Raw genomic sequence first — 71,653 nt, 5'->3', positions numbered from 1 at the left:
TCCCCTAAATCTTCCAGAGCATCCTCCATCTTCCTCACTAGCCCAATGCTGATCCTCTTCGTCAGCTCAGGAGCTTCAGTATCCATATTTTCAGGGCATCAGCCAGACCTTCACTGGAACAGCATTCTCTCCTTTTTCTCCCAGCAGCTTTGGAAGTTTTTCATAGGTTTGCACTGCCTCTTCAAACGTTGTAGGGTTGCTTTCAAGAATGAAGTCTCCGTAGAACTTGCAGGAGAATTCCTTGGTCAGGGCTTTTTCATCATCATTTAGCTTGATTTCAGTTTTCCCCTCACTGTTAACAAACGTGGGGATCTTCTGTATCATAGCTTCCATGCCATACTGGAGGTCCTGAACCTTGCTGGCTCCCAACTTCCTACTGTCAAACACAAAGAAAGCATTTGCCCGAAAAGGATGGCGGTGACCACATGTGTTGCCGAGCTGTTCTTAATGATGTTGGCCTGTTCTTGGCTCATTTTGAGAAGGTGAAGCATCGACAACTCTCTGAAGTAGGTGGTGGCTTTGTACTGACAAGTCACTCTGCTCTGATTCTTGAATCTCTTCTTATCATTTAAATACTTGGCAGACCCTCCAACTTCAATCATTCCACTCAGGAAACTGGCCTTCAGAGAAGATTCAACCTCCAGCTGAGAGGCCTTGGAATCGATGGAGTCAGATGCAGAAATGTCCAATTTACTGCTGTGCTGAGAGTTTTCAACTGTGTTCTCTTCTAGGGTTTTCTTATCCCACAATGTCAAACCTGTAGAGAACAGAAAACAGTTATCTTGTAAAACAGATGATAAAACAGATTAATCAGTTTGTCAATGTAAAGCCACAGGATGGTAATCCTAGTTATAGGTGCTACGCAGCAATGGGTTTGTGACGGGTAATTTTTAGCAGCAAGCGGCACATGAATTGGAAGACAATTAACAACTCTGCATTAGAATGAGCATTCTTCATCACGTGAGGCTTGAGCTCACAACCTCAGACACAAGGACAAGTCACTATCTCAATGAGCTCCATGCCAAGAAAGAAACCAGAGATGGCTTCACACTATGACTGAGCTGACCAGCAGGGGGCATGATATCAGCTGTCTGTGCATGGAAAGACAGATTTCAACTGCTGCCAAAAATTCACTTCAAGACGAAATTCTAAGAAGTTGCAGACTTTATTTAGGAAGCAGAGAGATGTTTATCAGTTCTGTTCACAGATTGAATTGCTCCATAAGTGAAAAACTGGTGTTTAAGGATGCCATTTTCCCACATACTGCAGAAGTTTACATGAGGGCAGAATTCATAATGCTGTCAAAATATTAGTTTTGAGATAATAAACAGCACATTTTTATCATTTCGTTATGAACCTTGAATATTTATTCAGCAAGAATTTACGGTATATGTTTACAGCAGCGTTTACAGTCAAACATTTCAATGCACTGTAGGCTCAGTTTTTGATGAATCAAAAATCTGTGTAGATTGTTTGTGTCAGACAGTCTGAAGATGTCCTGCAGCAAATTTGGTTTCAACTGAGCAAAAAACGTGGGGGGACATAGGTTTAACTAGTTTTAAAATTTTTGATAAAAATATTGTGATCGACCTCATAATTTGTACCACAGTGTAGTGTACAAAAGTTTCTTTACAGTCAGGCCTACATTTTTTTGGTGTAATTAGGGCTTGAGCACCGAATGGTGCGAGGACCCTCTCGGAATGCAAGGATTTTTTTTTTCTCCCAAGAATCGCATTTTTGGAGGTCTGAACATGCTCAGAAACTCATGAAAGTTGGTATGCTAGTCCGGCCTGGCGAAAAATTTCGTATTTTGGTGGTTTCAGAAACAGGCATGGCAAAATGGCTCCACAGCACCTGTGTATCCGCAATGGCTGGTTTTAGCTACAATCACATAATACGGCACACGTATGTATCATGTCCAGACACACAAAAAACTCGTTTGGACCCACGCCCCCAAACCCAAGAGGAAGTCACCATTTTGAATTTTGTGCTGATTTTTGGTGATTTCCAGCCTCGTACTTTTGCTATCTTGTCCTACAGGATTCATCCGATCAACTTCAGAATTGGTGTTTCCATTCTCAACCCCTTGGTGATAAAAAATTATAAATTGTCTGTGGAAAACTTTTACGGTTTTCCTGTTATGTGGCATACAATTTTGATGTCTCGCCATAAAACAGGAAATTATTGTAACTTTGGTGTACATTTCCGATCTGCCTAAAACTTCATAGGTTTGATAAGGGTCCCTCTCTGAACACATGTATATAACAGTATTCACTAGTCGTAATTGCGCATTGGATTTACATGATATTTAGATGGTTTGTATAACAAACGATGTACACAAAGATTACATGGAATTTGCCTCTATTTGACTGCCACCTGGAGGCCACTGGAAGCACTACACCAAATAGTTCACTCCAGGGTCCAAACACTTCATATATTATCCAACTTTCACAGAAACGAACGACCTCTTTAGGTGGAGTCCAACCAGTACCCCGACATACATGGGGGTGCGAGGGCCCGTTCATTGCTGCTTCCAGCTTTAATTATTAATGATTTGTTATGGATTTTTGGTGATGGCTTTAGCACCACCATCAGGATTTCTGGCTTAACTAAACTTTTCCTGATATTGATGAGTGCTTCTCTATTGCAGGAAAGTCTTGCTTCAGCAGAAGAGGCCATGGAGTTGAAAACATATAGCAATGTAATCTTATCTTACTTATAAACAATCAAAAGTGGAAACAATTCATTGCTAGTTCCATGGGAAAGTCTTTAAAAACTTATTTTTATTTTAAAGACTTATTTACATTACACAATGAACTCTCATGAACTCATGCTTTTACTGAATGTATGTGTTTGTATGTCCAGATTGTTCTTGTGACCAAATGTATGCAGCAGGTCAAATTATGGAGGGGTTTTCAGTTTGATAAAATGAGCATTCATTTGTGTCTATGAAAATTTGAATAATTTTGTAAACGACTTTTCAAGTCTGTAAATTAAAATTCAATAAACGTATTTTTTTTTAAATGCCTCCAGCAAAACTCCCGTCACTGTGAGATCATAGTGGAAAGACCTGTTGTTTCAGCAGTTATTCATAAGCAATTAACAGTGGAAACAATTCAAGTTCAGTTCCACAGAAACGCTCTGATCATGGGAACCTGTTTATAACCTTACCCAGCATGTTTTTTTTTCTATGCTCTTACTTGTAATTAAATCCACCCTCTATTTATTTTTATTGCATATTTTGGTTGTTATTTCTCATAAACCTTATGGCTTTTCACGGCTTTTATTGTTTTGACTACTGTTTTATTAATATCTCTTTCATATTTCTTTTATTTGTTTAAAATCTCTGGCTTATCTGCAATTTTTTCCAGTTACGGTATCCATGTACTGTATAATGAATTTTTTTAAGAAATGTATTGTGTTTTTTGTATTTATGAATAAATAAAGAAATAAAGAAACATAGTATAGACTTTAAAATGTATCATATTTTTATATTTATAAATATGTATATTTCAGCACTGTCCTGTCAGATGTCATCTATTACAGAGCATTTGATTCTCAACGTATTCATGTTAAATAGATGAGGTTAAAAAAGTGACTGACCCGGGATCGGTTCATCTTTCCGAGCATTGTAGAGCATTCCCAGGGCGAAGGGCCGACCCAGGGCAGCAACAACCATTCTATCTGAGGCCATTTCTCCAACCTGTTGAGAAATGTCAAGAACATGGCGTTCAACGCTTCATTTACTGTAAATGAAGTACAAATGTTGATAGTTTAAAACTTTGCAAGTCAACTCTCAGACACAGCAACACTGACAGTCTCAGAAATGCAGTATTTCTCAGTAGAAACTATTCTGAGTTGAGTAAAAGTCTAACTGTGGTTTTGTCTCTGTCTCCGTCCCTCCAGTTTGTCCTCACTTGTTAAAGTTGCGCAGATCAGCTGAGTTGTGTGCCAGTCTTCTTGACTTCCAGCCGGAGCTTCCAGTCTGATGATCTGTGATTGTGTGAGACAACTTAAATCCTGCCAAAAAATCTCCTCAACTGACTCCTCCCATCGCCTGCCTCAACATGACTGACAACAACCGTCTCCAAATGTACCGGGGCCGAGGTCCAAGGGCCCAGGCCTGGCATCAGAATATTATTTTGCTCCATGAAGAAAAAAATTAATGAGACAAGCAGCAAGTCAAACTTGCTGACGTGCTGACTCCACTCCTTATGCCAACATCCTGCTTTTTAAAGCCAGGCGTGTTATAACAAAACAACATTAAATCAAATAATTCAAGTTACTACCATTGGATGCCTCCGTGCACCAGTAAAGTATCTGTTACAGGTTATCACAATGACTGCGAAAACACGGACGCTTCAAACACAGAAGACGTCCATATTCAGCACAGTTTGCAGATAAGGCCACATTAAGACGAAAACAGCCCGACTAAAAACAATAGCCCTGCCTTTGCTTTTTTTTTTTTTTTTTAAAAAAACCAGCATTAATATGATAACATTGTTTTATGAGGTGACATGACCTTGACCTATGAGCACCAGTTCATTCTTGAGTCCAAGTGGACGTTTGTGCCAAAGTTGTGGAAATTCCCTCAACACGAGTGAGCATCACCTTTGAACACAAAAAAAATGCCAAATTTGTAAAACTTTCCTCAAGGTTTTCTTGAGGTATTGAGTTCACGAGAATGAGACAGACAAGGTCACGGGTACTTGACTTTAGAACCATGACCACCAAAATCAGTTCACTATTTTGAGTCTAAGTGGACGTTTGTGCCACATTTGAGATTCCGTTACGGCCATTATCAGATATTGTGTTCACGATAATTAGATGGATTTATAATAATAAACACTTATAATTATAGTTATAAAAAGGTTCCCATGATCAGAGCGTTTCTGTGGAACTGAACTTGAATTGTTCCCACGGTTAATTGCTTATGAATAACTGCTGAAAAAACAGGTCTTTCCACTATGATCTCACAGTGACGGGACAGATTTGCTGGAGGCATTTCACAGAAAGAACTTTACTCGGGCCAGCTACTTAAATTATAGGTGTTGAAGAAGTTCAAATTTCTAAGCTACAGTCGTCACAACACAATATTGTGAGCACACAGCGAAGCAAGCAATGGCGACCGCCTTTTTAAAACAACATTCAGTCAGCAGCTAGTTCGATAGATAAAGATTAAGAAATATGTAAATAAATACACAATACACAGACAAATTAATTTTTGTACCTTAAAGCTGGACACAATTGTGAGCAAAGGCAGTAATCGTTCACATGTAGACGTACTCAGTTTGTGTCTAAACGTCTGGTCCAGGTGGCTTCACGAGGCTAACTGCGCTAGCAGCTAGGCTAGCTCGGACCGCCAGGTTTCGCTTGTACATGAATTGCGTTGATGTTATATTTCAGAGCTTGAAATACTGCGATGGTACAGTATATCCTCACGGCAGAAATGACAGAGAACGATGATCCTATCAACAGTTCCATCTTAGCGTTTTAAATGTACACAGTTCAATATCGATTACGCCTGACGTTTTTACTGCTTATTTCCTTTGTCACATAGAAACACTGTCCTTCTAGCGACCCCTTGCGCTTTTGTATTACTTGACTTTAGCCGTCCTGGTTCAAATGCACCTGTGGTGAAATACAAAAACTGAAAACTAAGTACACCTAATAACAACAGACAAACAGAAATACACACATACCTGCTGTAACATTAATCTATCTAAAGGGCACATGTGAAACCTCTTAGTGCCAAAAATCTTTCTCTTCTTTTTCAACATCATATGAACATTTGTCGGATGAGATAGACCTCACCAGACCTTTTGGTATATATGAACATTTCTCAGGGACATGTATGTCACCAACCATAATGTTTCAGTTCCTGTTTTTGTGTTATGACCTATGTTCTTTCTATGTATTTAGCAGCCACAGCAAGCAGTGACATATATTGACAAATGAGGAGTTTGCCACAAAAATCTATAATAACTGATGAACTTTCACCAGTTGGCCTATCCCAACATTGATGTAGAAGTAAACAAGAATAAATTGAATTTTACAGATATGGGCAATAAGCCATTATCTGATGCCATACTTTGATAGAACACTACAGACCCTCTATTGAGAAAAAAAAAAATCAAAAAACAGTGCGTTCCATATTTCCCCATGTTTTAGCTGCATTATCTTAGCACCAGCAAACACGTTGAGCAAAACATTCCACTGTATTCTGTATAGTCCTTAAGCCACCATTAGCCACCATCCGTAGCTAATGGGATTATGTGTACTGCGGGATAGAGTATCCTGTATGGGATGCCAAGTGCTCTGAGTGACTTCTTGGCCTCCAAAAACTCATGTCGCCTTTTTTCCACTGAAGGTGAAAAATCTTCAAAGAAGTGTATGCGGCTCCCAGAGATGGGGATTTCCCCCATTTGCCGTGCCCTTTGTGTGATCAGCTGCTTATCCGCATAATTGTGTAGACAAATGTAAACAATCCTGGGTCTGGCTGACTCCGTTCACAGGTGTGCAGGGCTACGATGACATCGGTCCGTCTTGATCAGGTCGTTTTTTACCGAGAGATCCAGGACTCTTGGCAGCCATGTCTCAAAGAAGTCTTTGGCATTGTCGCCTTCTGTGTGACCTGTTCTCCTGGTCGTCCAGCCCAACCGCGCCTCGGTGTACTCAAGTTTAGCTAGCAGCTGCGTCCGTGGTCCTCTGTAATGGAGTTTCTTTGTTCGGCGTCCTCCATCCTTCTCTCAACGGCTTTCAAATTTTCGCACACTGAGCTCACTGATTTAGCAATCTGGTCAAGTTTTGCATCCAGACTGGAGCTGAGTTTGGTAAAAACTCCTTCACTTATCTTCGTGACCAAGCTGTCGATTTCTTCGCGTTCCGTCATTTTGTCGAGTCCACAGGCCTTTTGCTCCGACTGAGGTTTGCGAGTTTTAGGTGGCAAAGTCCGTCTATTTCCAGGTGTTTTTGCCCATAGGTCAGGCAAAGACATGTCTTTTCTGGTCGTACTGTTCCGACTGTATAAAGCTATCTCTGAAATGTTCAAAAACTTGTTGGTCCGGGAGCTCCACTCTGACGCTCCTACTCTCTCCTTATCACGTGACCCCTCATCTCCCTCATCTTAGCAGTTTTTAATTGTAAATGATTCATTCATGGAGCCAAGCAGAATAGTGGCGTCTGCCTCCATCATGTTACAAAGACACTGTGACGCTCAATGACGCAGCGGGTCAAAGGGCACCATGAAACATATTTAGATAGATAAAAAAATATTCTGACATACATACATATAAACATGCACACATACGGTATAGTGTTTTTGTACGCAGTAAGCTCCACAGACGTATTCATCACGATGGTCTGTGATATTCCCTCGTAATAACACACTCAAAAGCCTAAATTTTTATCTTTTGTCCTCCTTTTTATCACCTGGAATTAACCTGTGAAAACGTGAATAAAAAGTTATATACATGTTAACTATCTTGATGGATTAATATTGCGCTATGAAAAGTTCCTACAATGAAGACTAATTGATGTTTCTCTCTCTCTGTCTCCCTCTCACACCTCCTGTCAGTATTGGACATTGAAACTCCTGATCAACTGTAAGGTAACACACATCAAACTGACATTTCATTGGTTTACCATTAGAGTGATCTCAGAGTAACATTAATTTTATAATAATTAGCAGATATAAACTAAAATGGCTATTTCATAATGTCTTTAAAATACAGTTTAGTTGTTGAAAAACATGTTTTGAAATTAGTGGCTGGGTATTAGGTAGTACAGTTATTACTACAAATCAATAGTATTACGACGAATCTGTAATATCTCTCTCTATATATATATTTATATATGTATATATATATCATTTTGTTTGTTTCTTTCTCTTTTTCAGATGGCACTGAGAAAATTAATGTTAACTCGCCCTGATACTCCTTATGCTAAGCCTGCAGTGAGACTCCTAAACTCCTTCGACGCCAATAGATGAAGCAGGATTTAGGGGCTAACTTTATTTTCATTTATTCTTAAACTATGTTTTTAAAAAAGACAAATAAATCCAATTACTGTTAATGTTAGTTACTGTTGTGCTTTTCTTCATGGTTCACAGGGGACGTCCTTAATGTATTGATGAAACACATCACGGGTCTAACAAACCACAGGAGGAGAATGCCAGACAGCATCTTGCCCGTGTCTGGAACTGGTTAATATTCGTGGCCGATGGCAGAGTTCCTGCTGTGGCCCTGCCTTTATCACCGTACATTCAGAGTTCCGGAACTTTCATCTGAAATGAAGCAGTTGAAAGTTCCGGAACTCGGAATGTATGGTGATGTCATCTGTCTTTGATGTGAGTGTGATGTCACAGAGGAAACATTCGGTCACAGTCTCAGAGGTTCTAGTTTACCGAAATATCACAAGATATCGCACACTTCTCACGAAGCCACGCAACAAATGTTCGATTGTTATTCAAAGTGGATTTTTTTTAGTTATATTTTATGAGATGTGAAGAAATGTTCAGTTCAGTTCAGTTGTTTAGTTTAAGAAAAAATAACCTGCTTATCTTGTGAATACCTATTGTTATCTTAATTGGTCAAAGTCATTGTTTGATATAGGTGGCCAGAGGACTGTCTGTAAATGTACTGAAGTAAAAGTTTTGTCATTCAGTATAACAGAATTTTCTCTGTTACACCACAGTGTCATCCATTACACTAAATGACAGATTTCACTATTATTACATGAAATAATATTACTTTACCACAAACACATGATCCATAAAGTCAAGAAAAGAAAATCACCTTAATCAGGAAAATAAAGACTTATATTGACAATATAATGTGCACTGTATCCATCCAACACTGGAAAAGAAACAAATACAGACAAATATGATTATTTTTGTTCTTTTGAACTTTCACTAGTAGTTCTGAGCAAGTAACTTCCAAAATATAATGCAGTACAATATTACTAGAAACTGTCATTTTAAAGGAAAGTTTTGTCACAATATCACTTCCTGTGCAGAGTAATGCGTAACACTACTTTTGCATTACTTTCACTGTAAAAACTGCATAAGTCAAAAAATGTCAAAGGGTCAAAAAATGCTGCGAACATATCAACGCTTTATATCAGGTGGTAACATGTTAGTTTCTCCAACATCAGGTCACCGACATACTCTGATAATTCTGTTTACATTGTTACTTTTATTCTTTGTTTTACTGTTAATTTTAGAACGAGACTACAATGTTGAATGACAGAAGTGAAATTCTATTTTTTATAATATTACACTTGTTTTTTCATGTCTTTATACTTTAATATTTATAATAAAAGCTTTGTTAATTGCTTACTGAATGTTGGCTTCGTTTCCACAGGATTTGCAGTGCATTGTCCCTTCTTGTTTTTTGGGAAGCTTTGCAGTTGAAGTCATATGTTGTGATGTACTGAAATTAGAAAAACACAATTATAACAATAATTTTGGTTACAAACATAATACTGTATATGCTTTAAAAAACACTTCGCTCCACATGAAAATGTTTTACTGGTAAAGAAAGCTGAACCACATATATGTTAATTTTCTGCTTCATTACCTGCAGTGTATTTTAGCAAGACTTTTCAAATAAAGTAAACGCTGATCTTGTTTTAAATAATTTAATTCCTACCTGAAATATCATTAAGAACACTGGAATATTACAAGTATTACTCTTTATCTTTCCCTGCTCGCTATACTCTATTGTTTTCTGTTTGAAAGTTAGCACAGAAGTAGCACAGATTTATCACTGAATAACATGTAATATGTGTGCAGTCAGGTAATTTTGAGGAATGATCACATAAGCTCAGCAGCTGAGGAAACAATGCTGCACTTTTCAGGAGACATTGTTTAAAAAAAAAACAGCTCAATGCACGTTATGTGTCTGTATAATAATGTGGAAATTAATCCACATCTGTGTTATCTGATAACTACGTTTTATTAGATGGGAATAAGCCATGTCTCAGTCAGTCTAAATCGGATACAACATTTTTTGATGTACATAGATCATAGAGAGATTACCAATCTTTTTCACGCACAAATAAATACTGAACATTTAGGTATGCATTTCACTTGATAAATGTGCTGGTAATTTTACATGTTAGTATCATTTTTTCTAAATTGTTAATATTTTATTTTATGTGTAATTAATACATTGTTAACGGACTGTTTATTGCACTTTTGTAAATACTCCTTGATTACTAATGAAGAAATGGTAATTAATGCTTTAGATTGTTAATTTATCAGTTTAATACCACAAGACTTATACAATTAATAATATAATATAATAATTTATATATTATAAATAATAAATAAACTAATTATTAATTGTTTCCAAATTATTTGTAACCCTTAAAAAATCATTTGTAAATTTTATGATTTTAAATATTTCTTGGATAGATGGACCAGATATATTTCTAACACTAAGATTAATGGTTGGCTTGAAAACTGTCTGTAAATGTTGTTTGGATGGTTTGTATAAATTTGCAATGTATAAAAAAAAAAAAACATTTCTAGTGCCATTTTCCTAAAAATAAAAAAATAACAGAACAAAACGGATTATTTTTTTATTAGATTTTTTTTTTCTAAAAAAAAAAAAGCATCTTAATTCTTTTTCTTATTTTAATAATTTAATAATTTAATAATTCTCATTTATCCTCTTTGGAGTGTGAATGTTGCTCAATGCCATCTAAAAGGGAACTTGTGTCATTGTGTACCACCCAACAGTGGATTCATGTTGTTATATCCTATACAAGTGTGGACCTTTTTTCTGTAATGTGCACCCACAAACAAATGGCATTTCTATACGTGCAGACTGAGAACACAATAAATAAATATATATAGAGAGAGAAAAACTGATGAGTGCTTGTGAGGTAAGTATGGTCAGGGACTGAACAACTTTAAAGGTCTTTAAAGGTTTAAAAGTCTGATGTTACATCATTTATCATTTTATATAATTAAACCTAAAAAGAAAAAGTCTTACTGCTGACCTTTGTATTTAGGATTTTATTCTGCTTGGTTCATAGTCTTCTTTTTTTTGTTTTAGACTCTAAAATACTAATTTCTCTCCTGCCTTCTGGATAACCCCTTATTTTAAAACTGTATGGAGCTTAAAAGTTAAGATATCACCTAAAGCTAACCTTTGTATTTTAAAACAAAAAATGATTTAAAAAAATCATGTTTCAGGAGAGGTTTTATTATCATTCATCATTAACCCTATAAAGCCATTTGTATCATATTTGATACATTCTATGACCTCCATGTCATCCACATTAACATTACTGAAGCCTGTTTAACGGCCCATCTACAGTCTGAAAGGCTGCTGGGGACTGCAAGCCGTTCACCCTGAAGAGGAGTGTTAAAAATGATGTGTGTGAAGAGGTCGTTCAAATACCTGCTCCAACCAGCAGGGACAGAGCTGAATATGGATATTCACACACACATTTAGGTCCCCTCTTGGCAAATATTGAAAAATTTAACCAGATGTCTTAACATCATTTTAGGATGATTTACTGCATGATCAAGTGGGGACCTTAAAAAACGTCCCCTGTTGGTGAATGTGTAACAACATGGAAGTTCCCTGTTATATACAGTGCCTATCATAAGTATTCACCCCCTTTGATGTTTAACCCTTTTATTGCTTTCATAAATCAATCATGGTCAATAAAATTTAGCTTTTTTAACACAAAAACTTATTGGAAAAAACCCTTTAATGTCAAAGTGAAAACAGATTTCTATAAAGTAATGTTAATGAAAGAAAATTATATAAATGAAAATAATTGTTTGCGTAAGTATTCACCCCCTTCAAGTCAGTATTTAGTAGATGCACCTTTGGCTGCAATCACAGCAGTGAGTCTGTGTGGATAGGTCTCAATCAGTCTTGCACATCTGCCCACTGCAATTTTGCTCCATTCTTCTTTGCAAAACTGCTCAAGCTCTGTCAGGTTGCGCGGGTATCGGGCATGAACAGCCCTTTTCAAGTCCAGCCACAAATTCTCTATAGGATTAAGGTCTGGGCTTTGACTCGGCCACTCCAGAACATTTACCTGGTTCTTTTTTAACCATTCCTGTGTAGCTTTTGCAGTATGTTTTGGATCATTGTCTTGCTGGAAAATAAATCTTCTCCCAAGATTGTCCCCCAGGATTTCAGTGTTATTTTGCAGCATTCATTCTGCCCTCTATCTTTACAAGCCTTCCAGGTCCAGTTGCTAAGAAACATCCCCACAGCATGATGCTGCCACCACCATGCTTCACAGCGGGGATGGTGTGTTTTTGGTGATGTGCAGTGTTTGGTTTCCGCCAAACATGACGTCTTGTCTGATGGCCAAAAAGCTCAATTTTGGTCTCATCAGACCAAAGAATCTTCTTCCACTTGACCATGGAGTCTTCCACGTGCTTTTTGGCAAACTCTAGTCGAGATCTAATATGACTTTTCTTCAATAGTGGCTTTCTCATTGCCACTCTCCCATAAAGCTTTGACCGGTGAAGAACCCGGGCAACAGTTGCTACATGCACAGTCTCTCCCATCTCAGCAGCTGAAGCTTGTAACTCCTTCAGGGTAGTTGTAGGGGTCTTGGTGGCTTCTCTCACTAGTCTCCTACTTGCACGGTCACTCAGTTTACGAGGGCGGCCTGATCTAGGCAGATTCACACAAGTGCCATATTCCTTCCATTTCTTGATAATTGATTTCACTGAACTCCGGGGGATGTTCAGTGCCTTGGAAATTTTTTTGTAACCATCCCCTGAATTATACTTCTCAATAACCCTTTCCCTGAGTTGCTTAGAGTGTTCTTCTGTCTTCATGGTGTAATGGTAGCCAGGAATACTGATCAACCACTCTCTGGACCCTTCAGACACAGGTGTTTTACAACTCAATCACTTGAAACACACCCACAACACTCAGGTGATCTTCATTTCACTAATTGTGAGACTATTGGCAACAATTTGATGGACCTCTATTGAATTAGACCATTGAATTAAAAAGGGGGTGAATAATTATGCAAACAATTATTTTTATTTATATAATTTTCTTTCATTAACATTACTTTATAGAAATCTGTTTTCACTTTGACATTAAAGAGTTTTTTCCAATAAATTTTTGTGTTTAGAGAGCCAAATTTGATTGACCATGATTGATTTATAAAAGCAATAAAAGGGTAAAACACCAAAGGGGGTGTTATGATAGGCACTGTATGTCATGGATGTATTAAATATAAACAGACTATTTAGCCGACCAGCTGGCTGTATTTTCTTGTCATAGGTCTTTGACATGATTGATTACAAGATAACACGATCGTCGTGATTCCTCGTGGCCGTTATAGATACCAGACAGTTAGTGCCTAGGATGTAATTAAAATATCCGGTTGTGTGCTGTACATTTGAAATGTTTTGGAGTGGAATTATTTAGTTCAAGACTGTGTAGTGATGATAAATTAACATAAATGGCAGTGAAATAATTCTTTTGTATGCTTGGAAAATGACTTACATTAGAAAGTTCTACCTGTTAAAAAAGTATATTTTTTTATTTGGGTTGCATGAAATGGAAATATTGAAGTATCTAAAAATGGTTCATATGTATAGTACCTGCTAAAAATGATTGTGTGAATCATATATTTCATTAAATGTTAAAATAAAATTGATATCTAGCTACAACGAGACGCCAGGTCCAAGATGCTGGATCAAAGATGGCCGCAGAGCGAGGAAGGCCTTAGCTGACCATGTGGTTGGTCAAAGGAACAAAGAAAAGCAGGAACTTTATGTTCCCTCTCTGTGCTTCTGCTGAGAGCCAATTTATAAGTGTTGGATCTAATATGTAAATAAGGTGCCTTGGATTGTAAAAAGGGAATTTAGATGCAGACCCTGTCTGTGTGAGGCATAAACAAACTCAATTTAAACCAGCCCGGTTCTGTAAAATCATTTCAGTTCATCAGTAATGTGTGTTTGAAGATACGACAGCCTCACTGGCAGAGATGACTTGATAAAGAGCCGAATGTGTCAAAGTTTCCGCTGATGAAGAGATAAAGAAGTCACGTTGTTGGGACCGCAGAGAGAAGCTGGTGATGAGGGTTGAGTTTGTGAGGTGTCAGTGTTTGACGGACTCTCAGACGGAGACCTCGGAGCAGAATGGCTGCAGTCACAGAGCTCTGGTTCCTGCTGTTTGCTCTCATCAACAACATTCATGCACAAGAACTCATCAGCATCAAGGAGGAACGCGACTCTTACACCTTCGAGCTCCCCGAGGAGGCCGACTCCTGCCTGATCTCCAGGTCTGTTGGTGAGGAGAAGCTCGTCCTGTGGAACACCTCTGACCTCTGGTCCCACAACTCCACAACACCTGAAGACCTGAAACAACGACTCTCAGTCATCAGCACAAACAATATCTCTTCTTACAAGATCCACAATCTGACCCACTCAGACTCCGGCCCGTACCGAGAGGAGTGTTGGACCGACGGCAGAGTCACACATGACAAGAACAGCTCTGTCATCGTCTGCAGGAGAGTGGTTCATGGAAGAGGTTTTGGAGTGACAGCTGGAGGAACAGAGGTTCTGCCATGTGAGGGAGCGGCTGACAATCTGAACGTCCTGTGGCTCAGACGTGACTTTGGATTTAAACAGGAAATATGGAGCAGAGTCTTTGGGGACAATGAGACATCAGTGATGGACGATGTTGGAGGAAGATACCAACTGAATAAAAACACATCAGCTCTTCACGTGTTTAATTTCACAACAACAGCCAAGACAGAGTTCAGCTGTCTGCTGATGGAGCAGCAGCAGTGTGTCAGCAGTGACTCTGTAGTGTTAAAGGTGTACACAGAGGCGATCTATCGCTCAGTGGGAGAGACGGCCGTGTTACCGTGCGCTCTCACTGATTTCAGTGATGACCAGCCCCCACGCTGGGCTGTAAATACCATAGAACAACCAAACAAGACTGTGGACCAAAACTACTCTCTGGTGGTTTCATCACTGACGTTAAACCACTCAGGTGAGTACGTCTGTAAAACTCCTGTCAGTGAGAAAAAGTACTATCTCCTGGTGTGTCCTAACTTTGGTCCTCCTGATGTAGAGCTCTTCTCAGAGGGAGAAAACGTCACTCTCAGGTGCAAAGATCAGGAAAGGGATCGGTTGCCTTTTTGGTTCATCAAGGCGAGCCGAACAGAAGGCAGAGCTGTTGATGTATGGTCTTTAAGGGGGATGAGTAGAATAAGGTACAGTGATGACAGTTCTTTGGTTATCTCTAATGTCTCACTGAGAGACACAGGAGAGTATTGGTGTGCAGTTTGGGGTGAATCTTTTCAATGTCGGTCATCAAGCAAAACAGTGTTAAAGTACAGAGATCCGTTTGGGGTTCACTCCACCTTCTACAAAGTGAGATGGTCAGTGCTCAGCCTTCTGCTGCTGACGCTCTGTGTCATCGTGGTCGCTGTGAACCGGAGGACCAGGACCAGCTCTCACTGAAATGACCTAAAACACAGTTTTTCATATTTAAAAACTGGCAAATCAGTGACGACATAAGAATGATGTTTCAAGATGCTGAAATAGAACGAGTTCATGAAAATCAAATGTCAGGATAAAGCTGGAAAAAAACATACAAAGCACATGTGTGTCTGTCACAGGGCTCACAGGTGAACGATTTTTACAATGAATTAGGTCTTCGATGAAAATTTATTTTTAAAAAAATGTTTAAAAATGTGGTTATTAGATATAGGGCTGGGATATGATTTAATTTGAATGAAATGTTTCAGAAAACTTTTATGAATTCTGTGTTTGTTTTTACACTTTTTTTGTTAATTTACGTTATAATTTGTAATTTATCTAAGTTACGTTACGTAGAATATGAGTTTCTCATGAGAATATATTAAGTAATACAATCTACAAACTTTTTGTTTTATTTTAAATGTTATGCCTTGATGTTGGAACGGTTGTGACAGTGAATTAAAATGTGTAAAGTCTGGTTCACAATGAAAATTTATTTTTTAAAAAAATGTTTAAAAATGTGGTTAATAAATATAGAGCTGGAATATGATTTAATTTGAATGAAATTTCAGAAAACTTATGAATTCTGTGTTTGTTTTTACACTTTCTTTTACTAATAGTTATGTTTAGTTGAAAATGAGTTCCTCGTGAGAATATATTAAGTAGTACAATCAGCTGAAGCTTCAGTCTGAAATTTTTCTGGATGATACTTTTTGTTTTATTTTAAATGTTATACCTTGATGTTTAGAGACAGAGAGAAAAATAAGAATAGTGAGAGACAAAGTTTCTCAGGTCAGAAGTCGACCTTTGACCTGACAGCGTGCAGATATATCTGTATATATTGTACATATTGTGTGTGTATTTTCTTTGTGCTGTTGTGGGTCCGTGTGGCTTCAGGGATCAGAGGTTTGGGCTGCAGCCTGACACACAGCAGGGGGCGCTCTGCTCTCTCACACTGTTGTTCATCATCTTTAACATTTCAGTTCTTCACCTGTGAACGCTGCTCTCACCTCAGCTTTTCTTTTGGATCATGTCACTGACTTTATCTTGTTTTATTGAACTGATCTATTTGATTTGAAAACATATGACGATGTGATTTTTTTTAATTTGAAGGAGTTTGAGTTATCTTTCATGATATAATTTTTATGTGATTGTTATTATACTCTATATCTATATCAACCAGTAATCAATTGTCTCTATAATAAAGCTGAAACAGAAGCAATCAAAGTTGGTCTCCAGTTTTTACTATTGGGATCGTGGTTTCTGGTTTTAATGATAATAAGCAACAAATCTGTTGTAAATTGAATGAATGAATCTTTATTTCAAACATATAAAACAAACAAACAAAAAAAAACACAGACAAAAGCAAATGAGCCTTACGGCTGACTGCAATGAAGTTAAAAAAAAAAAAAAAAAAAGGCCCATACAAAACCTATATTCCAGTCTCAATAAACAAATACTCAAACTACTAAAACTTCAATATCACATGTTCCAAAAACAGTAGGAATAAGTACACACTTAAATACAAGCCAAAAATAAATGTGGTTTTCCCAACTCAAATTAACAAGTCATAATAACACTATTGCTCAGATGTGTTTAGTAGTTTGATTTCTTTCAAATGAACAGTTTTCATGAATGCATCTAAAATTTAAATCATGTTTTTTCGTGTGTGAACTCCAGGAAGTGTTAATCAAACAGCTGTTTGTTTATTCATATTAATCTGTTTGGGCGTATACACAATTGATTCATGATTCATTAGAGGTGATATTTTGATTTATTTTACACAATGGAATCATAGAAGGGGTTAAACTGAAAACATGTGGAACATTTAATGAATTTAAACATGTTTTTAAAAACAATATGTACTGAAGAGGTAGGAAGTGGCAGAACACAGAGGGGAACAGGACTGAGACCACCAGAAAATCTTCACCTTCTCAGCGTTGTCAGATGTACGATAATTATTGTATTTGTATGATAATTTTGTCCTCTGTGCGATGCACAATCAATTATTACAAAATTTCCGTAACATACAATAATTTAACCACAAATACAATAAGCACTTAGTTTAGTTTACACGTCTCATTTTCACTCATTTCCTGGCTCCTACATCTGTGCTTTCGCATCACTTCTCACATGATCTCTTTACAGCCAAAGGTGTTTGGTGTAGTCCACAGTGATTGAAAATGATGGCAGGTTAGCTGATGAAGTCAATGAATTTGTGATGACAAACATTTATTCAGCTGGATGCCCACTAATTGGCCTCCACCTATTTACATAAACACACTTAAACTGGAATTGAAAACACACGCCTTTCAGAAGCGAAGTTTTTGGCCTCAAATGAGTTCAGTGAGTTTAAGCTATGACATGATGTCATCAAAATCCACTTTAAATAACAATCGAACATTTGTTACGAGGCTTCGTGAGAAGTGTGCGATATCTTGTGATATTTAGGTCAGCTAGAACCTCTGAGACTGTGGCGGAATGTTTTCTCCGTGACATCACACTCACAACAAAGCCAGATGACATCACCATACATTCCGAGTTCCGGAACTTTCAACTGCTTCATTTCAGATGAAAGTTCCGGAACTTTCAGCTGCTTCATTTCAGATGAAAGTTCCGGAACTTTCAACTGCTTCATTTCAGATGAAAGTTCCGGAACTTTCAGCTGCCTCTGATTGTTTCTGCTCAGTTGGTTGTGAATAGAATGACATGTAGTTAGTAAAGCAGTAATGTTTCCAACAGCAGAGTCAGTGTATGAAGTGAAGTGTGTGTTCTCTTTGGCTTCCCCTCCCCGTTGTGTTTGTCTCCCTGCAGTGTGTGTGGCAGGAGGTGTGTCTGGCTCCCTCTCTCTCCTGAGTTGGTAATGAGGCACACCTGCTGTGAATCCTCAGCAATCAGCTCCTCCAGAAAAGCTGCTCTTCACTCCTCTGCCAGATCATTCTGCCTCGTTCTGTAGTGTTTCTCTCTGTTTCCTCCTCCAGTGGTTTTTCCTCTGATAACCTTCCTGTGTTTCCAGTCTTTCTGCTGCTTGTTTGGATTTTGAACACTGATGAAATAGGGATATGCAATGCCCTGGGCTCACATGCTTCTTTGAATAAATGAATGATGGTTTACTTTACTTTAGGAAACATAGACCCCAAGTTTAGGTCAAAGCTTGCTGCAATCAGACTCCTTGTTATAGCCAAAGCTAATGACATTAACAGGTGTGGTGTTGATGTTGTTTTACAAAAAATAGACAGGTTAGAAGAAAGGAGCTGTTTTCACCTACAGTAAACGTAGGTATTGTGAATGTACCTTTGAGGAAATGCAAAGGAATTTTGATGAACAAAACTTTACTAAAAGGACAGTGGAAAAATACATTAGACAGTGCATTGAAATCGAAAGGGCTAGCACAGACTTAACTCAAACAGTCTTCTGGGAAAATGCTAATACTGTTAAAAGATCATGCCATTTCTGTTGAACAGTTCAGACAAAAATGAATATGTTCAGTTAGTTTTGGACTTGATTTTGATAGTTCACATACTGTTTGCCCCAATTTTATCTGGGCAAAGAGTATCGTGACTGAAATCAATCGATTTAGCAGCATCTCAAACAGTTTAAGCAACTGTTTTCTGAGAATAATGTCATTCCTAAGCAACATTACATGCTGCATCTCCCTGCTCAAATTCTTTCTCCGGGCCTTTTGATACGACATATGTGGATGAGATTTGATTCTAAAGACTCTTTTTCAAACAGTGGTTGGTGGTAAATTGAACTTAAAAAATGTCTGTAAGTCACTTCTGAAACATGATCAGCTTTTTGAATGATGTCAAAATGAAACGAGCACTGAGCATCCTATTTTTGTTCATGAAAAGGAATTGGGTCCTGTCTCAGAAGTAACAAATATGGAGTAAATCACAGAAAAGATACAAGGTTTTGGGGGGGACTGATGGCATACAACATGTGTCACTGTAAAGTGGCTGATTCTCAATGGTAACAAGTACATCAGTGAACGGTCTCTGATAGTCACCAATGTAAATGAGACAGTCTTGTTTTGAATATCAGATGTCCACTAGGACATTTATATGTTGCAGTAGTGATGAGGAATGTGGGTAAAAAACACAGAGTGTAGGTGATAAGTCGATTAGGTCAGCAGCAGCACGCTCTGTTGGTGAAAAGTGAGAACTGAGAAAAGCCAGAACTAAAAAGCTTACAACACCAGGTATTCCCAGGCGTTTTCCCATCCAAGTACTGACCTGGCCCGACCCTGCTTAGCTTCCGAGATCAGACGAAATCGGGCGTGTTCAGGGTGGTATGGCCGTAAGCGACAGCACGAGTGACACATTTACAGATGGGCGGGACAACCGACTTCCAAATTGTGAGCTCTGTGGCCAAAGTTTGTCATGTGTGTTTGGAATTGTGAAACAAATACTAGAAAATAGCACTGTGAGGCTAAACCCAACAGACGCGTCACGCTGCCAGTGTAGCGCAATAAGGCTTGTTTTAAGCATTTAAACGTGTCCAGTGCCTTGCGGCCAAACTACGTGGCCGTAGTCTGCCCTGCTTTGAGGTCCCAAAGCTGAAGCTAATTTCATTCCTGTAGTTTACTTTTAAAAGTTTTGAATTTCCCACTGTGAATCGGCGTCCGCTGACCCATTGATTTTTTTGGTGGTCATTATGTGGCCTCCTCGTCACATTGTTTTTTGTTTTTTTTTATCCGTTCTGTGTCCACTGGGTAAGCGGCAGCAGCATCCTCTGCTGGTAAAAAGCCAGAACTAAAAAGCTTACAGCACCGGGTATTCCCAGGCGGTCTACCATCCAAGTACTGACCTGGCCCGACCCTGCTTAGTTTCTGAGATCAGACAAGATCTGGTGTGTTCAGGGTGGTATGGCCAAAATGTAAAAGTAGAACAATAGTAGCACTCACTACCGTGGCACTCAGGATAATACGTCAGGATAATATACATAATGTCCAATGTCTGCAAAACTAAGGACATGAATGTGGACTTCGCGAAGAAGCAGAAAAAGAACTACGCCCCCCTTTGGCTCTGTGATGTTTGTGGAGAAACCCTTCGATGGTGGCTTCCTGTCTTAACTGGTGAAAAGCAGCTGGTTTGAGGAAGAAAAAATATAGACAGCAGTGCTACCCCCCCGTCAGGTTTGAAAAGAAGGATGATATCATGTTTCCGTAGTGTAGTGGTTATCACGTTCACCTCACACGCAAAAGGTCCCCAGTTCGAAACTGGGCAGAAACATTGTTAAACTGTCATTATCATATCTCAAATGTCACACATTTCCTGATGCCTCATGACTAGCTGCTGCTGCTGGCGTTGATCAAGAGGTCTGTAACTTCAGATGCGTCCCTGAACGTGGCCCTCAGGGGGAGTACATGTGTTGTGGTGCTCTGCTGTTTGGCGGCATGTTGCAGAGCTGTAGAGCCTCGTGAGGAGTCGGAGGCTACAAAACTTATACTTCATTCACATTTACAACCACAGGGGACGCTGGTTATTCCTCTGGTCTTTGGTAAGTCCTCCTGTGTAGCCCGTCTGTGCTAAGTACTTATGACCGCCGCCTGCAGTGCCAAGCTAAAGTTAAAATATGTAATGTTACAATCAACTGAAATAGTCAGGCCCCAGAAACGTGCTTTTTATGGTTTCATGGTAAATATGCTGGATGTTTTGTACAGCTTAAGTACACCTTATACTTATTAGAATTTGTGAAATATTTGACAGAGTGTAAAGTTGTACCATTTATTACATTCTTATTGGTCTTTAATTTAAGATTTATAAATTCAACTGTGTCAATTTTAGAGACTTGCATTTAGGCAAACAAGCATGTGAAGGCAAAACATTTGCATGCCCGCTGAACTATGGCAGCATAGTCTCATCCACCTGCTTTAGGATGTCCTTGGCTCTGTGATGTTGGAGAAGCCCTTCGATGGTGGACAGCATTGCTTCCATCAAATGGCTGTGGTCCAGGACTTAAATAAGGCTTCCTGTCTTGTTGTGAAAAGCCGATGGTTTGAGGTAAGAAAGATATAGACAGCAGTGCTACCACCTGTCAGGTTTAAAAAGAAAGATTGTAATTGTGTTTTTTGTTTTGTTTGTGAGGGTATATACTAGCTAAATGATTTGAAATGCCGCTGAGGTAAACTTTGATTGTCTTGGTTTTAACCCCATACAATTCCTGTAAAATTCCCCTAAAACGCCTGTTCAAGACATACCCAAAGTAAATTGAAAGCCATTCTTGTTTCTTTTGTAGTACATGAACTTGCATGGTCTCATTTGAAAGGTAACACTTTGAAGTTTTCTCCCCAGCAGTCAAAACCACTGTAAGTGCTTTGGTGTTTGAGTGACTTTAGTGTAAACACACTAAAATAAGACATTTTTTTTTATCCCCGCCCAATTTTTTTTTTAGGAAAAAGATGCTGTAGATAAGTGTAATTTGCAGGTATTAGCTGAAACTCACTGTGGGTCCATAGTGTAAGTACTTATCTAATCCAAGCTGAAAGTTGATAGCAATATAACATAAAATGAATATTCTACACAGGTTTTTCTAAAAGTTTGTCCAGGCGTTTCCAAAAGGGACATTTTGGAGACTCCAAAAGGACACTTGGTGACCATGGTCACATGCTTTGGTAAAAAGGCTGCCATTTTTGAATGCTTCAACCTACAGCCATAATCTTGGGCTCTACTGAAAGCTGACACTCAGGGCTCATATATAATATAACATATTTATTTACATATTTCTATAATATAAATATTACTCATCAGTATTACTCATTCAGAGTAACAGATGCATAAACACATTATAATGTACTTTTGTAACTTTGTGCACAAACTTTGTGCATAAAAAACAGTAAAACCAAGAGCTGTAGTAGAAAATAAAATATATTTCAATTATAAAACACAGCAAACTATTCACACATATTCACAGCAACATTCACAATACTATTTACATGACAATATTTATATCTAGATATACATACGTATATATATGTAAATACAGTATAGATAAAAATACACACACGAGGGATCCCTACAAGTTATTTTGGCCATGCCAGTCTGTGTAACAGTTTCGGTTCGGTACAAAGCACAGTGGCACATCACAGGTGGGGCACTTCACTGGTGTCTTCATTGGACAGTGCTTGCACCTCAGACGACCAGCAGTGCTGTGCCCGCTGATATAGACTGGTAAGTGGCTTTCTCTACGTGGAGCAGGAGACGGTACAGGTGTGGATGGGGACCCTGCCTCAGCCAACTCCTCCACAAGGGTCTCTCTGAATACCTTCTGGTTCATTGGTGTTTCTCCCTTGACCAAAGCAACTGCTTTATGAAGCAGGTAGACGTTCACAATGGCAATGTCCATGAAGTGGTAGAAGAACGTCTTGTACCATCTCTGCGTCTTGTGTAGAACTGTGTAGTACCCAATCAAAGCATCAGAGAGGTCCACTCCTCCCATGCATCTGGATGGACAGAAAAAAACAAAGTGTTTAGACAAAACATTATTATACCAAGCACACGAAAAAGTTTAGAACATGGCTGAATATATAGTATGTACCTGTTGTAATCCTATTGTATAGCTGGGGAAACACAGACGTCCTTCACTGCCCACTGCCCATCTGCACCCTTGACCCTCCTGCGGACTGTATCATCTGCATGGGCCGTGTGGAGTGATGAACACATATAGACATCCCTCGTATCTCGCCACAGGACAAACAGGAGTGAGTCTTTTCTGATCCAGCGTATGCTTCCGCGGAGGGATTTTGAGTCCAGAGTGTTAACTTTGGTCTTTGGATACACTGCAAAAATGGCCTGTCAAATTTAAGGCCAAACACCCTAGATTTAAGCATACTTGCACTTAAAAGAAGCAAATTTGGCTGCCAGTGCAGTAAGCAAATTTTGCTTGTTAAGATGTCTTAAAACCAGTAAAACTGTGTGACTCTCATTATAGCCCATAAAATCTTGCAATAAGATCAAAAACACTAATTTCAAGCAATTTATTTAAGCCTAGTTAATGCAAAACAAACCTCTTATCACTCAAAACTAGTACTTTTTTTTCACTGTCAAATTACTAAAAATTAGAATGATGAAATTCTTGTTTTTAGGGAGCTAAATTAGATCACTTGTTCTTAAAATAAGTAAACATGGCAATGCTTGAAAAACATGGTTTTATTAACATGAAACCAGGGAAAGATACAGTTAGAATGGTTTACATACCAGGCAACTCTGAATCTGTTGCTGCTACAAATATTAACAAGCTTTTTAATTTAAACAAATCCTGTGTGTGTCATGGTTCCTGCATTCTCCTCCTCCCCCTCCCTGCCAGTAACTTTCCACTCACCTTCCCCTGACCTGCTCTACCTGCAAGCCCCGCCCACTGCTGCAGCCTGCTCTCCACACAGCTGCAGCTCATCAGCAATCTACCCGGTATTTAAGACACTCCAGCCCACACACTCATTGCCAGATCGTCCACTGCAGCATGCGTGTCTTTCCAGCACTCTCCAAACAGATTCTCCGTTGCCGACTTTGCCTGTCCCCGACCTGCTCTCCTCGCCTGACTCCTCGTGAACCTACCTGCCTTCTGTCCCCGACCACGTGCTCAGTTTCGGCATTCCGGAAATCTGACGGATTCCCTGGTAAAGACCTCTCTGCTCTGCTCCGACGATTCTCCTGCCCGATCCCTGCTGGTACTGTTGTTTCCGTGGACGGACTTCCCGGTAACCGAACCCCTGCCTGCCCTCGACCACCTCTCCGCTCGATCCCCGACAACGCTCACACGTGTTGTCGGCTCACGGAGCTACGGGGTTTCCTCGTCACCAGCCACAGTGGGTACAAGCTTCGTGTCTTCGCTTCGTGTGATTCCCAGAGACATTGCTAGGGCTCACAGCTCAAAGAACGAACTCTCGGTCTGTATCCTGTTTTCCATTCGTGTTGGTTTTAATAAAAGTTATTACCAACTGCCAGTGAAGTGTACTGTACTGCATCTGGGTCCTCCATACACCCGTTACAGTGTGAGCAGATCACTACAAATTTATAAACAGCTTTCAACCAAAATGGCCTGTACTGTGACCTTAGTTTGGTGTGATATTTGAAAAGCATCACAACCACAGAAATTAAGAAATATTGTTCTTTGTTCAATACTGTTCTTGCCATTTTTTTTAAAAATTGTATACAAAAACCAAAAAGGCATTTGTACATAGACATCCCTCTTGCTTAATGAAATGTGTGTGACAGTCATTAAAGGGGACGTAAACAATTTAAGCCTCACTGTTTGAATGCAACTTCACTAGCTGGGAAAATGTTAACCACAGAGCTGATGCTTGAAATGAGATGTTTTTGTCTGGACATACTAGTGCTTAAAATAAGGTTTCTATAGACCTGAAGTGGATGCTTCCAGACTTGTCTCCTGTATCTAGTTAAAAATAACTCAGAAAAAGACAAAGATGCTTAACAAGACCAGGCAAGTGATATTTGCTTGAATTAAGTCAAATGATCTTTCCTAGTCAGCACTAGATAATCCATTTATACTTAAAACAAGACTAACTAGATTTTTTAATCTAAATATAAGATTATTACACTTGGTTAGATCGACAGTTTTTGTAGTGTACCCAATTCTATTTGGGCGGATGGTTCCACATGCCCAGATCCTCATTTGCCCAGCAACCGAGTGTTCATGAGGTCCATCACAGACTCATAACTGAGCCTCTTGCCACTGCTTCCCTGCATCTTCCCTTCATACACAAAAAAGTGCCAGGTGTATCCACTCTTGGATTCTGCAAGGACAGAGAGCTTGTATCCCCAACGAGTCGGCTTATTTTTCATGTACTGTTTGAGACCAGTGCGCGCTTTTGAGGCAACCATTCGTTCATCTATCGCAATTTCCTGGTTTGGGTGATAATTCTTCTTGCAGGCTTCCCTTATCTCATTGTAGAGTGGCTTTATTTTGCAAAGGCGATCAAAGGCTGCTGTACCTCTGTTTTGCTCATTGGCAGCATCTGCTGCCAAACTACTGAGGTGAAGGGCTTGGCTGATCCTCAGGAACTTCTTTCAGGTCATCACTAGTTTAGGAAATGACAAGCTGTAAAGCTTACTCTTTCGCCAGTAATCTGTAAATGATGAACATTGTAGGAAACCCATGTATATCACCATAGCCATGTACGCCATCATGTCCTGCAATGTAACGTTGATCCATTGGTTCGAGGTTGTTGAGTGGTAGGTTGTGCCACAGTCATTGGTGTTTTGCACTATTGTTTGTAATACAGAGTTGGTAAAAAAACAGCTGGAATAGCTGCAGGACTGTGTACGTTGCTGTCAGTATCACCTGAGGTCCTGGTGTTTTGGTGGGTCTGAAGGTGGGCTGTGGGGGCATTATGTCCTGAACATCAATGTCATTCCATTTCTCCTCCGCTGAGCTGGATGCGCCAGCTTGACTGCTGCTGCTGCTGCTGCTGCTGCTGCTGCTGCCTCTCCCTCTCGCTCTTGCTCGGCCTCTTGCTCGTCCTCTTGCTCGGCCTCTTGCTCGTCCTCTTGCTCGTCCCCTGCCTCTTGGCCTTCTCCTGCTCAGAGTTTCTCTCTGTGAAGTGGAGGGATGGGGCTCTTCCTCTGACGCTGTACTTTTCTGCTGTTCCACTGCATGTGATGTATGGCTTACTGCAGCAGAAGGAACTGGCTCCCAATCCACGTCAACTTCTTCATGAAATGATAGCCTATAATGTGAAAATATCATTACATTCATTTACAAAATAAAAGATCAAAAAACTCTTCCAAATTTTATGTATTTTACTTTTTACACCCGCACTCCATCTTCTCACTTGCCCAGACACACTAACCCCCTCCTCCATCCCCAACACTCACACACCTCCCTCAAGAAGTAACACCTCAAGAAGAGCACAGTAAGCCTCACAGGAAAGAGTTTACAAAACAACTAGTCCCCTCACAGGGAAAGGTGATTTACAAAATGTGTGTTCATAACTCAAACTACACTTATTTTGTGTCAAAATATACAGTAGTAGTTACATTATATAAGTAGTAAAATCCTCAGACACACACTAAAGCAAACGGGCAATTCTGAAAACAAACAACCCCTCCCACTACAACTCCGTCTGTTAAAAAAAAAAAAAGAAAAAAAGAAAACTATTAGTCTGACTGAGGTGTATTTCTGTCCAAATATACAGTGATATATACCTTATAAAAGCAGTAAGACGTCAAAACGCGGAAAAAACAAATAGGAATTAGTAAACAAAATATTCCCCCTCCCCCATCCCCCCTCGACTACAGGTTCGTTCGGGGAAAAAAAAAAACGACATGGCGATTCAAAATTCAAATCAAAGCTTATTTATGTTGAAATATGCAGTAAAACGTACACATGCATAGAAAATAATAAAATACTCACTTGTCAAGGGTTATGTCTTCGCCATCTAAAAATCGCTCCTCTGCCACTGAGTCGTGTGACTTCTCACTGTCCTCAGAATATTCAAGACTCATCTCATCGCTTTGACGCCGACGAGTAACTTGCTCCAACACTTCTTCCAAGGTATATTTGTTTTTGGCCGTGCTTTTAGCCATAACCATTTATAGCTGTGTCAAGACGCTCAAAACAGATGTGCTCTCAAGATGACAGCCAGAGCGCACGAGAGCGCACCAGCTGGGGGCACCGACATCCCGGTGTCAGGCTCCCCATCGAGGGCCGACTGACCGGGAAGCTGTGGATGTACGACTGGGGACAACGGCATCCCGGTGCAGGATGCCCCAGAAAAAGCGAAGGGGTGCAGTTGTTGAGCACACGCGGCCGGGGGCGCTGACATCCCGGTGCCATAAACCCCATCGTGAAATAAATGCTGCAGTTGTTGAGGCTGAGCAGTAGAGGGCACTGGCAGCCCGGTGCTGGAAACCCCGGGGGGATGGGGCTGCTGCGGAAGGCCCGAAAGATCAGGAAAGGGCACCAGCACCCCGGAGCCGGGCGGACCGACGGAGGGGGCTGCTCAAATTGAGGAGGGAGAACGGTCGAGGGCGCGGACAATGCTGCGTCGAGAATCCTGGGAGAGGCGAGATGGTGGGGCTGGGGTGAAGCGACCGCCGCAGCCCCCGTGCCCCTCAAAGCGCCCGAGGCAGCTCATCTTTGTCCGCAGGTCACACGGTCCGCAGGTCGCGCATGGGACTCCTGGCCCTTGAACAGAGGGGCCGACGTCACGGCGCACGGCGGGAGCCGCCGCAATGACATCACCCGGAAGAGTGCCGACATTGACTGAGCGGCCACGGCACTCAGATGTCAGAATGTCCAAAAGGTTTGCTTTGTTGTCGGTTCTGTGAAACGGAAGTCCCCGGTCCCTCAGAGCCCATTGAAGGGTGGCCACCGTCCAGTCGAACATCTTCAAAGGCAGATGGCAAGCCGTCGAGCCGGCGGAGTCGGGAGAATGGCGGGAGACCTCCTCAGCGATGGAGTGGGAGAACCACGGCGTCGCTGGGCTGCACAGGGGCGACCGCGTCCTCTCCTTTCCACCGAAGGAGGCAGACCAGGTGACGCAGAGGAATCATCGGCCAAGCGGTACGCCTGGATGGTGTGCAGAGAAGAGCCGGGTGGAACGTGGACCATGGAGGGAACCGAGGGGCCGGCGGCCGGCTGCACCGCCGAGGTTGGCGGAGAGAAGTTGTCGGCGTCGGACCCCGAGGATGCCAATAACGCCAGATGGAGAAGGTGAGGGCAATCATCACGGTTTTGACCGAACAGTTCGTCATCCGACGGGGACAGAGAGATGGAATCAATGATACGGAACGGGTGGGTGAGTGAATCGCAGTGGACTGAGAGTGGAACGCTACGTGGTGTGTCGGTACGCGCTTGTGCAGAATAATGTTTTGGAACAACTCGTTGTTCAAACCCTACAACGTGACCATAGGTCGCTTTCAGCACTTATTAACCAAGCATGGAAGACTAATATATGATTGTGGCTTGACACAGCACTAAACTTGACATCAAGTTTCCGTAGTGTAGTGGTTATCACGTTCGCCTAACACGCGAAAGGTCCCCGGTTCGAGACCGGGCGGAAACAATAAGAGATTTTAGTTATCATGTCTCAAACATCACACCTTTCCTGACACCGAATGACTAGCTGCTGCCGCTGGCGATGATCAAGAGGTCTGTAACTTCCAATGTTTCCCTTGACGTGGCCCTCAGGGGGAGGACAAGTGTGGTGGTGTGCTGTTTGCAGCATATTGCAGAACATGGAAATGTGCTGCTGGTATAAATCTGGTCAGGTGGTCCCACAGCTTTGATATTGAAAGGATTTAAGGTTAGAAACTGCTGTTAACCAACTCTAAGTCCATATATTGTGTTTTCTGACAGACTGAGTAGATGTCGCAGTGACACAGTAACAGGAGATGACGTCTTCAGCTTCTCTGAAGGACAAAAGAAGCACATGGACGTCCTCTGCAGGGACAGGGAGTCTCATCCACCACAAAGTTAGGTATTTGAAAGGCGCAGGCTCGTTCTCAATGTCGGTTCACTGTAAGGGAAGGAAAAGTTAGATCTGTGTCTGCTGACGAACACTGTGATGGCGAAGCTTTGTGACTTTACCGAAATAATTACAAAGTCCGAGGCATATTTCTTTTTCGACAAAAAGTCAGACAATGACATGCATTGCTACGACTACACAAAACTTTGCCAGAGCTCAAACACAAGTACAACATTTGAGGTACTTGTACTTGAGTCTTTTTCCTTTCATACTTCTTATACTTTTGACTCCAACAACTCAACAGCTACAAATGAATATTTTTGTGCACAAATCATATAAAAATGTATATAAAAATGTAAAAGTAGAGCAATAGTGGCGCTCACTACAGTGGCACTCAGGATAATACGTCAGGATAATATACATAATGTCCAATGTCTGCAAAACTAAGGACATGAATGTGGACTTTGCAAAGAAGCAGCAAAAGAACTACACCCCCCTTTGGCTCTGTGGTGTTTGTGGAGAAGCCCTTCGATGGTGGATCGCATTACTTCCGTCAAATGTCTGTGGTCCAGGACTTAAATGAGGCTTCCTGTCCTAACTGGTGAAAAGCGAGTGGTTTGAGGAAAAAAAAAAAATAGACAGCAGTGCTACCCCCCGTCAGGTTTAAAAAGATGGATTGTGATTGTGTTTTTGTTTTGTTTGTTTTTTTTTAGAATGATTTTCATTAATGAACAAAATATTATTTGATATAAATTCCAGCTATATTTTCCAAACATGTTTTAAACTACTACTCCTACTGATTTTTTGAAAGCAATTATTTGCTACATAATTGCAATTTCAGTCTTGCCAAAAGGTGTTGCACTGACCGGGACTCGAACCCACGTCTACTCCAGGGAGGGCTATTCCCTACAGACATCTCCTTGTTAGTATAGTGGTGAGTATCCCCGCCTGTCACGCGGGAGACCGGGGTTCAATTCCCTGACGGGGAGAGAAGTTTCCTATTTGAACCTGCTGCATCACCTCGCCTCGTCTGTGTCAGATGGCGAAACACGTTCCTGAATCGGCAGGAAACAAACAAGAAACAAGAAACAAGAAACAACCAGGTGCATAATGCAGCTAAATTACAGACAGCAGTAAATCTTCGGCGCGCTTGGCTTTGAAAGGCAGGGGGGAAATAGTCACAAGTGTCGCCAAATATTTTCAAAAGAAAATTTAAAAAAAGTCTCTTCTGATGATGAGAGTTTTTTTCCCCAGGTTTTAAAGGGTTAAATAATACTATTAATAATAAAATATTTGAGCATTCATTTTAATATTTTGCTAATGAAAGTTGCTTGACTGCAAACTTGGATATGTTAGTTATATGTTAATTTACAAACATGTTTCTTTTCCTTTCTTGTCCTTTCTTTTCTTTTCTATTTTCTTCTCTTTTTTTTTGTTTATTTCAGGTGATTTTCTTGTAGCCTACTTTTTACCGGCTTCTTGATAATATTTGCGTCATATCTTTTATTATTGATTATTGCATTCTGTCCATGTTCCTTCCCAAAAAATCAAGTAACTTTTTTTCCAGGTTTCAGTATACAGTATTTTAAATAAGAAAACATGACAATTCCAGAAATATGTGCTCTTTTTTGTATTATTTGAACACTGACGCGGCCCTTTATTATTTATACAGTCTATGATATAGATCCAATCACAATCAGAAGCAGTTGAAAGTTCCTGCTCTCTCTTCTTTCTGAAGTGGAACAAAATTGTAAAATATATTCTTGAAGCAGAAATGACTTTGAGGTGCTTTCTGATGGTGTTCAACATTTCTGCTGTTTGCTCACATTCTCAACTCAAAGAGGAAATGAAACATTCGAAATGTTCAGCTGAAGAAACTGCTTTAATCTGAATCTCATGTCATCAAAGTGTTATTGTGCTCAGAGCTCCTCAGAGCTCCAAAATCCAGGTCCCAGGTGTGCTGCTGATCAGGAGCTATTGGCTGCAGCTGTGATGTTCTCCCTCAGCTGCTGCCAATCAGCCTGCTGGGAGGCTCTATAGGGAGGCGGGCTTCTCCTGCTCACTTGCTCGTGTGTTTCCAGAGAGTCGACACCTTCAGTTGGCTTTCTGTGCTTTTGCTTTTTGACTGGTGATGTGAGTTGAGTGTGTGTTGGAGGTGAGTTTCTTCTTTTGGCCGTTCATTTAGTTTCCCCTCTATTCACTGACTCCCACTTTACTTTGGTTTGGGGAGCAAATCTTTGCTTTGTCTGTCAGTCAGAGAGAATCAGTGGAGGCTGCTGGGAGCTTTATTTATATGTGATGAGGTTCTATCTGCCGCCTCTTGTGCAGCTCACGACGTTCTTGTAGAACTCTGCAGAATCCTGCACAGACTCTGAGGAGGGAAACTCGGTCTCATTTCAGGATAGTTGAAATAATTTCAGAGAATGAATCTCAGCAGTGACAGGTGAAGGATTTTGGATCTCTTGAAACAATAGTTGGCAATTCAATTCAAATTCAATTCTTTTTTTTTAAAGAATTTAATAAAGTCTGGGTCCTTAAGCAATGATGTATTAAATTTCCAATGTCTAGATGGTGGTGTGGCTGTTTTCTTAGTGATTGTCAGTGACTGGAGCGTGGTCGCTGATGGTGATAGGGTGAATCTGTGTGTCAGAGATGCCCATCATAATTGAGTTACTTGTTAAAAAGTAGTCTAAACGGGAATAAGAGTGGTGGACTGGTGAGAAGAAGGCGTATTCTTTGAGCGTGGGGTGACAACAGCGCCAAGCATCGCAGAGACCACAATCACTCATGTATTGTTTTATTATATCACTTGATTGCCAGTGGCGATAACTACCTGCTCTGCTAAGTCTGTCAAATTCTGGATTGAGCACCAAGTTGAAGTCCCCTCCCACTATAAGTGTTGTGTCTGAGTGTGCCAAAAGTGCAGTGAAAAAGCTGTGGAAGAAGGAGGGGTCATCAACATTTGGACCATATGTATTGGCAATGCATAACTCTGTATTATGGGTCGATATATTGATTACTATAAATCTTCCTTCTGGGTCTGTGATAGTGTTATTGCAAGTGAAATTATTTTTTTTTACTAATTAAAATAGCTACGCCTCTTTGCTTGGTATTATAGCTAGCTAAGTATGTTTGAGAAAACTGTGATCAACTAAGTTTATGATGTCCTACTTTGAATGTGCGAGTCTCCTGCAGTAGAACAATGTCTGCTTGAAGGTTATTAAGGCGTTCAAAAATGTTGAGTCTTTTTTTTCATGTGATCCAACTCCACGCACATTCCAAGTGACAAACCGTAATGTGTTCATATCTAAACTAACTTATTGAGTATAAATTGTAATTGTAATTTGTATTTTTTTCACTGTGATTTTAGTTAATAAAGGCCCAAAAGGAAATTAGTGGAGGAATTTCTTCTGTAACAATGTTCTGTATTACCTTACTCAGAGACTACCTTTTATGTGCGGGAGAAGACGTGCATTCAGTAGAGCCAAGGAGTGACTTCTGGATCACGGAACAGCTGTCCATTAACGTAGAGTTTGTCCACAGTGATGATAGCCCGGGATCCTCCGTCGCTAAATTTTTGTCTGATTGGGAACAGGCATCGGCGGCGCTCCATAATTTCCTTGGGGAATTGATCGTTCACGCTGAAGTCCGTTCCTCTCAGCTCCCTGCCTCGGCTCTTCATCAGCTCCTTTTGCTTGAAGTGCTCAAACTTCGCAACAATGGGTCTCGGGCGCCAGCCATCCGGTCTCTTCCCTTCAAGGCCATGGATCCGATGGAAGGCTATGTTCTTCACAGCGTCCGTTGGAAGTTTCAGTTGTTTCTGGAGAAACTCCTTGATGGACGCTTCGGGATCTTCCTCTGCCCGCTCTGGGATCCCGGAGAAAACCAGTTTGTCTCGCATACTGCGCACCTGAATATCGAGGATAGACTCCTGCTGTCGCTGGCTAAATTCCAGAGACTCACGTAGTGCCTGAAACTCTCTGTGGAGGACTTCCACCAGAGCCAGGCGGGCGTCAAAGCTGCTTAGCTTTCTATCTATTGAGTCTAAGATGTCTCAGTAGTCTCTTTCGGGCGATGAAGCGGCACTTGGAGACTTCTCCGAGCGGCTTCTCTTTGAGGAAGAAGTCGACGTGTCGGTTGCCTTCCTCATGACGAGTCTGTAATAGCACTCGTCGACATAATCCTGCAGGCTTTCCATGGTCTCTTCGTCCAGGATTTATCAGACAGATTTATTGCAGAAAGGGGAAAACGTGTAACAGTAAGTTTAACTGAATTATTGGGCTTGTATAAGCTGGCGTTTGGGGTTGAGCTGAGCTGTTTACATTCAGAAGGGCGCCGCCATGTTGAATCACCCACAAATCTTGCAACGTCTCACGCTAGCATCCCTCCGTCTCCGACAAGGCCTATAATATTGCTTTTAAGAGTTGCTTTGCACAGTTCACCACATGGTTGTGGCTTCTTTTCCAAGTCCTTAAATGTTACTTCTGCAGTCTTCTGTAGATGTTTATGAAGATGTCGCACATCCTTTGTGAAAGGCAGAGTGGAGTTTGTTAAAGTGCCGCTCATTCAAGGTGGTTCAAGGTGCTCACGTGTGTGAAACAAGTTCTGCCCACTTCGAGGTATACCGGGTTTTGAAAGTCTGGCTTGACTTTATCAGCTCACTGTCTTCTGCTATTATTGTCTGCAGTGTATAACGTCACTTCTTTTCTGCAGTGAGTGACCCAACTTAAGTGCAAGGCTTGGAGTTTTGTAGCAGTGCTTTTCTTCATCAAACCCAGACACCTTCTTGACTGCTTGAATAACCACATGAAAATCTGCAGGTCTTACAGCATCCTCATGAGTTTTTATTGAAATTATCGGAGTCTTCCATCTTCTCTGAGTTTCCGTTAAATGTAGTCATATTTGGTGAGATCCTTTCCATGTTTGTTAAAAAGTGACTGGGCCAGCTGAAGAATGCAGGAGTCACTGCAAGACGGTAGCCGTTATCTCATCATCTTTCACCACAGTGAACAGCTTCCGAACACCCTGGGATATCTGTTGACACATGACCGACTCAGACATAGTGGCCAAAGACAACAGCTTAACTCTTGCAATACCTGAGTTGGCTTCTACTGGTTTTGAAGAGCATTTTCGAACATGTCCATAGCTGTGAGGACCGGCCCCTGTTGCTAGGCAGATTTGACGACATAGCCTTTTTTTGATTGGCTACTCTAAAAGTAACTTTAAAAGCAAATAATAGACACTGTATTGCTAGCATTTTGCAGACTCAACTCAGCAATATACAGTGCTGTTAAATTGAGCTGTTGGTGTTTATTTCTTTAGTTTAAAATCAGTATTAAATTATATATATATATATATATATATATATATATATATATATATATATATATATATATATATATTCAGAGTGATGTACTGTCCTAGCTGTCGCCTTTTCTTCAGAACTCCAAGGCCTACGATGGCATTTCTTTTGGGAGAGAAATGGTGGATCCGTACCTGAAACACAAATTAGACAAGGTACTAGCATCCTCACTGCTGAAAATCATGCAGTCCTGCATATGGGACTGATGGCTTTATTTTTCTACTTTGAATTTATGCTCATGGAGATTATGAAGACACACTGTCACAGAACTGCTGAGAAACTACTGAAATATTTTTGTGACAGTATTATTATCATTATTATTAAAATGGATAATGCCGTTTTTATCCCTGACAAACACCATAGTCCCATTTAGCAACCACCTTTTTAAAGATGAGTAAAAAAGTTTTTGAAAGTTCAAAAATAGGGTTTAAAGCGTAGATATTTTTTGTTGCAGAACAAAACGTCTTAATATCTTTGGTCTGTGTTTACTACTGACCTTATTTAAGGCAGTTTAGTGACAACCAATTCAAACAACCCATAGACTTAAAGAGAAGGGAACAGTTCGTGCTAAAAGGCTAACGGGCTTCCGTGTTTTAGGACTCATTATTTCACAACTCTATTCAGGAGAGAGATGGAGCCAGCCACGCTTTTTGCCACACACACTGCAGGGAGACAAACACAACTAACGACATGTTTTTCTATTTATAATCAACTGGAGTGCTGCTCTCATTTTCTTGGATTTTAAAACAATATATATTTTTAGTAAAACAAAGCAACCATTTGGTGTGGAGAAGAAGCATTTCCGTCTGTTATTTTGAAACTGTCAAGATCTTAAACTTTACTAAGTGATGTGGATTGTTGTTTCCTTTAAATTATAAAGATAATAAGTACAGATATTCCTGTTGTGTTTATTCAAAAATGTAGCTGGATAGTAAATTAAAAAGTACAAGTTTATTCTGTAGTCCAAAGAAAACAATAAGAAAGAGCAGATCCGAGATGGATTCAGTAGGAAATGCATTGGGAGAGGAAAAAAAGATGAGCTGCTATAGCTTGTTTTCAGTCATGTGATGCCAATAACACGTAAAAAGTCAGATGCAGGTCAGGAAGTGAAGAACAGCAGTTTGGAATCTTTTCGAAACTGCAGCTGCTTCTTTGCTGTTGAAAGTTCCGGAACTCGGAATGTATGGTGATGTCATCTGTCTTTGATGTGAGTGTGATGTCACAGAGGAAACATTCGGCCACAGTCTCTGGTTAATATTCGTGGCCGATGGCAGAGTTCCTGCTGTGGCCCTGCCTTTATCACCGTACATTCAGAGTTCCGGAACTTTCATCTGAAATGAAGCAGTTGAAAGTTCCGGAACTCGGAATGTATGGTGATGTCATCTGGCTTTGATGTGAGTGTGATGTCACAGAGGAAACATTCGGTCACAGTCTCAGAGGTTCTAGCTGACCTAAATATCACAAGATATTAAACACTTCTCACGAAGCCTCGTAACAAATGTTCTGTTGTTAATAACATTGGATTTTTCTGGATTTTTCATTGTTTAAACTCACTGAACTAATTTGAGGACAAAACGTTCGGCTAACAAAATGAGTGTGTTTCCAATTCCAGTTTAAGTGTGTTCATGTAAATATGTGCTAAATAAATGTTTGTCATCACAAATCCATTAACTTCATCAGCTAAGATGCTATCATTTTCAATCAGTGTTTTATCTAAATTCTCAGTCTGGCGCTGGCGGCAGAGTGTTTTGACAAAATATAAGTAATGGCGCTCTTGATAAAGGTGACCCGAGCGTGGACTATACCAAATACTGTAAGGAGATCATGTGAGAAGTGATAATTAATATTAATATCATGTCTACTTCCATTTGAAACAACTTCTGGCAAAGCCTCAATCTTTGGAGCCTGCTGCGTCCAGCAGATGGAGCCTGGATGAAGACAACAAAAGTGCACATTGTCTTGACTTTGATTCCATTGTGTAAAATAAATATCACCTCTAATGAATCATGAATCAATTGTGTATACGCGGAAACAGATTAATATGAATAAACATATGTTTGATTAAAACTTCCTGCAGTTCACACATGAAAAAACATGATTTAAATTTAAGTTGCATTCATGAAAACTGTTCATTTGAAAGAAATCAAACTACTAAACACATCTGAGCAATAGTGTTATTATGACTTGTTAATTTGAGTTGGGAAAACCACATTTATTTTTGGCTTGTATTTAAGTGTGTACTTATTCCTACTGTTTTTGAAACATGTGATATTGAAGTTTTAGTAGTTTGAGTATTTGTTTATTGAGACTGGAATATAGGTTTTGTATGGGCCTCTTTTTTTTACTTCATTGCAGTCAGCCGTAAGGCTCGTTTGCTTTGTCTGGGATTTTTTTTTTTTTTTGTTTATTTTGCTTTGCTTGTTTTACATGTTTGAAATACAGATTATTTAATTCCATTTACAAAACAACAGATAAGTTGCTTATTATCATTAAAACCAGAAATCATGATCCAAACAGTAAAAACTGGAGACCAACTTTGATTGTTTCTGTTTCAGCTTTATTATAGAGACAATTGATTACTGGCTGATATAGATATAGAGTATAATAACAATCACATAAAAATAATGTCATGAAAGATAACTCACACACCTTCAAATGAAATAAAAGAAATCACTTCATCATCATGATTTCAAATCAAATAGATCAGTTCAATACAACAAGATAAAGTCAGTGACATGATCCAAAAGAAAAGCTGAGGTGAGAGCAGCGTTCACAGGTGAAGAACTGAAATGTTAAAGATGATGAACAACAGTGTGAGAGAGCAGAGCGCCCCCTGCTGTGTGTCAGGCTGCAGCCCAAAACTCTGATCCCTGAAGCCACACGGACCCACAACAGCACAAAGAAAATACACACACAATATGTACAATATATACAGATATATCTGCACGCTGTCAGGTCAAAGGTCGACTTCTGACCTGAGAATCTTTGTCTCTCACTATTCTTATTTTTCTCTCTGTCTCTAAACATCAAGGTATAACATTTAAAATAAAACAAAAAGTATCATCCAGAAAAATTTCAGATTGAAGCTTCAGCTGATTTTACTACTTAATATATTCTCACGAGGAACTCATTTTCTACTAAACATAACTATTAACAAAACAAAGTGTAAAAACAAACAGCATTCATAAGTTTTCTGAAATTTCATTCAAATTAATTCATATTCCAGCTCTATATTTATTAACCACATTTTTAAACATTTTTTAAAAAAAATAAATTTTCATTATGAACCAAACTTTACACATTTTAATTCACTGTCACAACCGTTCCACCTGTGAGCCCTGTGACAGACACACATGTGCTTTGTATGTTTTTTTCCAGCTTTATCCTGACATTTGATTTTCATGCACTTGCTCTATTTTTAGCATCGTGAAACATCATTCTTATGTAGTCACTGATTTGCTGGTATTTGAAGATGAAAAACTGTGTTTTAGGTCATTTCAGTGAGAGCTGGTCCTGGTCCTCCGGTTCACAGCGACCACGATGACACAGAGCGTCAGCAGCAGAAGGCTGAGCACTGACCATCTCACTTTGTAGAAGGTGGAGTGAACCCCAAACGGATCTTTGTACTGTAACACTGTTTTGCTTGATGACCGACATTGAAAAGGTTCACCCCAAACTGCACACCAATACTCTCCTGTGTCTCTCAGTGAGACATTAGAGATAACCAAAGTACCACCATCACTGTTGCGTCCTCCGCTCATGCCCCAAAAATGCCATTCATAAACAATTCTGCCTTCTGTTCGGTTCGACTTGATGAACCAAACGGACCACCGACCCCTTTCCTGATCTTTGCATCTCAGAGTGACGTTTTCTCCCTTTGAGAAGAGCTCTACATCAGGAGGACCAAAGTTAGGACACACCAGGAGATAGTACTTTTTCTCACTGACAGGAGTTTTACAGACGTACTCACCTGAGTGGTTTAACGTCAGTGATGAAACCACCAGAGAGTAGTTTTGGTCCACAGTCTGGTTTGGTTGTTCTATGGTATTTACAGTCCAGCGTGGGGGCTGGTCATCACTGAAATCAGTGAGAGCGCACGGTAACACGGCCGTCTCTCCCACTGAGTGATAGAGTGCTTCTATGCCCAGCTTTAACACTACAGAGTCACTGCTGACACACTGCTGCTGCTCCATCAGCAGACAGCTGAACTCTGTCTTGGCTGTTGTTGTGAAATTAAACACGTGAAGAGCTGATGTGTTTTTATTCAGTTGGTATCTTCCTCCAACATCGTCCATCACTGATGTCTCATTGTCCCCAAAAACTCTGCTCCATATTTCCTGTTCATATCCAATGTCACGTTTGAGCCACAGGACATCCTGATTGTCAGCCGCTCCCTCACATGGCAGAACCAGTGTTTTTCTAGTCACTCCATAATCTCTTCCTTGAACCACTCTACTGCAGACGATGACAGATCTGTTCTTGTCATGTGTGACTCTGCCGTCGGTCCAACACTCCTCTCGGTACGGGCCGGAGTCTGAGTGAGTCAGGCTGTGGATCTTGTAAGAAGAGATATTGTTTGTGCTGATGACTGAGAGTCGTTGTTTCAGGTCTTCAGGTGCTGTGGAGTTGTGGGACCAGAGGTCAGAGGTGTTCCACAGGACGAGCTTCTCCTCACCAACAGACCTGGAGATCAGGCAGGAGTCGGCCTCCTCGGGGAGCTCGAAGGTGTAAGAGTCCCGTTCCTTCTTGATGCTGATGAGTTCTTGTGCATGAATGTTGTTGATGAGAGCAAACAGCAGGAACCAGAGCTCTGTGACTGCAGCCATTCTGCTCCGAGGTCTCCGTCTGAGAGTCCGTCAAACACTGACACCTCATGAACTCTGTGTCAACCCTCTTCATCAGCTTCTCTCTGCGGTCCCAACAACGTGACGTCTTTATCTCTTCATTGGCCGAAACTTTGGCGCATCCGCTCTCTATCCAGTCATCTCTGTCCTCTGAACGTGTCTAAAACCACTGAGGCTGTCGTGTCTTCAAACACACAAAATATATGATAATCATGATACATTTGTAATGATCAGAATTACATAAATATCTATAACTAAATAATTTTCAAGCGCTTTCTTTCAGGTCATTTTCAGTTTGGTTGTTTCATTGTTATTATTTTTCTTTTTTTTTTTTTTACTTTGCAGGGGTTGTTTTTGCTTGTTTCTTTTTCTGTTGTGTTTTTGTTCTAAGTTTCTGTTAATGTGTCTGTACTTTACAACTTTACAAATTCCCTGCTAATAAATGGGACATTTCTTCTTAAGCTGCACACTATTTTTTTCAGGAAGAGAGGCTGAGGAGGGATCCCTCGTACGGGACAGGCAGACGTGCAATAGATTTTGTAAATAACAATTAAATATTAGTAATGACATAAAGGAAAGATAGAGAGAGAGGAAGAGAGAAAGGAATAGAGAGGGGAAGAGATGCATCGCAGTAACGGTAAAAATAACATATGACAATAGTGATATACATAAAATAAATACAATTTGTGATAGCATGTGATGTTACATGCAAATACCCTAAGCACTGATTGTTATCAGTGCTTAGGATATTTGCATGTAACATACACGACTGTTGTCGTGTATCTTAATAGTGGAGGCATGACTCATAATCATGGCAGTAGAAGGTGGTGTCAAGCAGGATCACAGCATCCGTGCAACTGTGACCCACGACACAAGCGCAGCCACAGACAGGACCACAGCAACAGCACAACCAAAATCACAATCCAGTCTGACCTGGAGGTACAGCATCAGTGCAGCTACAACACGAGCACAGCCAAAGGCAGGATCACAGCATTAGCGCAGCCATCACCACGATCCAGGCACAGCCAAGATAACAGCCGAGATCTGGGAAAACTACAAAACAAGGGAGCACAAATGCTCCAGAGAAGAAGCCGAGTCACGAGTAACGCAGTAATAAGACATGAGCGTTTGCAGATGGAAGGAACGGGAGAAGGAAAAAGGAGCTCAGTGTATCATAGAAAGTCCCCCAGCAGACTAAACCTTTGTCAGCCTAACTAGGGGCTGGTCTAAGGCAAGCCTGAGCCAGCCCTAATTATAAGCTTTATCAAAGAGGAAGGTCTTAAGTCTACCCTATCAATTAATCAACGCGTCTTTATTAACAGGTTATGTACCCCAGTCTTTTAAAGTAGCTGTCATTAAACCTCTTCTAAAGAAGCCCACTCTCGATCCTGAGATTTTAGCTAATTATAGACCAATATATAATCTCCCCTTTATTTCTAAAATCCTTGAGAGAGTGGTTGCTCATCAGCTCTGTGACTTTCTCCAAGACAACAGTTTATTCGAGGACTTTCAGTCAGGCTTCAGAGTTCATCATAGCACAGAGACGGCACTAGTAAAAATTAATAACAACTTATTTATCGCTTCTGACACAGGTCTGGTCTCTGTTTTAATCCTATTAGATCTCAGTGCTGCATTTGACACCATTGACCATCAAATCTTACTGCACAGACTTGAAACCTCAATTGGCCTTAAAGGAACGTCACTAGCCTGGTTTAAGTCATACTTATCAGATCGTTCCCAATTTGTTCACATCAATGATCAACCCTCCGCACATACAAAGGTCTGCTTTGGAGTGCCACAAGGTTCGGTGCTTGGACCAATCCTTTTCACTTTATATATGCTTCCTCTAGGCAACGTAATTAGAAAACATTCCTTAAATTTCCATTGTTATGCTGATGATATGCAATTATATCTATCTATGAAACCAGATGAAACTGATCAGCTATCTAGGCTTCAAACATGTCTTAAGGATGTAAAAGCCTGGATGAGCCGTAATTTCCTGATGTTGAATTCAGACAAAACTGAAGTTATTGTCCTTTTCCAACAATGTAATTTCTCTAGATGGCATTACCTTGGCCTCTTGCACAACTGTAAGGAACCTCAGAGTTTTATTTGACCAGGATTTATCCTTTGCCTCCCATGTCAAACAAACTTCAAGGACGGCTTTCTTTCACTTGCGTAACATCGCAAAAATTAGACATATCCTGTCACAAACAGATGCTGAAAAATTAGTACATGCATTTGTCACCTCTAGGTTCGATTACTGTAATTCCCTATTATTAGGTCTCTCCAACTGGTGCAGAACGCTGCTGCTCGTGTTTTAACGGGAAGCAAGAAAAGGGATCATATTTCTCCTGTTTTAGCTTCTTTGCACTGGCTCCCTGTGAAATCCAGGATTGAATTTAAAATCCTCCTCCTTACTTACAAAGCTCTAAATGGTCAGGCGCCGTCCTATCTGTCACAGCTCATAGTTCCTTACCAACCCTCAAGATCACTGCGCTCTGAAAATGCAGGGTTACTTGTGGTTCCCAAAATTTCAAAAGTAGGTTAGGAACCAGAGCCTTCAGCTACCACGCTCCTCTCCTATGGAACCATCTTCCATTTTCGGTCAGGGAGGCAGACACTGTTTCAACTTTTAAGGGTAGACTTAAGACCTTCCTCTTTGATAAAGCTTATAATTAGGGCTGGCTCAGGCTGCCTGGACCAGCCCATAGTTAGGCTGACATAGGTTTAACCTGCCGGGGGACTTCCCCTGATACGCTGAGCTCCTTTCCTTCTCTCAATGCCGCCATCAGAAATCATGCATGTCTGTTTACTGCATTGCCATTTGCAAGCTTAGGGACACGGTCGAATGCCTCTGTGATAGCCATGTGGTACTCTCACTACCTGGGGCTCATGATTACAGAGCCTGGGTCTGTTGAACTGCACTACGCTAATCCTGTTGCCTCTTGGGAGCGTTCCTGCTCCCTTGTTTCCCTAGTTTCCCTGGATCCTGGCCGTAACCTTGACTGTGCGTTGACCCCTTGACCCTGCATTTTCAGAGTGCAGTGCTCTTTAAGGTTGATAGTGAGCTTTGAGCTGTGAAATATAAGACGGCGCCTGTCCATATAGAGCTTTGAAAGTAAGGAGAAGGATTTTTAATTCAATTCTGGATTTTACAGGAGGCCTGCGCAAAGAAGCTGAAACTGTAGAAATATGATTGCTTTTCTTGGTTCCCATTAGCACACGTGCAGCAACGTCCTGGACCAGTCGGAAAGACTTTAGAGCCTTATTGAGGCAACCTGACAATAAGGAGGTACAGTAATCTAGCCTAGAAGTAACGAATGTGTGCACCAATTTTAGGCAACTGTTTGAGACAGGATATGCCTTGTTTTGCAATATTACACAAGTGAAAGAAAGCAGTCCTCCATAGGTGAGGGTAGGAGCGAAGATCGATCGGCAAATCGAGAGCTTTGCCTTCGGCTCAGCTCCCTCTTCCCCACGACAGATCGGTGCAGCATCTGCAGTAATGCGGACGCTCTGTCTGTCGATCTCCGCTCCATCCATCCATCACACTCGTGAACAAGACCCTGAGGTACTTAAACTCCTCCACTTGGGGCAGGACTTCGTCCCGATCCGGACGGGGCATGCCACCCTTTTCCGGCTGAGAACCATGGCCTTGGATTTGGAGGTGCTGATTCTCATCCCAGCCGCTTCACAACCCGGCTGCGAACCGATCCAGTGAGAGCTGAAGGTCACGGCCTGATGAAGCCAACAGGACCACATCAGAGCAGAGATCCAATGCTGAGGTCACCAAACCGAACCCCCTCAACACCCTGGCTGCGCCTAGAAATTCTGTCCATAAAAGTTATGAACAGAATCGGTGACAAAGGGCAGCCCTGGCGGAGTCCAACCCTCACCGGAAACAAGTTTGACTTACTGCGGCAATGCAGACCAAGCTCTGGCACCAGTCATACAGGGAACGGACAGCCCGTATCGGGGAGTCCGAAACCCCGTATTCCCGGAGAACCCCCCACAGGACTCACCGAGGGACACGGTCGAATGCCTTCTCCAAGTCCACAAAGCACATGTGGACTGGTTAGGCAAACGCCCACGCACCCTCAAGGACCGTGCCAAAGGTCCAGAGCTGGTCCACAGTTCCACGACCGGGCGTAAAAGCGCATTGCTCCTCCTGAATCCTTTTCATTTACATTTGAAAGATAATCAATTCAATTAAGAAAATATATACATATAAATACAAATACAATACAACAATGTGTGAACAATTTTCACAAAGTATTTTGAATATTAAGGTTGTTTACTCCAGTACTTTAATTCAAGCAATAATTTCACTCAGTTACTTTCACTTGGAGTAACATTTGGCCAGGAGTATCTGTACTTTGACTCACAATCTATCGTTTCCCACAATGCAGCTGGACAGTGTGTTGTATTTGTCCCTCAGACGTTACAGCATGAGATGGATGTGTGGAGCTGCACTGTGTCTGAAAGATATTCCCCGCAGTAACCGTGAGGACAGAGAGGGACAGTGTGAAGGCCGTCCTGTCCTATCTGCTGGCGTCCTATCTGCGCGTCCTCTCTGCGTGTCCTCTCTGCACGTCCTCTCTGCTGGAGTCGAGCCAACACTGACACCACGCAGCTTATCAGCTCTCTCTGCGCTCGCCACAAATTCACTTCTTTATCTCGTCATCATGGGAAACTTGAAGTCAACTCTGTCCTTTGGACGTGTCTCAACCCACTGAGGTTGTGATGTGTTCAGATTATTGAGAGACGTGCAGGGAGCAGCAGTGAGACGTGACAGAGACACATCCTGTGTGTTTGTATCTGCATCTGTGAGGGACAGAGAGAGTTGCATACATCAATATCATAAATATATTGAAAATAAAAAGAAAGACTTCAGTGTGGAGCTTCTTGGATTTTCACTTCATGTCTGTATTCAGGACAGACGTCTCCTTTCTAAAAAGAACGCTGATCGTTTGGCCACAATTTGAATTTTGATGGAAAAATAATCAATCAATTTCTTTTAGCCTGGATGGTGATGTGTGATGACCAACATATGCTCTCAGTGATTGTGATCGCAAGAAACCAACAGCTGTTCACCTGCTGCACCTCAGCTCAACTGATGTAGACATGGTCTACATCAGTGTTTTTGCCTCCTTCTTTCTACAATCAACAGTCGCCTCAGTGGTTCAGCAGATGTTGAGGAGGAGGTACTTCTCTGCAAGATTTATTCCCTCCCAAGTAAGAGTTATATGTGTTTGCAAGGCTCAGCCTGACCATGATTTTATTCATTTTCCCCGCACAAGGACAAGGCCCATCAATGCCTGACTGACGCCAACGGTGCAAGACGCATAGCCAAACCTAGGTCGACAAATGCTCACCAACGGTCCGACATTGAGCGTCGGACGACCGTGGGCTCGGTGTGTCAGGGCCCAAAGTGTGTCTTACCTATCAAGATGAATAGCCTAGACACGGGAACTGCAAGGAAATTTGGGCTGTTTTCTCCTACTGATTTTTTTAAAGCAATTATTTGCTACATAACAAACCTGACACTGCAGTTTCAGTCTTGCCAAAAGGTGTTGCACTGACCAGGAATCGAACCTGCCTCTACTGCGTGGAGGGCTGTTCCCTACAGACATCTCCTCGTTAGTATAGTGGTGAGTATCCCCGCCTGTCACGCTGGAGACCGGGGTTCAATTCTGACGGGGAGATTAGTTGCATTTTTCGAAAATGCTGCGTCGCCTCACCTCGTCTGTGTCACTTTCAGCACTTATTAACCAAGCATGAGCGACTAATATCTGATTGTCACTGTATGCAGCACAACAACTTCTGTGGCGTTTCGGTAGTGTAGTGGTTATCACGTTCGCCTCACACGCGAAAGGTCCCCGGTTCGAAACCAGGCGGAAACAAGGAGACATTTTCGTGATCATATCTCAAACATCACACGTTTCCTGACGCTGCATGACTAGCTGCTGTTGCTGGCAATGATCAAAAGATCTGCAACTTCCAACATGTCCCTAAACGTGGCCCTCAGGGGGAGTACAAGTGTGGTGGTGTGCTGTTTAGCGACAACCATCTGCTTGATTTTGGCCTGCATTTCCACCACAGGCAAACAAGCACGGAAACAACATGCCTTTATCAAACGACATGTATAGCATTGGTGGTTCAGTGGTAGAATTCTCGCCTGCCACGCGGGAGGCCCGGGTTGGATTCCCGGCTAATGCAAGAATTCTTTGCTCCAATGAAATTGTACTGAAGGGCCTTTTACGTGACCTCAAATTTGTCTTTCAATGGGCCATCTGGAAATGACTGTTACAGTGCTCTTGCTCGTTGCCACTTTTGCAGCCAATTCAGCAATGTTGTTGAGCCATTTGACATGGATGAGGTGAGGTGATGCAGCATGTTTGAAAAGGACTGTAACTTCCCCAATTTGTTCACATCAATGATCAACCCTCCGCACATACAAAGGTCTGCTTTGGAGTGCCACAAGGTTCGGTGCTTGGACCAATCCTTTTCACTTTATATATGCTTCCTCTAGGCAACGTAATTAGAAAACATTCCTTAAATTTCCATTGTTATGCTGATGATATGCAATTATATCTATCTATGAAACCAGATGAAACTGATCAGCTATCTAGGCTTCAAACATGTCTTAAGGATGTAAAAGCCTGGATGAGCCGTAATTTCCTGATGTTGAATTCAGACAAAACTGAAGTTATTGTCCTTTTCCAACAATGTAATTTCTCTAGATGGCATTACCTTGGCCTCTTGCACAACTGTAAGGAACCTCAGAGTTTTATTTGACCAGGATTTATCCTTTGCCTCCCATGTCAAACAAACTTCAAGGACGGCTTTCTTTCACTTGCGTAACATCGCAAAAATTAGACATATCCTGTCACAAACAGATGCTGAAAAATTAGTACATGCGTTTGTCACCTCTAGGTTCGATTACTGTAATTCCCTATTATTAGGTCTCTCCAACTGGTGCAGAACGCTGCTGCTCGTGTTTTAACGGGAAGCAAGAAAAGGGATCATATTTCTCCTGTTTTAGCTTCTTTGCACTGGCTCCCTGTGAAATCCAGGATTGAATTTAAAATCCTCCTCCTTACTTACAAAGCTCTAAATGGTCAGGCGCCGTCCTATCTGTCACAGCTCATAGTTCCTTACCAACCCTCAAGATCACTGCGCTCTGAAAATGCAGGGTTACTTGTGGTTCCCAAAATTTCCAAAAGTAGGTTAGGAACCAGAGCCTTCAGCTACCATGCTCCTCTCCTATGGAACCATCTTCCATTTTCGGTCAGGGAGGCAGACACTGTTTCAACTTTTAAGGGTAGACTTAAGACCTTCCTCTTTGATAAAGCTTATAATTAGGGCTGGCTCAGGCTGCCTGGACCAGCCCATAGTTAGGCTGACATAGGTTTAACCTGCCGGGGGACTTCCCCTGATACGCTGAGCTCCTTTCCTTCTCTCAATGCCGCCATCAGAAATCATGCATGTCTGTTAACTGCATTGCCATTTGCAAGCTTAGGGACACGGTCGAATGCCTCTGTGATAGCCATGTGGTACTCTCACTGCCTGGGGCTCGCGATTACAGAGCCTGGGTCTGTTGAACTGCACTACGCTAATCCTGTTGCCTCTTGGGAGCGTTCCTGCTCCCTTGTTTCCTAGTTTCCCTGGATCCTGGCCGTAACCTTGACTGTGCGTTGACCCCCTTGACCCTGCATTTTCAGAGTGCAGTGCTCTTTAAGGTTGATAGTGAGCTTTGAGCTGTGAAATATAAGACGGCGCCTGTCCATATAGAGCTTTGAAAGTAAGGAGAAGGATTTTTAATTCAATTCTGGATTTTACAGGAGGCCTGCGCAAAGAAGCTGAAACTGTAGAAATATGATTGCTTTTCTTGGTTCCCATTAGCACACGTGCAGCAACGTCCTGGACCAGTCGGAAAGACTTTAGAGACTTATTGAGGCAACCTGACAATAAGGAGGTACAGTAATCTAGCCTAGAAGTAACGAATGTGTGCACCAATTTTTAGGCAACTGTTTGAGACAGGATATGCCTTGTTTTTGCAATATTACACAAGTGAAAGAAAGCAGTCCTCCATAGGTGAGGGTAGGAACGAAGATCGATCGGCAAATCGAGAGCTTTGCCTTTCGGCTCAGCTCCCTCTTCCCCACGACAGATCGGTGCAGCATCTGCAGTAATGCGGACGCTCTGTCTGTCGATCTCCCGCTCCATCCATCCCTCACACTCGTGAACAAGACCCTGAGGTACTTAAACTCCTCCACTTGGGGCAGGACTTCGTCCCGATCCGGACGGGCATGCCACCCTTTTCCGACTGAGAACCATGGCCTTGGATTTGGAGGTGCTGATTCTCATCCCAGCCGCTTCACAACCCGGCTGCGAACCGATCCAGTGAGAGCTGAAGGTCACGGCCTGATGAAGCCAACAGGACCACATCAGAGCAGAGATCCAATGCTGAGGTCACCAAACCGAACCCCCTCAACACCCTGGCTGCGCCTAGAAATTCTGTCCATAAAAGTTATGAACAGAATCGGTGACAAAGGGCAGCCCTGGCGGAGTCCAACCCTCACCGGAAACAAGTTTGACTTACTGCCGGCAATGCAGACCAAGCTCTGGCACCAGTCATACAGGAAACGGACAGCCCGTATCAGGGAGTCCGAAACCCCGTATTCCCGGAGAACCCCCCCACAGGACTCACCGAGGGACACGGTCGAATGCCTTCTCCAAGTCCACAAAGCACATGTGGACTGGTTAGGCAAACGCCCACGCACCCTCAAGGACCGTGCCAAAGGTCCGTCGGGTTCAATTTCCGACGGGGAGATTAGTTGCATTTTTCGAAAATGCTGCGTCGCCTCACCTCGTCTGTGTCACTTTCAGCACTTATTAACCAAGCATGGGCGACTAATATCTGATTGTCACTGTATGCAGCACACCAACTTCCATAGTGTTTCCGTAGTGTAGTGGTTATCACGTTCGCCTCACGCTGAAAGGTCCCGGTTCGAAACCGGCGGAAACAAGGAGACATTTTCGTGATCATATCTCAAACATCACACGTTTCCTGACGCTGCATGACTAGCTGCTGTTGCTGGCAATGATCAAAAGATCTGCAACTTCCAACATGTCCCTAAACGTGGCCCTCAGGGGGAGTACAAGTGTGGTGGTGTGCTGTTTAGCGACAACCATCTGCTTGATTTTGGCCTGCATTTCCACCACAGGCAAACAAGCACGGAAACAACATGCCTTTATCAAACAACATGTATAGCATTGGTGGTTCAGTGGTAGAATTCTCGCCTGCCACGCGGGAGGCCCGGGTTCGATTCCCGGCTAATGCAAGAAGTCTTTGCTCCAATGAAATTGTACTGAAGGGCCTTTTACGTGACCTCAAATTTGTCTTTCAATGGGCCATCTGGAAATGACTGTTACAGTGCTCTTGCTCGTTGCCACTTTTGCAGCCAATTCAGCAATGTTGTTGAGCCATTTGACATGGATGAGGTGAGGTGATGCAGCATGTTTGAAAAGGACTGTAACTTCCCCAATTTGTTCACATCAATGATCAACCCTCCGCACATACAAAGGTCTGCTTTGGAGTGCCACAAGGTTCGGTGCTTGGACCAATCCTTTTCACTTTATATATGCTTCCTCTAGGCAACGTAATTAGAAAACATTCCTTAAATTTCCATTGTTATGCTGATGATATGCAATTATATCTATCTATGAAACCAGATGAAACTGATCAGCTATCTAGGCTTCAAACATGTCTTAAGGATGTAAAAGCCTGGATGAGCCGTAATTTCCTGATGTTGAATTCAGACAAAACTGAAGTTATTGTCCTTTTCCAACAATGTAATTTCTCTAGATGGCATTACCTTGGCCTCTTGCACAACTGTAAGGAACCTCAGAGTTTTATTTGACCAGGATTTATCCTTTGCCTCCCATATCAAACAAACTTCAAGGACGGCTTTCTTTCACTTGCGTAACATCGCAAAAATTAGACATATCCTGTCACAAACAGATGCTGAAAAATTAGTACATGCATTTGTCACCTCTAGGTTCGATTACTGTAATTCCCTATTATTAGGTCTCTCCAACTGGTGCAGAACGCTGCTGCTCGTGTTTTAACGGGAAGCAAGAAAAGGGATCATATTTCTCCTGTTTTAGCTTCTTTGCACTGGCTCCCTGTGAAATCCAGGATTGAATTTAAAATCCTCCTCCTTACTTACAAAGCTCTAAATGGTCAGGCGCCGTCCTATCTGTCACAGCTCATAGTTCCTTACCAACCCTCAAGATCACTGCGCTCTGAAAATGCAGGGTTACTTGTGGTTCCCAAAATTTCCAAAAGTAGGTTAGGAACCAGAGCCTTCAGCTACCATGCTCCTCTCCTATGGAACCATCTTCCATTTTCGGTCAGGGAGGCAGACACTGTTTCAACTTTTAAGGGTAGACTTAAGACCTTCCTCTTTGATAAAGCTTATAATTAGGGCTGGCTCAGCCTGCCTGGACCAGCCCATAGTTAGGCTGACATAGGTTTAACCTGCCGGGGACTTCCCTGATACGCTGAGCTCCTTTCCTTCTCTCAATGCCGCCATCAGAAATCATGCATGTCTGTTAACTGCATTGCCATTTGCAAGCTTAGGGACACGGTCGAATGCCTCTGTGATAGCCATGTGGTACTCTCACTGCCTGGGGCTCGCGATTACAGAGCCTGGGTCTGTTGAACTGCACTACGCTAATCCTGTTGCCTCTTGGGAGCGTTCCTGCTCCCTTGTTTCCTAGTTTCCCTGGATCCTGGCCGTAACCTTGACTGTGCGTTGACCCCCTTGACCCTGCATTTTCAGAGTGCAGTGCTCTTTAAGGTTGATAGTGAGCTTTGAGCTGTGAAATATAAGACGGCGCCTGTCCATATAGAGCTTTGAAAGTAAGGAGAAGGATTTTAATTCAATTCTGGATTTTACAGGAGGCCTGCGCAAAGAAGCTGAAACTGTAGAAATATGATTGCTTTTCTTGGTTCCCATTAGCACACGTGCAGCAACGTCCTGGACCAGTCGGAAAGACTTTAGAGACTTATTGAGGCAACCTGACAATAAGGAGGTACAGTAATCTAGCCTAGAAGTAACGAATGTGTGCACCAATTTTTAGGCAACTGTTTGAGACAGGATATGCCTTGTTTTTGCAATATTACACAAGTGAAAGAAAGCAGTCCTCCATAGGTGAGGGTAGGAACGAAGATCGATCGGCAAATCGAGAGCTTTGCCTTTCGGCTCAGCTCCCTCTTCCCCACGACAGATCGGTGCAGCATCTGCAGTAATGCGGACGCTCTGTCTGTCGATCTCCCGCTCCATCCATCCATCACACTCGTGAACAAGACCCTGAGGTACTTAAACTCCTCCACTTGGGGCAGGACTTCGTCCCCGATCCGGACGGGGCATGCCACCCTTTTCCGGCTGAGAACCATGGCCTTGGATTTGGAGGTGCTGATTCTCATCCCAGCCGCTTCACAACCCGGCTGCGAACCGATCCAGTGAGAGCTGAAGGTCACGGCCTGATGAAGCCAACAGGACCACATCAGAGCAGAGATCCAATGCTGAGGTCACCAAACCGAACCCCCTCAACACCCTGGCTGCGCCTAGAAATTCTGTCCATAAAAGTTATGAACAGAATCGGTGACAAAGGGCAGCCCTGGCGGAGTCCAACCCTCACCGGAAACAAGTTTGACTTACTGCCGGCAATGCAGACCAAGCTCTGGCACCAGTCATACAGGAAACGGACAGCCCGTATCAGGGAGTCCGAAACCCCGTATTCCCGGAGAACCCCCCCACAGGACTCACCGAGGGACACGGTCGAATGCCTTCTCCAAGTCCACAAAGCACATGTGGACTGGTTAGGCAAACGCCCACGCACCCTCAAGGACCGTGCCAAAGGTCCGTCGGGGTTCAATTCCCCGACGGGGAGATTAGTTGCATTTTTCGAAAATGCTGCGTCGCCTCACCTCGTCTGTGTCACTTTCAGCACTTATTAACCAAGCATGGGCGACTAATATCTGATTGTCACTGTATGCAGCACACCAACTTCCATAGTGTTTCCGTAGTGTAGTGGTTATCACGTTCGCCTCACACGCGAAAGGTCCCCGGTTCGAAACCGGGCGGAAACAAGGAGACATTTTCGTGATCATATCTCAAACATCACACGTTTCCTGACGCTGCATGACTAGCTGCTGTTGCTGGCAATGATCAAAAGATCTGCAACTTCCAACATGTCCCTAAACGTGGCCCTCAGGGGGAGTACAAGTGTGGTGGTGTGCTGTTTAGCGACAACCATCTGCTTGATTTTGGCCTGCATTTCCACCACAGGCAAACAAGCGCGGAAACAACATGCCTTTATCAAAAAACATGTATAGCATTGGTGGTTCAGTGGTAGAATTCTCGCCTGCCACGCGGGAGGCCCGGGTTCGATTCCCGGCCAATGCAAGAATACTTTGCGCCAATGAAATTGTACTGAAGGGCCTTTTACGTGAGCTCAAATTTGTCTTTCAACGGGCCATCTGGAAATGACTGTTACAGTGCTCTTGCTCGTTGCCACTTTTGCAGCCAATTCAGCAATGTTGTTGAGCCATTTGACAAGGATGAAGTGAGGTGATGCAGCATGTTTGAAAAGGACTGTAACTTCCCCATTGGGGAATTGAACCCCAGTCTCCTGCGTGACAGGCGGGGATACTGACCACTATACTAACAAGGAGATGTTCATGAGAAAGAGCCCTCTATGCAATACCGGTGGGTTCCATTCCTAGTCAGTGTACCTTGACTGAAACTGCAGTTTCAGAACCTGTCGTTACCAGCAGCTTAACCCCACTACTAAACGACCTCGGGGAATGTAAATATGGGCTGTCCCACATAGAAATTTATAAAATAATAAACGGAAGATGGTGCCATGGGTTAAGAAGGAAACGGAAATAAAGCAGGTTCAGAAACACTGCATTCTCCAGAGACAGAGACGTTGTCTCGAGGAAAGACTGATAAGAAACAGAATGAGAATTCAACAAAATAAATAAATAAATAAAAATAAAAACAGATAGCACCAATACGGTCAAGATGAAGCCGTAAAGTTTACAGTCAATACACAGTCACTACCGTATTCAGTCCATAAACGGGACAACGGCAGCATCCCATTTGTATTACCTGCTAGATGTGAAGCCTATTGCCACAAAAGTACAAACCGAGCCAACGGGCACAAGTGGGTTCCAGAATCAGTCATTCACTGGGGCCGAGGCCGGGTCCTTCTTGAGTCTCTTATTGACGAACTCCAGGGCCTGATCCGGGTCTTCAAATCTGTACGTCTGGCCGCTAGACATGGTGATGTGCAGAGTGGCAGGATACCGGAGGCCCAATTTGACGTCAGCACAGGCATGGAGCTCCCTCTTCACCTGGGCAAAAGCCGCCCTCCGCTTGGCCACAGTCGGTGTAAAGTCTGGGAAAATATACACCCTTTTCCCGTTGTATAACAGGGGGGAGCGTTGTCCAGCACGACGTAGGATAGCATTCCTCACTTGAAATTGTGTCACCCTGACGACCATCGGGCGCGGTGGTTCTCCCTCTTTTGGTTTGGTACGCAGTGTGCGATGGGCCCTATCGAGCCCGGGCGGCTCGTCGAGTCCCAGCAAGTCCATTAAAAGTTTAGCAATAAACTCTGTAGGTTGGGGACCCTCGGATCTCTCAGGCAGACCCACCAGTCGGATATTATGCCATCTAGAGCGTGCCTCCAGTTCCTCACATTTATTCCCCAGAGACTCCACTGCAGCAGATAGCTTAGTTATGGTCTCCTGCATGCTAGTTAGCTGGTCCGAATGCTCGTTAGCCGAGCGCTCCAAGTCGCTTATAGTGCCGCATTGCAAGGAGACTTTTTCTTGAAGCGGTTTGATAGCAGTCGCCACCGCCTTTTTAACTAGCTCTACAATAATAGATTCAAATTTTGCCACAATTTCAGTACGTTGGTCGTCCATCATTACCTTAATGCTACGTAGCAACTCTTCATTAGCACCCGGCCTCTCAGGTGACTCGGGCTCACATTGCGGCCTGCTTCGTCCGGACTTGGCAGACTCGTTTTTTGCCCGACCGCTCGACATTAATGTGGTTCTAATTCACAAAATGTAGGCCTCTTAAAAAACAATCGACCACCTCAAAGTTACCGAAAAACATGTCCTACATCGTTCGCGTCTCGACCACGCCCCCTCATCATCTACTACACTTAGATAAAGATGATTATTTAGATAATTTAGATGTTTTTCGCTGATATTTGGAAGTTTTCGGATTTTTTCGTAACGGAATAAACCGGGACGTACGAGATGGCATCTCCTCTTTTGGACATGTTGGGGACATTTCAGCTTCAACTGAGAGAAACTTTCGAGTTTATTCAGCTTCAGTCACATCTGAACAATGTGCAGTGGACAAAACACAGTTTCCATTTACAAAAGGACATTTTAATCGACAAATAATCAACGAAAAAAATCAATACGTTATCAGGGGTGTTCCAAAGAAGCAACAGATTCTCAAAAATGGACACTTTAAACTCTCAACATCTGTAAAAGCTGCACAGTTTACACGTCACTATCATGTATTAAAACCACTATCAACGCTTACAACATATTAACAAATAAACGTCATACATTTAAAAAAGACTATTTATACATTTGGAAAAATACTTTAAATAGATTTACAATTTTTAAAAAGAAGACTTTACAAAAATATTTAATGCAAATTAAAACAGAATTCATACATTTGCAAAGATATCTATATATAAAGACTACAAATAAAAAGGACTTTTGACAAATGAAAAAAAATGCTTTATACTAATAAAAAATGCTTTTTACATTAGCAAAGGTACATACAAATAAAGAATTTGAACAACTAAAAAATATTAACAGAAATAAAAAACACTTTTATTAAAAGAAAAGTCTTTTTAGTTAAAAAACATATTACTGAGAAAGACCTTATAACAATAATAAAATATTATATACAAATATTTTAAAAAGTCTTAATTCAAATAAACAAGACCTTATCCAAATAAAAAAGACCAAAAATAAAAAAGCCTTCACAAAAATAAAAAAGGTCTTATTACAAATACAAAAAACTTTATGCAAATAAAAAAATAATAGGTCTTTATAAAAATAAAGACTTTATATTAAAGCTTGTCACAAAGCGACACTTTCTGATGAGTTAGGATCTGTTTACTTATTGATCTTAATTTGTCTTAATATGTATTTTAAACTAAATTCCAACTTTTTTTACCTGATATAATAATTATAGCTGAAGTGCTAGACTGAAATGTTTTTCACTCAAGAAATATGTCAGCAGTAAGCAGGAAAGTGCGCAGGAGTTTCTCACTTTGTCTTAAGATTGCTCCTTTGTCTTCTTTTAAAATGATTTTCAACTTTTTATAATTTAATTATTTAAAAAAAACAATAACTTCCAATAATCTCTGTCTCCCCCTTTAAAACATTTTTAAAGATATTAATTTCCTATCATCTATCTCCCTCTTTAAAAATATTTTAAAACTATTTTTAAAAATTAATATTAAATTCCATTTACCCTCTTTCCCTTTTATGAAAAATAATTGAACTTTTTTTAAAAAAAAATCATTAACTTCCAATAATCTATCTCCCTCTTTAATAATATTTTAAAACTATTTTTAAAAATTAATATTTAAGTCCATTTATCTCTTTCCCTTTAAGAAAATAATTTCACTATTTTGAAAAAAAAATATTAACTTCCAATCATCTTCCTCTGACTCTTCCAAAAATATGTTGAACTATTTGTTGATTATTATTAAATTCCAATAATCTCTTTCCCTTCTATAAAAAAAAAACCAATTGAACTTTTTAAAAAAAATCATTAACTTCCAATAATCTTTCTCCCTCTCTAAAAATATTTTTTAAAAATTATTATTAAATTAAATTAATCTTTCCCTTTAAGAAAATAATTTCACTATTTTTTAAAAATATTAACTTCCAATCATCTCCCCCTGACTCTTCCAAAAATATGTTGAACTATTGGATGATTATTATTAAAAAAAAAAAATTGAACTTTTTTAAAAGAATATTTTTAACATTTAATCATCTCCCTTCTTTAAAAAAAAATCAACCTTTTTATTATCAACTTCGAATCTCAAAAATATTTTTCAGCTATGTTTTGAATTATTATTAACTTCCAATCATCTCTCTCTTCTTCTTTAAAATATTTTTAAACTTTTAAAATTAACTTCTAATGATGTTTTCCTTTAATAAAAAAAAAAAAAAAAAAAAAAAGGTTTAACGTTTTAAAAACGATTTATTTCTCCTTCCTAAAACTCATTTTCAGGAGCAACAATGCGCCTTTAAATGACTTTTACGTCATTTTTTTTATTCTCATTTATTGACTCGCGCTGCTTTGTGTCGTCATTGGAATGTTTGCTGCATGACGTCATGACGCAGCGGGCCCTGTGATTGGCTGACCGCTGATCAACGGCTGATGATCGACAGGTGCTTCTCATCGAGCGCGAGTGTGAGTGAGCGTGCAGCCTTCCGCCGCCGGACACACACCGTGACGGTAAGATCATGAAATATCAGCTACAATCATCAAATACACAATTCAGTTTAGCTGCATCGCGATTTGAACGACGTGTTGTGGACGCTGAGTGAAAACTGGAGCAGCAGGCGGATCCCTGACACTCTCAGAGGGACAGTGTCCTCAAAATCTGTCCTGAAATCACACAGGGAACACGGAGAAGACAGTGTTTGAGTCCTAACTTTGACATTTCAGGACAGATTTTAAGGACACAGTTTCTCTCCGTGAAGCTGAACATGAACATGGTGTTTTCTAAATAAGTTATTGTATGAAAATTGGTAAAAAAATAATAAGTTTAAATGAAGTTTAGGACCAAAAAAGGCGTTTAACCCGACGGTCAACGAGAATAATGAATACTTTTTTTTGATCTTTAGGGGTTAAATTTTGGTTTGTTAAAGTCGCTCTGATAAAGAATTATCACAAGCAGAAATAAGTACCAGCACAAATGTATATAAATGTTAAAATAAAAATGCAATAAGAGTAAACAGTTAGTACAAAAATGTAAATAATTCATTCATATATAATAAGTTGAGTATGTACATTTGTAAAATTATAGATGAAAAGAAATACAGTAATAGACAATAAGCACTAGTATGATATTATTTAAATTATTTTAAAATGTATTACTATTTTATGAATGGATTCATGTTTGTGTGTGTGCTGAAAACATAATTTTTTGTGTAAAGAAATACAGTAATACACAGTAAGCACTAGTATGCGATTATTTACAAATGTATGAAGATTTTATTAATGGATTCATGTTGTTTTTGTGTGTGTATTTTTGTGCTGTAAATTTATTGATCATATGTAAAAAATGTATAATTTTACAGAATAATTCTATTTTTTCATAGATTTTTTTCAGGCCTTGTTTTTTTTTTTTTTTAACACTTTCCTGTGAGGTGTGTGTTGTTCTTGTGACACTATTCTATTCATTTGTTATAATAATTAATAATTACTTCAAACTTTAAATTATTTTTTATTTTTAAGCAGTCAGTTCTTTCTCTGTGGTCTTTCATATTGTTGTATGTGTAATTTCAGGCTGACACCTGCTGGTGAGTCAGTGGAACTGCACGGGAATTTTGACAAATGTAAACAGGAAGTAGGACAAACCACAGGAAGTTTTTATGTATGTGAAATTATTTCAGATATGATACTGAAACGATCATTTTTCAGAGTTTTAAAATGAACCGTAGTTTAAAACAGAAAAAATATCAATTAAAAAAAAATTAAAAAAAGCAGATTTCATGATAAAATCAACTGGAACTTGTTTAATTCTGAACCGATTTTCACACACAGAAAAAAATAGATATGTTTATTTGCGGATCTTGACCTCCCCAATTTGGCACCCACCAATCAGGCGTCTACATTCATATATCTATCATTTTTTGAAAAAGCCATTAAAATGTGTAAATAACAATACAGATTTTTACTTAATTAAAAAATAATACGTTAAAATAGACAACACAAGTAAATTAACAAAATAAAAGATGGATTATTTATATATATATATACACTGTGTATATATATATGTGTGTGTATATAGTATATATAAGAAAGTTTATTCCGTTTAATCAAATCAGTTTAGCTGCAACACAAACGTCATTATACAGACATGAATGAAGCTGCAGGACAGGACGCCATGTCTCTGTCCCCTTGTGTGTTTCTGTCCTCCATGTCTCCGTCTTTGTGTTTGTCCTCCATGTCTTTGTCCTTGTACGTTTCTGTCCTTCATGTCTCTGTTTCCTCGTGCGTTTTGTGTCCTTCGTGTCTCTGTCCTCTGTGTCTCAGCAGCTCCAGGAGTGGACGCTGCAGCTCCACATGAAGTCTATGAGTCGAGGACGTCGCCGCTTCCGTGTTTGTCTGAAGTCACACCGTCTGTCTTGAGCTGAGGACGTCGCCGCTTCCGTGTTTGTCTGAAGTCAAACCGTCTGTCCTGAGCTGAGGACGTCGCCGCTTCCGTGTTTGTCTGAGTGAAAGACTAGATCTCGTGTCTCAGCCTGTGTGTCCCCCTCCCCCGTCCCTCTCTGTCTCTGTTTTTTCCCCTCGGCCACCTCTTTGTACCCCTCCCCCGTCCCTCTGTGTGTGTCCTCAGGGGGGGATGTCGGGGGAGGGGGGCTGTAAGTTGATCTTTTTGTTTTCTCGCCCACAGCTCACCAATCCCCGCTCTCTGACGTCAAGGCTCTTTGAATATTTTCCCAGCAGCCCCCTGGTTCCTGAGCGTCTTGAAAAATGAAAAGTGGATCAAAGCGGGTCAAAGCAGGTCAGTACCCCCCTAGATCTCCCAGCACACACTCCATACCTCTCTACACTCTTATAAATGCTGTTTTACAGCTGTTTAAGCAGAGTTTTACTCCATTAAAGCTTGATTTCCTCCACCACCGTCACATTAGCTTTCCCCTCACTCAGACCTGGTTAAATTCCAAACCGAGCCCTGAGTACTATCGTGTAACTCCGGTTGCACATATACTAAAATTGGAACGATACAGAGAAGATTAGCATGGCCCCTGCGCAAGGATGACACGCAAATTCGTGAAGCGTTCCTTATTTTTAACCCTAAATAAGTTTTTTAAAAATGGGAACGTGCATGCTGAAATTGAAATATAATTCAAATTGGACCAAAAATTTACTTAAATTGGAAAATAATTACTAAAATTGGAACAACAAATAAGTTCAAATCGGAACATCATTACTTAATTTCGAACATCATTGCTAAATTTGGAACAGCATTACTTCATTTGGAACAAAATATTTTTAAATTGTAATGTCATTACTAAAATTGGAACAACAAATATACTAAATGTGGAACATCATCACTAAATTTGGAACATCATTACTTAATTTGGAACATCATTACTAAATTTGGAACATCATTACTTAATTTCGAACATCATTACTAAATTTGGAACATCATTACTTAATTTCGAACATCATTACTAAATTTGGAACATCATTACTTAATTTGGAACAAAAATATTTTTAAATCGTAACATCATTACTAAAATTGGAACAACAAATATACTAAATTTGGAACGTCATTATTAAATTTGGAACATCATTACTTAATTTCGAACATCATTACTAAATTTGGAACAAAAATATTTTTAAATCGTAACATCATTACTAAAATTGGAACAACAAATATACTAACTTTGGAACATCATTACTAAATTTGGAACATCATTACTTAATTTCCAACATCATTACTAAATTTGGAACATCATTACTAAATTTGGAACAAAAGCACTGAAACTGAAGTAAAAATGTACTTTAGTTGTGTGATTGGTTCCACTGCTGAAACAAATAAAGTCAGGCTCCTCAGATGATGGAGATGAGCAGTGGATAATGGAGGTAGCTGCTGCTGAGCAGGAGGTAGCTGCTGCTGCTGCTGAATGGGAGGTTGCTGCTGCTGCTGCTGAATGGGAGTTAACTGCTACTGCTGTGTAACGGGAGGTAGCTGCTACTGCTGCTGAGTGGGAGATGGCTGCTACTGCTGCAAAATGGGAGGTAGCTGTCATACTGTCGTAGCAGGTGGATCTTCTCTGTTTGGTTCCAGGTTTAGTATCTGTATCTGGAAATTCAGAAGGCTCTGAGTGAGGGGAACCCTCTGAGAGGAACTGTGTCCTTAAAATCTGTCCTAAAATGTCAAAGTTAGGACTCAAACACAACCTTGTCTGTGTTCCAGTTTTATTTCGTGTCCCCCTCTCCAAACAGAAAAGCAACATGTGCACTAAAACTGGAACAACAGCGAGAAGATTGTGTTGTGTGAATTTATGAATGGATTCATGTTTGTGTGTGTGTTTGTGCTGTCAAATATAATACTTATATGTAAAAAATGTATATTTTTCCAGAATTATTATGATTTTTAAGATCATTTTTTTTCAGGTCAGTTGCTTTTTTGGTAATACTTTCCTGTTGGTGTGTGTGTGTGTGTGTGTGTGTTTTTGTTTTTGTGATATAATTATTATAGTTATTGTAATGTGGGAGGTAGCTGCTGCTGCTGAAATGGAAGTAGCTGCTGCTGCTGCTGAAAGGGAGGTAGCTGCTACTGCTGCTGAGTGGGAGGTAGCTGCTGCTGAGCAGAAGGTAGCTGCTGCCACTGCTGAGCAGAAGGTAGCTGCTGCTGCTGCTGAATGGGAGGTAGCTGCTGCTGCTGCTGCTGAGCGGGAGGTAGCTGCTACTGCTGCTGAGCGGGAGGTAGCTGCTACCGCTGCTGAGGTGTATCAGAGGTGGACCAGCAGCTTCTGCCTCTTCCCACAGTGAATGAATAATGTTCTATTTTGAACTTAATCTTATGCTTCGTAATGTTCATAAAGTCTTTGTAATGTGGTTTCAGTCTCAGACTGTTCGATGATCATGTGTCAAAAACAGCTCCAACAAGTTGTCGTTTTTATGCCAATTTTTTTATTTTTGTTTTTTAAATTTGTGACACAGTTTCAAATATACATACTTATTTTTCTAATACCTAGAATTGTACTGCAGATATAGTAAATTTTACAGGATAATTACATGTATTTTATATTGTGTCTTTGACACAAATTTAAATTTTCTCCATTTGTTTGTGAAATATTGCGTTTAGGAGAACAGGACGAATGAACAACCTGAAAGTCTGATGTCAAAGGCATAAAAACAAGCCATGCAGTTTCCTTATTGAACTGAACTGAATCCTCCAAAACCTGCATCAACAGCAGTTCACTGCGTTCAGATGCCTTTCACAGGTATTTCAACCATAAAAACGTGAGCAGTTTGTTTTCTTTCAAAAACACGGCAATTAACATTTTGGTAAGAAATGTACCACAAAAGAGAAAAAGAGGGAGAGACAATTATTAGAATTTAAAAACAAAAATTAATTTAAAATTAGATCTAGGGGAAAAGGTTTACTTTTGTTGTTGCAAATTTGCAAAAAAAAGAGTCTTTCTCTGAGTTTATAAAGTTTGACATTTGTGAAAAAAATCACTAATTTCTGAGAAAAATTTAAATTTCTTGGATTAAAATGGAAAATTTGTAAAAAAAAAGGTTATACTCTGAGTTTGTAAGGTCGCAAATTTCTTTCACAAATTTTGAGAAAAAAAAGTTAGCTTTTCTCTGAGTTGATCCCCAAAAAACAGAAAAAAATCAATTTTTCTGACTTTTTTTCCTCACTAATTTGCGACTTTATAAACTCAGAAAAATTGACTTTTTGCTCAAAAAGTTGTGACATTCATCTCAGGAGTTCTACGATTTTTTCAAGATATTGTGCTCTTTTTGTCCCCCAAAAGGAGGACCCCAATATACTGCCGTAGCAGGTGGATCTTCTCTGTTTGGTTCCAGTTTTAGTATCTGTGCAGCCGGAGCTGCTCGACAGAGCAATGATCAATGATCAATGATCCTCAGGGGTTAAATTTTGGTTTGTTACAGTCACTCAATCACTGATAGAGAATTATCACAAGCAGAAATAAGTACCAGCACAAATGTATGTAAATATAAATGTTAAAGTAAAAAGTAATAGTAAGTAAAAAAAAATGTAAATAATTCATTAATGTATAATAAGTTGAGTACGTACATTTGTAAAATTAAAGATGTAAAGAAATACAGTAATAGACAATAAGCACTAATATGCTATTATTTAAATTATTTACAACTTTAGAATTTAGAATGAATGAATTCATGTCTGTGTATGTGTGCTGAAAATATAATAATTATATGTGAAAAAAAATTACACTTTTTTAAAACTAATTTTTACTTTACTAAGTTTTACAGAATTATTATAATTTTAAAGAGATTTTTGTGATATAAATATTATAATTATATGTTAAAAATTACTTTTACAGATTTTTTTTTGATTTTCAAGCAGTAAGTTCCTTGTTTTTTGTTCTTTTTTAAACTTTAACATTTGTGTGTGTGTCTTGTTTTTTGTGCTATAATTATCATAACCGTATTTTTAAAATCAAGTCTACAGATTGATATTTTTAAGCATTTTTTCAGGTTGAGTTTTCTTTTTCCCTTGTGTGTGTGCGTGCATTTGTGAATCCATATAACAGGGAACCTCCATGTTGTTACACATTCACCAACAGGGGACGTTTTTTAAGGTCCCCACTTGGTCATGCAGTAAATCATCCTAAAATGATGTGTTAAGGCCTCTGGTTAAATTTTTCAATATTTGCCAAGAGGGGACCTAAATGTGTGTGTGAATATCCATATTCAGCTCTGTCCCTGCTGGTTGGAGCAGGTATTTGAACGACCTCTTCACACACATCATTTTTAACACTCCTCTTCAGGGTGAACGGCTTGCAGTCCCCAGCAGCCTTTCAGACTGTAGATGGCCCATTAAACAGCCTTCAGTAACGTTAATGTGGATGACATGGAGGTCATAGAATGTATCAAATATGATACAAATGGCTTTATAGGGTTAATGATGAATGATAATAAAACCTCTCCTGAAACATGATTTTTTTAAATCATTTTTTGTTTTAAAATACAAAGGTTAGCTTTAGGTGATATCTTAACTTTTAAGCTCCATACAGTTTTAAAATAAAGGGTTATCCAGAAGGCAGGAGAGAAATTAGTATTTTAGAGTCTAAAACAAAAAAAGAAGACTATGACCCAAGCAGAATAAAATCCTAAATAAAAAGGTCAGCAGTAAGACTGTTTCTTTTTAGGTTTAATTATATAAAATGATGTAACATCAGACTTTTAAACCTTTAAAGACCTTTAAAGTTGTTCAGTCCCTGACCATACTTACCTCACAAGCACTCATTAGTTTTTCTATATATACAGTCGTCTTCAAAATTACTCATACCCTTGCTAATTCTTGTGATTTTTTCATCTAGTGATGAAATCAATGGATGTTTTCAAATTTGTGTATCAGTTATATGTGACCAACAATTGAACGAATGACAACAATACAAAATTCAAAAAAATATTTATTTCTGGGGTATTTTATTAATGGAGTCCCAAAAAATGCCATGTTCAAAATTATTCATACCCCTGACAATATTTGATTTTTTGATTTTCAAAAATCAACTTTAAATAACAATCGAACATTCGTTACGAGGCTTCGTGAGAAGTGTGCAATATCTCGTGATATTTAGGTAAACTAGAACCTCTGAGACTGTGGCCGAATGTTTCCTCTGTGACATCACACTCACATCAAAGACAGATGACATCACCATACATTCCGAGTTCCGGAACTTTCAGCTGCTTGAGATTGTTTCTGCTCAGTTGGTTGTGAATAGAATGACATGAAAAGTGTATAATACCCGGATCTACTGACCCATAGAGTGTGCGTAGAAGTGATGAACGACAGCCGAACACGGCTGAGTGCGACCGACTGTACCCGAGCACTAACGCTGACTCACTGGCTCGCTCCAGGTTCGCTCACAGAAATGGCACACGAGTGCACGAAGTGAGCAGCGCTTTCGTTCACGCGTATTCCTCTCGTAGTCTGCTCGTAGTGGGTTAGATTATTAACAACAGCAGCTAATCAGCGATATAATGACAGCGGTGCTGGTCAGTTTTTATATTTAATTGATAATCAGCCATTAAGTACTAGCTTTACGTCTGATGTATTACTAATGTCTGTGCAGCGGAGGTAAGTAAACATTGATATTAAAGCTTTATATTGCAAAGTTGAATTGCAGTTGGGCTATTATTATGTAATATTACGCTTTATGGGTTGGATGAATGTTAATTATTGTAAACCCACACAAACGCTTTAGCATTTGTGTACATTGAATTGTGATATATGTCATGGATGTATTAAATATAAACAGACTCTTTAACCGACCAGCTGGCTGTATTTTCTTGTCATAGGTCTTTGACATGATTGATTACAAGATAACACGATCGTCGTGATTCCTCATGGCCGTTATAGATACCAGACAGTTAGTGCCTAGGATGTAATTAAACTATCCGGTTGTGTGCTGTACATTTGAAATGTTTTGGAGTGGAATTATTTAGTTCAAGACCGTGTAGTAATGATAAATTAATATAAATGTCAGTGAAATAATTCTTTTGTATGCTTGGAAAATGGTAGAAAGTTCTACCTGTTAAAAAAGTATATTTTTTATTTGGGTTGCATGAAATGGAAATATTTAAGTATCTAAAAATGGTTCATAGGTATAGTACACATTAAGAATTTGCGATAATAACTTCCAAAACAAGTATAGTATTTAAAAGGGAAATAAACAGGCTTTCCAACAGTAAAAGATTTATTGCCAAGGAACATTACTACAACAAAGAAATAACCAACCAAACACAAATTTCCTTACTTTTTGTGTTTAGTTTATGTAAGTATGTACAAGTGTGGATGTGTAAATGTGTGTGTTTGTGTGTGGGAGAGAGAGACAAAAAGAACAGAACAATAACAGAGGCTACAACAAGACGCCAGGTCCAAGATGCTGGATCAAAGATGGCTGCAGAGCGAGGAAGGTCTTAGCTGACCATGTGGTTGGTCAAAGGAACAAAGAAAAGCAGGAGCTTTATGTTCCCTCTCTGTGCTTCTGCTGAGAGCCAATTTATAAGTGTTGGATCTAATATGTAAATAAGGTGCTTTGGATAGTAAAAGGGGAATTAAGATGCATGCGAAACCCTGTCTGTGTGAGGCATAAACAAACTAAATTTAAACCAGCCCAGTTCTGTAAAATCATTTCAGTTCATCAGTAATGTGTGTTTGAAGATACGACAGCCTTACTGGCAGAGATGACTTGATAAAGAGCTGGATGTGCCAAAGTTTCCGCTGATGAAGAGATAAAGAAGTCACGTTGTTGGGACCGCAGAGAGACGCTGGTGATGAGGGTTGAGTTTGTGAGGTGTCAGTGTTTGACGGACTCTCAGACGGAGACCTCGGAGCAGAATGGCTGCAGTCACAGAGCTCTGGTTCCTGCTGTTTGCTCTCATCAACAACATTCATGCACAAGAACTCATCAGCATCAAGAAGGAACGGGACTCTTACACCTTCGAGCTCCCCGAGGAGGCCGACTCCTGCCTGATCTCCAGGTCTGTTGGTGAGGAGAAGCTCGTCCTGTGGAACACCTCTGACCTCTGGTCCCACAACTCCACAGCACCTGAAGACCTGAAACAACGACTCTCAGTCATCAGCACAAACAATATCTCTTCTTACAAGATCCACAGCCTGACCCACTCAGACTCCGGCCTGTACCGAGAGGAGTGTTGGACCGACGGCAGAGTCACACATGACAAGAACAGATCTGTCATCGTCTGCAGTGACGTGGATCAAGAAGGAAAATATTCAGTGACTCATGGAGGAACAGAGGTTCTGTCATGTAACAGAGTGGTTGGCAATCTGAACGTCCTATGGCTCAAACGTGACTTTGGATTTAAACAGGAAATATGGAGCAGAGTTTTTGGGGACAATGAGACATCAGTGATGGACGATGTTGGAGGAAGATACCAACTGAATAAAAACACATCAGCTCTTCACGTGTTTAATTTCACAACAACAGCTAAGACAGAGTTCAGCTGTCTGCTGATGGAGCAGCAGCAGTGTGTCAGCAGTGACTCTGTAGAGTTAGAGGTGTTCACAGAGGCGATCTATCGCTCAGTGGGAGAGACGGCCGTGTTACCGTGCGCTCTCACTGATTTCAGTGATGACCAGCCCCCACGCTGGGCTGTAAATACCATAGAACAACCAAACCAGACTGTGGACCAAAACTACTCTCTGGTGGTTTCATCACTGACGTTAAACCACTCAGGTGAGTACGTCTGTAAAACTCCTGTCAGTGAGAAAAAGTACTATCTGGTGGTGTGTCTTAACTTTGGTCCTCCTGATGTAGAGCTCTTCTCAGAGGGAGAAAACGTCAATCTCGGATGTAAAGATCGGGAAAGGGGTCGGTGGGTTGAATGGTTCATCATGTTGAACCGAACAGAAGGCAGAGCTGTTAATATATGGTCTTTAAGGGGGATGAGTAGAATAAGGTACGGTGAAGGTGGTTCTTTGGTTATCGCTAATGTCTCACTGAGAGACACAGGAGAGTATTGGTGTGCAGTTGTGGATGAACATTTGCAGTGTCTGTCAACAAGCAAAACAGTGTTACAGTACAGAGATCCGTTTGGGGTTCACTCCACCTTCTACAAAGTGAGATGGTCAGTGCTCAGCCTTCTGCTGCTGACGCTCTGTGTCATCGTGGTCGCTGTGAACCGGAGGACCAGGACCAGCTATCACTGAAATGACCTAAAAACACCTAAAATCTTCAAAAACTGGCAAATTAGTGGTTATGTAAAAATGATGTTTAACGATGCTGAAATAAAAAGAGTGCATGAAAATCAAATATCAGGACAAAACCGGACAAACATACAGAGCATGTGTGTCTGTCACAGGTGGAACAGTTGTTACAAATTAAAACTGTTAAGTTCACGATGAAAATTAAAATAAAATGTTTAAAAAATGTGGTTTTTAAATATACAGCTGGGATATGGTTTTCTTTGAATGAAATGTTTCAGAATTTTGATTCTATTCTTTTTCTTTTATGAATTCTGTTTTTGTTTTTACATTTTTTTTGTGTTAATAGTTATGTTTAGTAGAAAATGAGTTCTTCATGTGAATACATTCAGTAAAAAGGGAAGCTACAATCAGCTATAATCGTTTCTCAGCTCAGAAGTCGACCTTTGACCTGACAGCGTGCAGATATATCTGTATATATTGTACATTTTGTGTGCATATTTTCTTTGTGCTGTTGTGGGTCCGTGTGACGGACTTTTATCTTGTTTTATTGAACTGATGTTTGATTTGAAATCAGATGATGATGTGATTTTTTTAATTTCATTTGAAGGAGTGTAAGTTGTTTTTCATGACATCATTTTTATGTGATTGTTATTATACTCTAAATCTATATCAACCAGTAATCAATCGTCTCTATAATAAAGCTGAAATAGAAACAATCAAAGTCGGTCTCCACTTTTTACTGTTTGGATCGTGTTTTTTGGTTTTAATGATAATAAGCAACAAATCTGTTGTAAATTGAATGCATGGATCTTTTTTTTAAACATGTAAAACAAACAAAGCAAAGAAGAGATTTTAACCCTCTGAACACTGAGCTGTTTCTCCAAGTTTTGGTTCGTATATCCTCACCTTTTTCTTTTCAGCACAGCCTGGGCTATCGGGATATTTAGGCTGCAGTGACGTAACTTGAATGTACATATAGTTAAGAGACCATAAAGACAAAACAAAAACAAAACAGAAATCTAATTTTACAAATCTTTAGTGATAAATCGCACAAATTTTCACAAATATTATGTACAAGCAAACACACACAAACTAAACTTTCTACACACAATTCAGAAAACTATTTACAAAAATGAATTATTTAGACAGCCCTGTGAAGAAAGTCAAATTATGACACAGAGGGAACAATTTACAGGGAGTGAAGGAAAAAAAACAACAAAGCAAAAGCAACAATTAACAATGAACTATTTACTTTTTTTTTTAAAAAAAAAAAAAAAAAGCTTTTTCGGGGTGTTCCAGTCAACCCCGCATCTTAGCGTTAGCTGATCAGAGGAATTCACAGCTGGCTCTGATGTGGGACTTTTGTTGCATAAAGCCGACTGGGAGAGCCTTGTCTTTGTTGACCTTGTCCAAGGGGCCGTGTAACTAGTTAACATGCCGCAGTCTTATTTGTTATGAGAAATAACCAGACAAATCGCTTCAAATCGAGAAAGAGCTATCATTCTGTGGATCTTTTCCGGGTTCCGGGTGAGGTTTCCCGTGTTGAGTCAAATTTAGCCGCAGGCTCCACTCCTGGTGGTCCCCTTCCGTCAATTCCTTTAAGTTTCAGCTTTGCAACCATACTCCCCCCGGAACCCAAAGACTTTGTTTTCCGGACGCTGTTCCGATGGGTCATGGGAATAACGCTGCCAGATCGCTAGTTGGCATCGTTTATGTTCGGAACTACGATGGTGTCCGATCATCTTCAAACCTCCAACTTTTTTGATAAATGAAAACATTCTTAGCAAATGCTTTCGCTATCAAAAAATTTCACCTCTAGCCAACAATACGAATACCCCTGGCCGTCCCTCTTAATCACAGTCCCAATTCAGAGAGAAAACCCACAAAATAGATCCGGAGTCCTATTCTATTCCTAGCTGCGGTATTCAGGCGACCAGGCCTGATTTGAATACTCTAAAAGTAAATGCTTGGACCCCAGGGGACACTCAGCTAAGAGCATCAAGGGGGCGCAAAGTGGTAGGGGCAAGTTTTTTTTTCCGTCAGACTCTTTGGTCTGGCCTCTCCACAGAAGACATTCAAAGACACTCCAATAGAGCAGAGCATACTCCTGTTTGTGAAGTCAGGAGTATGCTCTGTTCTGTTGGAACATCTTTGAAAGTCTGGATCACTGAGGCACACAAGCCCCAGCAACACGACAAGGCAGAGTCCATGCCGGGATGTTCTACGGATGTAGATACAAACACGCACGATGTGTCTCTGTCACGTCTCACTGCTGAAAGTTTCCCTTGATGATGAGATAAAGACATGAGGATGTGGTGAGCGCAGAGAGAGCTGATAAGCTGAGTGGTGTCAGTGTTTGCTCGACTCCAGCAGAGAGGACATGCAGAGTGGATAGGACGACATTCACACTGTCCTTTTCTGTCCCCACAGTTACTGCGGGGAATATCTTTCAGACATAGTGCAGCTCCACACATCCATCTCATGCCATGACATCTGAGGGAAAAATGCAACTCTGAGCTGGACACAAACACACTGGCCAGCTGCATTGTGGGTAGTAGTGGACAAGGTACTCTATTCGTTGAGTGAGAGTATAGATACTCCTGGCCAAATGTTAATCCAAGTGAAAGTTATTGAGTTATTACTTGAGTTAAAGTACAAGTAAAGTCAAGTCAAGTCAATTTTATTTATAGAGCCCATTATCACAAAACCCTCTGCCCTTAGACCCTCACATCACCCAAGGAAAAACTCCTGAAAAAAGAACCCCTGTAACGGGGAAAAAAAGGGAAGAAACCTCAGGAAGAGCAGCATAGGATGATGAGTGCATGAGTCTCATGCATATATTGATACGGAGGTGTCCAAAGGTATGACCGCAGCATCGAGCAACCGGGACTAAGAGCACGATCAGGGCGGCGGGGGTACAGAATCAGTGCAGTCACAGCACGAGCACAACCAAAGGCAGGATCACAGCATCAGCACAGATTTCACAATGATCAGGCAAAGCAAAGGTTGTGGCCAGGATCCGGAAAGCTGGAAACAAGGGAGCAGTAATGCTCGGAGAGGCAACGGATTGGCGTAGTGCAGTTCAACAGAACCAAGGTGGTGAACAGTAAAAAGGATAAGCACTCAATGAGGATCCTAGAGTCATTGATCAGAAATTACGACTTAAATATGAATTCCAGAGAGAGGAAGCAGAGCCAGAGTGGCAGGTCTGAACGGACTCAAAACCACCGCCGCCGGATCGGGCAGAAAGCTCTGCCACCTCTCCCTCCTCCCCGTTACACGGACGGGGATTTCAACTGAGCACAAGAAACGTGTGCTCCAGGAATATACACACTAACGAAACTAGGGTCACTAAACTGCTATTATGGCTTAAGATGTCATCAAGTCATAACCTGTTGGTTGGGCTGTAGTCTGTGATGTCATTATGTCATCAGCTGTTGTATGTGCTGAAGTCTATGATGTCATCAAGTCATTAAGTAATGTACAGGCTGCAGTCTGTGATGTCATCAATTCATCCATTGTTATTCGGACTGCAGTGTACAGTGTCATCAAGTGTTGTTTGGGCTACAGTCTATGATGTTATCAAGTCATCAGCTGTTCTTTGGGCTGCAGTCTATAATGTTATCAAGTCATCAGCTGATGTTTGGGGTGCAGTCTATGATGTCATCAAGTCATCAGCTGTTGTTTGGGCTGCAGTCTGTGATGTCATCACGTCATCAGCTGTCGATTGCGCTGCAGTCTGTGATGTCATGAGTCATCAGCTGATGACTGGGCTTCAGTCTATGATGTCATCAAGTTGCAGCTGTTTTTGTGCTGCAGTCTATAGCTGTGTCCCAGTTCAGGGTCTGCATTCTTCGGAGGCTGCATTCGAAGGCCGATTATGTCCTAGTGCTGCGCAAAGGCTGTCCCATTTGGTCACAATTCGAAGGCCCCTCCTTGAGCAGCCCACAAATGCGGCCTTATTTTCCCTCTTTTTGGAGGACACATCGCTACTATCCTTCGCGGCCTTCCATTTCCCAAGATTCCTTGCACACCGGTTATTCTCAAAACTCTTTTGTCATCATGGCAGCACAGAGCGGAGATCGGACCGCAGATTTCACATTCAAATGTAAGTGAAAATTAAACGCCAGATATGCTAAACTTTGAGGGACCTTAAACTAAACAAGACCAATATCAGCTTTGGAACTGAACATTTCTTCACATCTCATAAAATATAACTGAAAAATCCTCTTTGATTAACAATAGAACATTTGTTGCGTGGCTTTGTGAGAAGTGTGTAATATCTTGTGATATTTAGGTAAACTAGAACCTCTGAGACTGTGGCGAACGCTTTTCTCCGTGACATCACACTCACATCATACATTCCGAGTTCCGGAACTTTCAACTGCTTCTGTGCAGAGGCAGTTGAAAATTCTCACACTTTTTGTGATATAGGTCTATGTCATAGATTATAAATAATATCGATGTTTTGCATTTAGCTGAAAGGGGCATATCTCCACCTGAAAGGGGGCATTTCTCCACCTGTATATTGAGACAAGGACAGCCATCCAATTAAATGGCGAGCTACACTGTCGCACCACTGAAATGTAATGTTTGTCAGTAAATTTGAGTAAAATATAGACATTGCGTATACACATTGCGCATTTACCACATGAAACACAGATGTGGAAGTGAATTCTTTGTGATATGGATCGCCTCCATCTCAGGAAAATCAGTCAACCGTGGGAAAAATCACTTTTAATGATGGGATCATATCTAATGCGTCTAAAAATGTTCTGAGGATAGCTGCTGTGTGCAGGTCCTTGTATTCACTTTCCTCCATTTCCAATGATTCCAAACCGCTGTTCTTCACTTCCTGACAACCATCTGACTTTCACGTGTCATCAGCATTAAATGACTGAAAAAGACTGATAGCAGCTCATCTTTTGCTCGCTCACGACACATTTCCTACTAAGTCCGGCTTGGATATGCTGTGACTTATTCTGCAATGATAAAGCCACTCTACACAATCATTCTAGAGTTATGAATAGCAATATGTTTCTGTTTGGTAAGTGTGTGGCGAAGGTCATTCCAAGTAACGCACTTTATGGATAATATAAAACATAAGGTCGAAAGCATTAACATGCCAGTTAGGTGTCATAGTACTGCGCCACCTACTGGCAACAAGAAGTAAGCCTTGTAAGACAGTTTAAGATGATATTTACATGCTGTGATCCATAATTCATATCCAGGAACATGAGTAGAATGTGTTCTCCAGCGACACGGTGGACACAAGGAAAGAAAGAAAAGAGAAAGTCGTCAGGTGACATGGTGTTCGAATGACAAGAGGTGAAAATCCAAGAAGCTCCACACTGAAGTCTTCTCTGCCTCACTTTTTATTTTTTGACATATGTATTATATTGATATATGCTCCTTTCTCTCCCTCACAGATGCAGATACGCTTGATTTTGGCCTGCATTTCCACCGCAGACAGAGAACGCCGCCCGGAGACAAAGGCCGCAAGCGCAGAACCAAGAGGCCTTTACCAAGAAAAAAAGGACACACAAAACCATCTACAGTGAGGAGACAATATGATAAAAACACACCTATTTACAATATTTTTATATATTTATATATCATATATTCATATTTATATATATATTTCTAAACAGAAGTCATCCAGGTACATCAAGCTCAGACAACTTTATAGTAAAATAATACATACTGTCGTGCACTCCTGGCTCTCTGGCTTGCGGCGGAGACAGAGGCTGAGCTGCTGC

At 40.7% G+C, this 71,653-nt stretch overlaps 2 protein-coding genes, 9 non-coding genes and 3 pseudogenes across 12 annotated transcripts in view; 9 read left to right on the top strand and 5 right to left on the bottom strand.

The window, feature by feature from the left end:
* Positions 1-4,004, bottom strand: part of LOC148185548 (neoverrucotoxin subunit beta-like) — a 7,551-nt pseudogene extending 3,547 nt beyond the window's left edge. The window contains exons 1-3 of the transcript XR_015775844.1: positions 3,918-4,004; positions 3,604-3,703; positions 1-757 (exon numbers count right to left, since the gene is read on the bottom strand). The exon at positions 1-757 is cut by the window's left edge and continues 710 nt beyond it. The product of XR_015775844.1 is annotated as a neoverrucotoxin subunit beta-like (transcript). The remainder of the gene's footprint in view (positions 758-3,603; positions 3,704-3,917) is intronic.
* A 9,946-nt stretch (positions 4,005-13,950) lies between these two features.
* Positions 13,951-16,703, top strand: LOC148185547 (uncharacterized). Its single transcript, XM_088074375.1, has one exon. The coding sequence runs from the start codon at positions 14,141-14,143 to the stop codon at positions 15,470-15,472; it is 1,332 nt and encodes a 443-aa protein (XP_087930501.1). The 5' UTR covers positions 13,951-14,140; the 3' UTR covers positions 15,473-16,703.
* Positions 16,704-19,676: 2,973 nt separating this feature from the next.
* Positions 19,677-19,795, bottom strand: LOC121939473 (5S ribosomal RNA). Its single transcript, XR_015775967.1, has one exon. It is a non-coding gene; the product is annotated as a 5S ribosomal RNA (ribosomal RNA).
* A 455-nt stretch (positions 19,796-20,250) lies between these two features.
* Positions 20,251-20,369, bottom strand: LOC148185546 (5S ribosomal RNA; annotated as a pseudogene).
* An 8,075-nt stretch (positions 20,370-28,444) lies between these two features.
* Positions 28,445-28,517, top strand: trnav-aac (transfer RNA valine (anticodon AAC)). Its single transcript has one exon. It is a non-coding gene; the product is annotated as a tRNA-Val (tRNA).
* Positions 28,518-29,836: 1,319 nt separating this feature from the next.
* trnad-guc (transfer RNA aspartic acid (anticodon GUC)) lies at positions 29,837-29,908 on the top strand. Its single transcript has one exon. It is a non-coding gene; the product is annotated as a tRNA-Asp (tRNA).
* A 6,801-nt stretch (positions 29,909-36,709) lies between these two features.
* On the bottom strand, positions 36,710-39,160 carry LOC148185544 (uncharacterized). Its single transcript, XM_088074376.1, has one exon. The coding sequence runs from the start codon at positions 39,105-39,107 to the stop codon at positions 37,779-37,781; it is 1,329 nt and encodes a 442-aa protein (XP_087930502.1). The 5' UTR covers positions 39,108-39,160; the 3' UTR covers positions 36,710-37,778.
* Positions 39,161-44,958: 5,798 nt separating this feature from the next.
* Positions 44,959-45,031, top strand: trnav-cac (transfer RNA valine (anticodon CAC)). Its single transcript has one exon. It is a non-coding gene; the product is annotated as a tRNA-Val (tRNA).
* A 245-nt stretch (positions 45,032-45,276) lies between these two features.
* Positions 45,277-45,347, top strand: trnag-gcc (transfer RNA glycine (anticodon GCC)). Its single transcript has one exon. It is a non-coding gene; the product is annotated as a tRNA-Gly (tRNA).
* Positions 45,348-48,404: 3,057 nt separating this feature from the next.
* Positions 48,405-48,475, top strand: trnag-gcc (transfer RNA glycine (anticodon GCC)). Its single transcript has one exon. It is a non-coding gene; the product is annotated as a tRNA-Gly (tRNA).
* Positions 48,476-51,218: 2,743 nt separating this feature from the next.
* Positions 51,219-51,291, top strand: trnav-cac (transfer RNA valine (anticodon CAC)). Its single transcript has one exon. It is a non-coding gene; the product is annotated as a tRNA-Val (tRNA).
* A 245-nt stretch (positions 51,292-51,536) lies between these two features.
* trnag-gcc (transfer RNA glycine (anticodon GCC)) lies at positions 51,537-51,607 on the top strand. Its single transcript has one exon. It is a non-coding gene; the product is annotated as a tRNA-Gly (tRNA).
* A 6,571-nt stretch (positions 51,608-58,178) lies between these two features.
* Positions 58,179-58,284, top strand: LOC121940584 (U6 spliceosomal RNA). Its single transcript, XR_006105655.1, has one exon. It is a non-coding gene; the product is annotated as a U6 spliceosomal RNA (small nuclear RNA).
* Positions 58,285-68,826: 10,542 nt separating this feature from the next.
* The window catches only part of LOC148185540 (uncharacterized), a 3,759-nt pseudogene continuing 932 nt past the window's right edge, over positions 68,827-71,653 (bottom strand).

Source organism: Plectropomus leopardus, chromosome 24, assembly GCF_026936395.1.
Source record: "Plectropomus leopardus strain MGB_pleo_1.0 chromosome 24, ASM2693639v1, whole genome shotgun sequence".
Taxonomy (NCBI): domain Eukaryota; kingdom Metazoa; phylum Chordata; class Actinopteri; order Perciformes; family Serranidae; genus Plectropomus; species Plectropomus leopardus.
This window is presented reverse-complemented; position numbering and strand designations above follow the sequence as displayed.

Coding starts and splice junctions, on each gene's coding strand:
- LOC148185547 (XM_088074375.1), top strand. CDS start 14,141: ATGGCTGCAGTCACAGAGCTCTGGTTCCTGCTGTTTGCTCTCATCAAC.
- LOC148185544 (XM_088074376.1), bottom strand. CDS start 39,107: ATGGCTGCAGTCACAGAGCTCTGGTTCCTGCTGTTTGCTCTCATCAAC.